The sequence below is a fragment of the Typha latifolia genome, chromosome 3 (assembly GCF_019914945.1).
Source record: "Typha latifolia isolate L0001 chromosome 3, TyphaL0001v2, whole genome shotgun sequence".
Taxonomy (NCBI): Eukaryota; Viridiplantae; Streptophyta; class Magnoliopsida; order Poales; family Typhaceae; genus Typha; species Typha latifolia.
In genome coordinates, this window is record NC_133088.1 from 5,452,425 (window position 1) to 5,524,513 (window position 72,089).

Below are 72,089 nucleotides of genomic sequence, written 5' to 3' on the forward strand. Positions count from 1 at the left end.
AAAAACATATCATTACGAAGTTTAGTTATCGTAATATAATGGGTTTAATGGGCTTATATGAACACTGCTCTACTCTCAAATCTAAAAACAATTTAAGAATGGGAAAAAACCATTATGAAGTTTAGTTATCGTAGTAATATAATGGGTAAAATATAAAAAAATATTATATCTTTTGGGCCGAGTTTAATGAGCTTATATAAAAATAATTTAGTTATCTTTCATAAAGACATACTTATATATTGATATATAATTTACTAAATATTCAATGTGGGACTAAAAAGGCACCATCCATGTTGATCTTCAGCCAATCTTTGTCCGAAGATTAAACCGTGACGACGGGAGGAGAGTTAGCTCAATAGCTTGGGAGCCATGCCCTAATGAGTCGGCTCTGTTTGTGGAGTGTTAGTCGATCAGATTGGGTCTCCAGTTGACGCAGAGAGGGTCCAAAGTTATGCTAAAAACCAACTCAATGGAGTCGTCAAGATCTTCAAAAAAGAGTTGAACACCCCATAGAGGGTGAGGAATTTGGTAGAGGAATGCAGACTCTTGATTAATGCTCTCTGTAGTTTTAAAATCCAGTATATTACAAGGGATTGTAATATGGCTGCAGACTGGGTTGCATGGCAGGGCAAATAAGGGTCGAGGCTTTGCCGGATTGGGCCATAAGGGCCTTTCCCCCGTGAGTCATGTAATATTTTGTCTTCTGATTATGGTGTCAGCTTAGCTGGTGCTAGATCAAACTGTAGCTAATACAAGCTCTATTCTCCGGGGGAAAAAAATAACCATTTCCAGACTCTTAGCCAAGCATGGGGCTTCCCGCAGGCTCGTTGTCCGCAACCGTCCTCCAACCCCTCCTAACGTGCAGCCTCCCGCGCAAGAAGAAGCTCTCTCGAACCAACGAGCGAAGGAATCGTCGCCGACTTGTCGAACCCAAAACCCTCTCCTACCCGAAGTCGTCCCCGACTCCTCTCTTAACCCCTCAAGAACCCCTCACTCGCGACGAAGCTCTCGACCGCATCATATCCAACCTCGAGTCCTCTTCCTCCTCCTCCCTCGACCTCTCTCTCCTCTCCTCCCTCCTCGAGATCTCCTTTCGCTCTCGGTCACTTACTGTCGTCTCCCGCCTCCGCCGCCTAATCCCCGCCTGGCTCCTGCGTCGCAATGCCGCCCTCTCCGCGAAGCTCCTCCGCCTCTACGCGTCCCTCGGGCTCATCGATGACGCCCACCGCCTGTTCGACCAAATGCCGCAACGAAACAAGGCCAGCGCCTTTGTCTGGAACTCGCTCATTTCCGGGTACGCGGAGTTGGGTTTCTTCGAGGACGCCATGGCGCTCTATTTCCAAATGGAGGAGGAGGGCGTGGCGCCTGACAGGTTCACCTTTCCGCGGGTTCTCAAATCCTGCTCCGGAATTGGGTCGGTGTGCATAGGTCACGCGATCCACCGGCATGTCGTCCGCTTGGGTTTCGGCTCTGACGTGTTCATACTCAATGCACTTGTCGATATGTATGCCAAGTGTGGAGACATACAGCAGGCTCGACGGGTGTTTGATATAATTCCTCAGAGGGACGAGGTCTCGTGGAATTCGATGCTCACTGGGTACCTGCGTCATGGGCTTTTGATTGATGCATTGGAGGTTTGTAGAGAAATGATTCGCTGTAGATTTGAGCCCGACTCTGTTACTCTGTCAGCGATGCTATCTGGGTTCTCATCTGATACGTGTTATAAGTTTGGATGTGAGATTCACGGCTGGGCTATCCGTCGTGGGCTTGATTTTGATCTATCGGTTGGGAACTCGTTGATCAGGATGTACTCTGAGCATGATCAACTGCACCGTGCTCGGTTAGTATTCGAATCTATGCCGCAGAAGGATTTGGTGTCTTGGAATTCTATAATCTCTGCTCACCGGAGAGACCACCGCGTGCTACTTATTTTTCAGCAAATGGTGGATTCTGGCGTGCTGCCAGACCAAGTCACCTTCATATCGTTGCTTGCAGCATGCGCTAATCTAAGGATGGTGGAGGACGGCAAGAGGTTGTTCTCTGAGATGGAGGAGGTGTACATGATAAGGCCAAGGATGGAACACTACGGCTGCTTGGCCAACATGTTAGGAAGAGCAGGGCTAGTAGAGGAGGCTCATGAGTTCGTGTCAAAGCAAATGCCATTTGATGGTGGACCGACAGTTTGGGGTGCATTGCTCTTTGCTTCCTCAGTGCACGGCAATGTCGAGATCGGAGAGATAGCAGCAGAGAGATTGTTTGAGCTGGAGCCTGACAATGAGCATAACTTTGTGTTGTTGATGAGGATATATAGTGATGCAGGAAAGTTTGAGGAGGTAGAGAAGGTGAGGAAGTTGATGAAGGACAGAGGGTTAGAGCCGTTTTGAGTCTGGTGATCAGGAATTTGGATTCATATAGTCTAAAACCATTCTACTCTCTTTTGTGCAGTAATTTTTGTTTTTTAATGTCTAATTGGTTAATTCAAGCACCATGTACAAAATTATGAGATATACAACGCAATCTACTCACGATCAGCAGAATGGACACTATTTCTTCTTGACTACATTTTAATTTACAAATGAATCCTAGCTCCATCATATAACCTTGTAATAAATACAAAATCCAACATAGAATTCTTTATGATTTAAACTTAAATAGAATCCAACTCTTACATAACTCACTGAAGGAAAGTTTAATCTAAGGAACTGTAATATGATTTTGTGACTTCCTGATCTCACCACGCTTACGCAAAACCATTAGCCTCTGAAAATATTGACATATAAAATGTCTGATGAGCTCATAGCCCAGTTAAAAAATTAAATTCTCAACATAGGACAAGCAAAAATTCTTAATAAAAAAAAATCAAAGCAAAGGAAGCACGTATGCATGACAATGCATGAATAAAAACAGAGATTTAGCAATTAGATCCCCAATATCAACTTTTTGAAGCAGAATGACCTGGTATGATCTATTGGCTGCTATATCTGATCAAATTTATTGGATATATGTGCTCAAATCTACAAGATTAAAACGTGTCTGAAATTTTCATAAGCAAAATTTTGTACAATCCTTGAGAGAGGAAAGCAGAATGGTCGGTGAAAGTTAAGACTGCAGTCCATCTAATGACAGAACTGGTAAGTGTCTCATAATAACTTAATTAACAGAGGGTTTCTTCACAGAGGGGTAGACAAAGAGGGTTTCTCCACAGTGGGGTAGACAAAGAGGGTTTCTCCACAGAGGGTAGTCAAAGAACAAGCCAATCTCTTGTCATATCAGAAAACTGTGTCCAAGTTGTTCCTTGTCATATTAGAAAATTGCTGAAGTGTATCAAAAACAGGGAAACTACTAGTTTTCAAGCCTTTCTTCATACTACCCATTAGAGGACATCTTTGTATGCTTAGTTTTATTATGTTATATAGACAACAGGTGTGCATATAAGTTCCCACAAATGCAAGTCTAGGGAAGGAATATATACGGAACTTTATCCTAATTACTAAAGAAACTATTGTCATGACTTGAGCATATGACCTCTTAGATAAAATGGATAAGTACTAAGGTCACGCCAAGATGGATAAGTCTAGGAGAGTTACCACACCCATGGTAAAAGTATCTGTACTTGTCAAATAAAATAAATAGAATATTCTATAATCTTTATCCCGTTTATAGTATCTGTATTTGTCAAATAAAATAAATGGAATATTCTATTATAATCTTTATCCCAATAAGTTAGTCAATTTTAGGTTAAAACTTAAACTCAGGATGTTTTATAAGCAATAAAAGCCAAAAAGGTGGGGCCCAGTCAATGGAACTCCAAATGACATGGCGTAGACAATGATAAATAAAAAATATGGAGCGTTGTTATGAACTCCCCTAGCACTGAAAGGAGATTGTTTCTAAACGATTGAAGTTAGGAGTGAAGATTTCTTTTGTTTGGTTAAAAGTTTAGGCCTTGTTGCTTTAGAAATAAGGCCAATTCTAAAATAGGTACTTTTTATTCTTCTCAAAATAAGATTTTTACTTTAAAAATAATTATTTCTATGTTCACTTATATTCTAGATTAAAGATGTCATAATTATTTTTTCTATGATATAAAGTGAACAAAAAGATGAAAAAAATATAATTTACTTTTTATAAAATTATCATAAATACTCTTTCATTTGATGTTAGAACCAGAAAGAAAGAAAAAAAAAAAATTGGGGTTGAGAGAGGAGGGTGCACGTGCTCTGCACGTGCAGCCCCTCCCCTCTCCCTCTCTGGTACGCAACGAAGCGCAGATAAGGGTGGATTTCATCTAATCCGAATCGAATTAAGTTTGATCCTCTCCTAATCTATAAATTAACCCTAATCCTCTCTCTCTCCTCAACACCCCCATCCCAGCCTTCTTCTCCTCCACCGTTTTCTTTCTTTTCTTGCCGACGGAGTCACACCGTGGAATCGGCCTGTCGGAGCGTCGTCGAAGCCATCAAAGACCACCTCGTGACTCCTTCGTAAGCCTTCTCTCACCCCTAAAATTTAATTAAAGTTTAATAGAGTAAAACGAAAATACCTAATTTGGGATTTCGGCTTCACCAGCGACTCACGCTGGTCAGCGGCTTCAGGTCGCTGTTGCTCGTATGCCAAAGTTTTGCGTCGTCGACCTGGTGTCGTAGGCGCACTCCCCTGAAGTCTTCATGGCTTGAGGTGTGGAGGAGACGACTCCAGGGCCGCTGGCTATGGAATCGAGCCGTCGACTGCTATCTACGGTTCCTCCTCCACCTCTCATGGTATGCTGGGTCGTGAGAGTGTAGAAAAGGTGACCGCCGGCACCTTTTCTCATTTTCTCTCTCTTTTTCTCCCTCTCTTTCTCTCTCTCTCTCTCTCTCTTCAGTTTGGAGAAGACAGACCCGAGTCTGGCTTTCTCCCATTAAGTGTTTGGATTCGGGTCGGGTTGGATCCGAATCCAAGGGACCCGACCCGAACCATTAATTTGGTGGGCTACGGTTAGCCCGAGCCCAATTCAATTAATTCGGCTGGGCCTCGGCCCAATTCGATTTAGTTGATTTCTTTTTGGATTGGGTAGGACAAAGAACAGCCCCACCAATCCAATGGGTAATTTTAAACCAATTTTAGTTCTTTTTGGTTTTTAAATTTTAAAAAAATATTGTTATTATTCAAATTAAAAAGTTGATTATTATTTATTATTTAAGGTGGCGATTTTTAGTACGTGAGCTAGAGATTTGAGATTTTGGTTGTCTTGCCTAGACTCAGGTGAGTGAGTTCACTCACATGTTTATTTTATTGTATTTCGTATTTTTGTCAGACCATGTAAATTTTCTGTGTGCAAATTATTTATTTCACCCTTATGTGTAAAAATTAAATTGTTGCAAATTCTGTGTGCAAATCTATTTATTTCATCCGTACGTGCGAAAATTTAATTGTTTTATTTTCTGTGTGCATTTAATTATTATATTCAGTGCATCACCATACTTCGTGCAAATATTAAAATTTGTGAAAAGAAAAAAAATGAGACCAGTATTGATACGACTTAGAGAACAGTCCTGGTATAAATCGTTTGCGATTTTCCGTGGTGACTCAAGTCTATTTGGAAGTCCAGGGGAAAGTCCTAAATTAGATCACTGCGGTGACTTTCTTAGGTGACTCTGGCGGGGTTAGGGAACAGTCCTAGGATGAATGAGAAAAATTCCTATGTGACTCTAACTTCTCTCAACGGTTAGAGGAAAAGACAGAGTGTGTTAATCACAGGATGATACCCTCTGATGACCCTAACCGGATCAGCTATGAAGAAAAGTCCCGAGCGTCATCTCGAAGCGACTTCTATTTGATGTGGATCCACAGGGTTTAGACCCATTGAGACATATGACAGTATAAATATCAAAAGATGTTAATATGTTGAAAACGTGCAAGGTTACAAGTTGTAACATCTCTCTCTATTGTTATCATTGTTATTATTTAGAGAGCATGCCTATTGCATATTGTGACGGATATTGTTACTTTTAGTTTAATTTATTCAGCATTAATATGAATTTAAAATTTATTTGGTTAGTGAGTGGATTCCACTCACTGAGCTATAGTTGTTGGCTCATGGGTTCTATTGTTTTTGTTTTTGTTTATTTATTTCAGGTAATAGTCAGCGGGGCGACTGAGCGAGATGTACCCGAACTCCACCTCCACTTAGGATTCACCTATTTACCTTTCCGCTCTTTTGATTTTATGCTTTAGATTAGACATTTTATTTATTTAGTTTAGAGACTCAAAAACATTAACATTGTTTTATATTTTTATTGCAATTAGTTATAAAATTTAATAAAGCACGTTCTCATTTTATTTATTTAATTTGCCATCGTACACGTAGAGAGTATTAATAAGGCTTCGTGCATCTCAAGCATATTGAGATGCATGGCCGGTCATGATTCCTATTTCGGGTCGTGACATTTGATATGAAGTAGATTGTTGAGATATATATCAAAGAGTAAATTAGTAATTGAGCTAGTGCGTGATATAAGATGTCATTTTAATGAATAATATTTTTATTCTAGAATCTGATTATTATGATATTTAGCTGTTATTTTAGAATAAAAAATTATATTGCAGAATAAATAAAATTATTTCTGAAATGAATGAGATTTTAGGGAGAGAATGGATGAAAAAGTGAGGAATAAAAAACCCTCCCCCATTCTTTCTTTCCCTCTCCAAAAGTAGAGAGATAGGAAAAGAAGGAAAAGGAAAAATTTACCTCTTCCTTACTCTTCTCTCCTATTTTCTGCTATAACCATAGGGACCTAAATATAGAACTCTACATTGCATCTCCGTAACTATAAATGATCAGACATATACCGGTAATCTAATGATTATGAGTAAGACAGACTCCCATACCTTTTAAGGAAGAAAACAGCTGATGAACCTTTTCAAAAATCTCATCCACACTTCCTTTTGCACTAATCTGCAACCAACGAACATTGTATATTTTACATTCTCACAAAAAAAAACTAAAAAACAAAAACTGGATGAAAATAACAAAACCATCATGGAAGATTATAAACCAAATATTCAGTAACAGATTACACAGGCCAACAACTTGTGAACCATGAGACCAACAGACAACAGTATTGCAGTCAGTATAAAACAATAGCAGGCAGGTAGGCTCTCATAAAATTATAACCTGACAGGCCAAGCAGATAAAAGAACCTTTATTAAATTCTTAGAGCAAGTTTAGAGATGCCTGCTATATTGTTAGCAATACATAAAAAGAGAGTTTTCAATAATTAAAGACATGGAAGTGCTCATAGGCCATAAATAGATTAACTAAAGAGGACAACATTTTAAGCACAATAGGTGGCATAATAAACTCACGATTAAATTGCAATGACCAAATCACATAGGTCTTAGAACCAAGAATTCGTTTTTTAACAACCTCAGGAGAAGTTTGACAAAACTAATCGTCAAAAGGCAAGAAGTGCTTCCCTATCCAAAAGCCTAATGTGATATGTATCTTGAGTAAAAGCTATCCCATATCACTTTACGACCATATGAAACATAGACATTATAGAATGAGAGAAAAACCAAGTTACCAGATTGTGCAGTGACATTGGTATAAATAACCATAATAAGAAGAGCATTCAAAATATCACACATTGACATTTGGGCCAAAATATTATAAAATAGAGAATTTCACAAATCACACCCTATAATTTACCTATTTTGTTATTCATACCTCATCTTTAAAGATTTTATAATCCGACCATTCTTTTTTCCTATAATTTTTATTTATTATCCTGGGTTAACGTGAATGCTACCAGCAAAGAAATATTCCGTTGAATATACTAAATTATTTTATAAAATATTCAAATTACTCTTGTTTCCTTCATTCTGTCATTCTCTCCCATCTTTCCTATGAGATTAGTAGAAAAAGAGGGAGAAAGAAGAGGAGGAGGAGGAGAAGGGAAGATGATGGAAGGTGGTGGCGGCAGCGACCACGGGAGGAGGTGGTTGGGGGAAAGATGAAGGAGGGGTAGAGAACTGCAGGTATTTTAGTAATTTGGTTAATATCAGTTAGTCAAAATAACATTAAGCTGTTAAATAAAAATTATAGAGAAAAAAATGAAAAGTCGAGTTTTGAAATCTTCAAAAACGAGTGTGAATCATAAAATACGTAAAATGCAGGGTATAATTTGTAAAACTCCCTATAAAATATTATTGATAGAGGAAGTACCAAAATGAGGATTTTACAGCAATAATAACAACAACCAAACCCTTAGTCACAAATATTTTACTCTATATAAATCCTTTACCTCCATTCATCTCTACTTAGTGCAATGGTTTGCATAAAATCAAGCACTACCATATCTTTCTTACTAATTCCTTCAAGTCAGTTTTGGTCTTCCCTCCCCTTGTATAGAACAATTACTTGAATGAAGTCAATCATCTGTAATGGTGCATTACATGGTTTCTGCTGGAGATATCTAGATCATCTAAATATATTATCATGTAGATTATCCTCTATAGGTGCCACCACTATATTATAACTACCATTTTCTAGTGACTTCGCAGTATGTTGATTTTTAGTCCCGCAACAATCTTATCACCAATCAGGTTTTTTTTTCACATGTAGCAAACAAGAGATGATAAATAGCAGCAATATCATGAATAGTTGACAAAATCTCTGAAACTTGATATAAATGTATAATCAGATAACAGATCTAATGCAGATCATATTAAATTGTCTCATAACAATCAACAGGAAGTTCCATATTACCTTGTGGACTTTACCCTTTGCAGAGTAATAGCTGATGACAGGAAGATTTAACTTCTCAAAAACTTTGAGGCGCTTCTTTATTGTCTCAATATTATCATCAATTCGCCCCTGGATGTATAATTCAGAAACTAACAAATTACCAATCTTAAACAAGAAAATAAGGAGATCATGAAAGTCTTTACATTTCCTAGAGTTATCCAGTTCAACCTGATTACGGCCTAGTACACGTTTCACCATCTCCTCCTCTGGACAGTCAAAGAAAAGTACAAGGTCTGGTTCTACCCCAATCTACATTTCATATCATATACCTTAGGACCATATATTATATACAGGGTAGACAAGTAAATCTGAGATTCTGCAAGAATAACAACCATATCGGAAAATAGAGGATGCAATTATCATAGAAAAATAACAATCAGAATGCATGTCACCAAAAAAAGATAGCAGAACAAGTACATCATAAGAATGCATAAGAGATGGCAGTTCTTTAGCCCTTTAAACTAAGGTTCCAAGTATTGGAATCGGGATCGGGATCGGCCGTCTGAAAAAACGATACGTATCGGCCGTATTGGCAGTATCGGCCGTCCGTACCGATCGTCCATATTAGCTTGTATTTTAAAAAAAAATTTAAAATACAGAAAAATTCTTAATTTTTTAGAAAAATAATAATAAGATATAAATATAAATTATTCATATATAAAGTCTAAAAACTAAAAAATAAATACTATTTTCTCAATTTCTATTTCTCCCCCTTTCTATCGCTCACACTCTCTCTCCCATTCAAATTAAAAAAAATTCCTACCTTCTCTCCACTAATTCTCTTTTTTATCAAACTCTTTCTCTCTCTCACTAACTCTCTCTTATCAAACTCTCTTCATAATAAAACTCTCTTAAAAACTCTCCCTCTCCCTCACCGACTGCCACCTCTTTCTCTCTTTAACATAGTTTTTTAATTTTTATTTTCTCTCCATATCTCTCTCTCTCCTCTTCCCCTCTCTCTTCTTCCCTCTCCCTCTTACTGCTACAACACACAAACTCTATCTCTTTTTCCCTCTCTTTCCCTCTCTCTTGCTCCATCTCTCTCTCTTTCTCTCTTTCCCTCTCTCTCTTTCTCCCTCTCTTTCCCCTTTCTTTCTCTCTTACCCATGCTAGTCTCAGGCGGGATCGACCGATACAGCCGATCCCGACCCGAAACAAATCGTGTATCGGCCGATCCATCCAATACCCGACCAAAACCAATCAACAGATTGGTTTCGGCCAGGGATCAGGATCGGTCCGTTTCAGCTGATCTCACTCGGGATCGGTCGAAACTAGGAACCATGCTTTAAATGTGCCATCAAGTGTGAAAACAACTCCCCATTGAAAAAGTGCTATTTTGCATCCTTTCTGGATTTTCCAATTCATAATAAAGTCAAAAATTCACCTTCAAACAGAACCATGGAATAAAAATTCAACTGATACAAATCGGCATCTGCTAAAGTTGAGTTGACAACTGGGATAGGGCATTATAGCCACAGCCATATTGGCCATGTTTTGGGCAATACTATCCTCGTATTGGCTGAAACAACATGATTTGAAGTTTTTTTTTTCAACTTATATGGGTTGGGTTTCGAGTCTGTTTGGTGGGGACACTACTTTTCGTTATATGTATTCTCGTAAGCATAAAAGGGCTGCACCCGTGGCCCTTTGGCTTAACGAGGGTTGTGACTAGTCACCTTCTAGGACTATTTTCGTCTTTTATCTTTTACTTTATTTTGCCTATATAAAGGCTTGTAATCATCTTTTATGGATTAATAAATATTTTGAGAGAGTTTGCCTATTGAGTGTTTGTTGGTGGATTCCAACGTCGGTGGATTCCGACACCCCGATTGGTGGATTCCACGAGTTTGATTATTTCTCCCTACTTTTTCTTCTCAACTCTACAATCAAGATGTTGTCCTGCATCAGCTTTGGTATCAGAGCAGATCGTTTCATAGTTTATGGACGCTCCACCGCCTGGATTCTACGCAGCGCCTCATCTTTTCTTCGTTAGATCAATCGCTCTACGAACACCAGATCGCTACGAGATCCGTCGCTCGATAATATTAGGATCTGAATCCGAGTTACGCGAAGAGATCACCCTCAAGGAGGAAAACAATAAACCATTACCATCATCAAATCTCCACACAAGGAGATAATCACAAGTAAGCTTTATTCAATAGATTTTCTTTCCCCGTTTTAGATTAAAAACAAAAAAAACTCTCTAAAAAAATAAAAAAATAAAAAGAGAAAAAATAATTCCGAAATTCAGTTTTTTTGTTTCATCTTTATCTTTAATTTTGAATTTCGAAAATTTCGAAATTAATTTAGAAGAATTTTTTTCTTATTTACTTTTCCTTAATTTTAGGAAATTAGTTTCTATAATTTTGGGATTAATTTCCATAATTTTGGGGATTAGTTTCCAAAATTTTAGGGATTAGTTTCCACAATTTTAGGGATTAGTTTTCATAACTTTTGAAAATTAGTTATCCTAATTTTGAGATTAGTTTCCACAATCTTATCTACTTTCCTAACTTAATCCCAACCAACCCAAAACCTAAACCCATTAACCCACTAGCCTAAACCTCTCCTCATTCCAAAACTCAAAGAACACTAACCAACTAAGCCTACTAGCCTAACCTAGCCCATCTTTTAGCCTTCATGAATCAGTAGAAACCTACCCAAAACTGACCCGTTTACCTACAACCCAATCCAAATCCATCGTCATCTTCCACCGTCCCTGCCGCGCAGCCCATCTCCACCGCCGCCGCCGCTCCACTACTGTCGTCGCTTCAGCCCCTGTGCGGTCCTGCCACTGCATCGTCGCAGCCGTCGCTGCCATTCTTGCAGCTCCCTGCCACCGCAGCCGCCGCCGCTATCCCTACCACCGCAGCCGTCGCCACCACCGTTGTTGTCGGCTTCCGGCCACCGTTATCACGACCATCATCTACAGTGGACGTGCGACATTCGGTAACATCTGTCCTTTCTTTACTGTTATTTGTTAGTCTTAAAATAGCAACTGTCTTTCTATTGGTGTGGATCATAACCATATTGAACTTGTTATTGCCTCCTATTGCCTACCTATCGCTTGAGCCTGATATTGCCTACCTACTTCTTTTTGTTTGTTACAAAAAAAAAACAATTAATATTAACGGTAGAACTAGCTAAGTTAGAGGGAAAGTTTTGACATATCTGCAGTCCCCGTCTCGATCTCAAGAACTTGTACTACTAGTTTGCAATTTTTCTGCTGAGTCTGACTGGCTCTTACTGAAAACTTAATAAGTGGCTGTAGGTTATTTTGGTTATTACTCCCTTATTATTTGCTGTGATCTCTTAGCTTGCATATCATCATTTATTTATTGCATTTATTTCTTTAGTGGTAGAGACACTTTATATGAACCTTCGTAGTGGTAGGAGAGTCTCTCACCCTTCATCCCAGTCTGTTATAGAATCCAATACCATGAAAGATTTTTGTCGATTTTTACAAAAGTCCATTGAAACCATTACGACCAGATTGGACGACTTCAATGCTCGTCTTGAGGCTATTGAGATGGGTTGTAACCAACATGAGACCAGGAGTGGCATCGGTCCGTCCAACACGGGTGCCACGCGTGCCGCTCCTAATGTCGAGACCAATCGATAAGCTCCATACTACCTTCACCATGAGAGAGGTCCTGAGAGAGAACCCCATAGGCAAAATTATCGTGAAGATACATTTGATTTTCATAATAACAGGGGGTTTAGAATCAATCTCACCTTTAGAGAATCTCAAAACCATAACAATCAAATTATAAAAAATATTAAGGTGGATGCCCCAACTTTTGACGGTCACTTAGATCCTGCTGTATTTACTGACTGGCTCCGTGAGATGGACCACTTCTTTGAGTAGTATGATCTACCAGAAAACTGACTCGTTAGATTTGCCCAAATGAAACTAGTTGACCGAGCCAAACTATTTTGGCAAAGTATAGAACAACTTTTAGTACGACGAAACCAACCTCCCATAATTCATTGGCATGAAATGAAAGAAAAATTAAAAGAAAAATATTTGCCACATTCTTATCTTGGTGACCTTTTGAACCAATGGAATAATTTTAAACAAGGAAATAAGTGATTATGTCTCCCAATTTGAGGAATATATGCTGAGGTGTAATATTGTGGAGGATGAGAGGATGACGCTTAGTCGTTTTAGGCGTGGCCAGAACGACGACATTCGAAGAGAGTTAGTTTTCCGAAAGGTTACCTCCTTGGACTAAGCTTACACTCTTGCGTTGAACTACGAGATAGTTAATAGGCAACAATTGCCTAGGCAACCAATTGGGCGCACCCCTCCCAGTTACGCACCTGCTGGCGTAAAAGCTCCACCACCATCGGTACCTACCAAAACTACCCAAACTGCCGCATCTGCCCAACCTAACAAAGGAAAGGGGCCCCTCCATGAAACTACACCTATTAATGACCCCCGTCGATTTTACAAATGCAGACAAGTTGGTCATGTGGCCTCAAATTATCCTCGAAAGGCCCTTTTATCTTAGGGAACAGGATGACACTATCGAGGAAAATGAGTTCGATGAACAAGTTTATGAACCTGACCCTGATGATGTCCAAGATAGTGATGAAGATCGTGATTATGGAGACCATACTGTTGGTGTCGTTCGTTACGCTTTGACACAACCCCGGGATCGATGATTGGCGAAGGAATGCAATATTCCACACTTACATTAAATGTGGGACTAAAGATTGCAAAGTCATCATCGATAGTGGGAGTTGTATTAACGTCGTCTCTGCTAACGTTATATCTCGCCTGGCATTAAAGTCTACACCTCATCCGAATCCTTATAAGGTATCTTAGGTAAATGATTCTTCCATTGCTATAAATGAGAGATGCCTCGTTCCTATCACTTTCCTTTCTTATAAGGAAGATGTGTGGTGTGACATTGTGCCGATGGATGTAAGGCATATCATTTTAGGCCGCAATTGGTTATTTGATCATGATGTAACTCATTTTGGGTGTTCCAACTGGTGTTCTTTCAATTTTGAAAGCAAAAAGATTAAGATAAATCATATGCGCTCTAAAATAATTAATAAAGATAACAAGAAAAATGCTCCAAGTAAAAAGAGTTTGCACATAATAAATTCTAAAGAATTTGAAAAGGAAGCAAACTAAGGCTCTATTGTGTTTGCCTTCGTGACTCGTGAAATTGAGAGCACTACCCTCACTCCATCATCCGATGAATCTGCTCCTATACTAAATGAGTTTCAAGATGTGTTCCCGGATGATCTGCCGGACCAATTGCCTCCTTTACATGATATCCAGTATACAATTGACTTTGTCCCTGAAGCGTCTCTCCCAAACTTCCCACATTATCGAATGAGCCCCAAAGAACATGCTGAACTGTAACATCAGGTAAACAAACTTCTTATGAAGGGTTTCATCCGCGAGAGCCTAAGCCCTTGTGTTATGCCTGCCTTGCTCACGCCAAAGAAGGATGGGTCTTGGCGTATGTGTGTCGATAGTCGAGCCATCAATAAAATAACAGTCAAATATCGTTTTCCTATTCCACGACTTGATGATATGCTTGATATGATAGCGGGAGCTTCAATTTTCTCTAAGATCGATCTTAAAAGTGGTTATCACCAAATCCGAATTTGTCCAAACGATGAATGGAAAACTGCTTTTAAGGCAAAAGACAGGTTGTATGAATGGTTGGTAATGCCTTTCGGTTTATCAAATGCCCCAAGCACTTTCATGCATGTTATCACACAAGTGCTTCGCCCATTCATGGGAAAATTTCTTGTGATGTATTTTGATGACATTTTGATTTATAGTCGATCAAAAGAGCTTCATTTGGACTATTTGCGTCAAGTCTGTCTAGCGCTTCGTGCTGCTCAACTCATCTTCTTAAGATTTGTGGTTACTTCAGAAGGAGTCCGCGCTGACCCTGAGAAGATCGAGACAATTGTTGATTGGCTGGAACCACGAAATATTCATGATGTGCGTAGCTTTCATGGCCTTGCTATTTTTTATCGCCGCTTCATTCGAGGGTTTCGTACTATCATGTCGCCAATCACTGCTTGCTTGAAGAAAGGAGATTTTCATTGGAGTAAGGCAGCAAATAAGGCTTTTGAAGAGATTAAGAAGAAAATGACAATAGCGCATGTAATGCGTCTTCCTGACTTTTCTAAAGCTTTCGAGGTGGAATGTAATGCCTCAGGCATTAGGATCGGCGGTGTCCTTAGCCAGGAACGCCATCCTATTGCCTATTTCAGCGAAAAATTAAATGAGGCTAAGCAAAAGTACGCCACATACGATAAAGAATTTTATGTGGTTATTCAAGCTTTACGCTATTGGCGCCATTATTTACTTCCGCATGAATTCATACTTTATTCCGACCAGGAAGCTCTTCGATTTCTAAATTCTCAGAAGAAACCAAATTCGAGACTTGCTCGTTAGATCGAGTTCTTACAGGAGTACACTTTTGCACTCAAACATAGAGCTGGGGTTGAGAATAAGGCGGCTGATGCACTTAACCGAAGGGTTAACCTTCTGTCTGCCATTAGCACCAAAATCACTGGGTTTGACAAAATGAAGAAAGATTATACAACTTGTCTAGACTTTGGCGAAATCGTTCTCACTTTGCTAACTGATCCGAACTTAGCTTTGGACAGTTATTTCCTCCAAGACGGTTACCTATTTAAGGCTAACAAGCTTTGTATTCCCCGTACGTCCGTGCGTGACTTCCCTGTTTGGGAGATCCATGCCAGTGGCCTATCGAGTCATTTTGGATGTGATAAAACCATTAAGGAAGTGGAGCGCCAGTTCTACTGGCCAAGTCTCAAACGTGACGTCGCAAAATTAGTTGGTCAATGTAGGACTTGTCAGTTAGCAAAGCACAGAAAATAAAACACTGGACTTTATACTCCGTTACTTGTGCCTGATCACCTGTGGCAGGACGTTAGTATAGATTTTGTCCTGAGATTGCCTCGCACATTTAGAAAAATATGATTTAATCCTTGTGGTTGTGGATCGCTTCTCTAAGATGGCTCATTTTATTCCTTGTACTAAGACCTCTAATACGTCACAAGTGGCCAAATTGTACTTTTGCCCATATCGTCAAGTTATATGGTCTTCCAAAAACTATTATTTCTAACCGGGATATTCGCTCTATAAGCTATTTTTGGAAAACCTTATGGCACATGGTTGGCACAAAATTAAAATTTTCTACTATTTATCATCCTCAAACCGATGGTCAAACCGAAGTCGTTAATCGTAGTCTTCGAAATCTTTTACGCTGTCTCGTAGGTAATCATAACAAAAACTGGGATGCCATTTTTCCTATAGCCCAATTTGCATATAATAACTCCATTAATAGGTCTATTAGCATGACCCCATTTGAAGTTGTTCATGGTTTTAAAACACACAAACCTCTAGATCTGTTGCCTATGTCATCTCATTCTTGAGTCTCTGAGTCTGCCGAAGCATTTGCACATCATGTTCATTCTTTGCATCAAGAGATCACTAAGCGAAGTGAGGCGAGTAATCACCAGTATAAAATACATGCTGACTTGCACAAACATGCCAAGGAGTTCGATGTTGGAGATTATGTTATGATTCGTTTCAGACCCGAACGATTCCCTTCGGGAGCTATTCAGAAGTTGCATTCTCGTAGTGCAAGACCTTTCCAAGTTCTGAAACGTGTCGGTGCTGACGCTTATGTCATTGATATTTCCCTAATTATGGCATTAGTTGTACTTTTAATATTGAGGATCTAGCAGCCTACCATCCACCTATGCATATCCCCACCGAACCCCTATGCTACATCTACTACCCTTCCAGACATCCCTGCTGTGCCACCTACCACTTCTCCTTTCCCATCCACATCACAAGAAAAGATAGACGCTATTTTAGATGATCAAATAACATCTACTGCAGAAGGAGGGGTTCACCATTTTCTCGTTCGATGGCACGGGCGATCAGAGTCGGATTGTACGTGGATTACTCGCGAGGAGTTACAGTAGTTTGACCCTAACATTTTGGAGTACTATCAGAGCCACTCGACTAGGTCGAGTTTCTTCCACCCTAGGAGAGTTGGTGGGGACACCACTTTTCGTCACGTGTATTCTCGTAAGCACAAAAGGGCTGCACCCGTGGCCCTTTAGCTTAACGAGGTTTGTGACTAGTCACCTTCTAAGGCTATTTTTGTCTTTTGTCTTTTGTCTTTTATTTTATTTTGCCTATATAAAGGCTTGTAATCATCTTTTATGGGTTAATGAATATTTTGAGAGCTTTTGTCTATTGAGTGTTTGTTGGTGGATTCCACAGGTTTGATTATTTCTCCCTACTTTTTCTTCTCAACTCTACAATCAAGACGTTGTCCTGTATTGCTGTTACTGATTCAATTCCAGCTCATCAAAGAACCCACCGCGCTAACAGTAGAAAGTATATGGTGTCTAGAAAAATAATGACTACTCAAAGAACTTCTATAATTCCTTCAGCATTCAACTCAGACATATAACTTACTTCTTATTTATGTGATTATCTGCTGCAGGTTGTATTATAATTTACCATATTAACAATAACTAAGTTTACAGTAGGCTCAAGTGTATAGCATAAGTATCAATGTTCTTGGACCTTGCAGCAGCAATTGACTATTCTATCACAATGATCTAGATTTTGTGAATAGTATTAACCAGAAAACTCACTATCCTCTCAAAAGCAATGCGGTTTTCTTCACTTCGAGGGAAGCCATCAATGAGGAATTTGTCAGCTGTGCTTGACTTAATTGCTTTGTGGATCAGGTTGACTGTTATTTCTGATGGAACAATCTTTCCTTCCTTAATTATGCTGCGGATTAGTTCCCTGAAAAAGCACCACAAAAACAGCTAGTTATGCAACTTTGGGTACTTCATAATGATAGCACCGGTAATCATAGGCAGCGATGGTCGTGCCGAAGGTACTGTGTCGATTCTTAGTCCGCATGGCACATGCCCTCTGCATGCCCTTGCATGCCACTAGCATGTATTGGTACGCTTATGACACATTTTTAATAAAAATTTTAAAATATCTAAAGATACTTTTGGATCTTTGGCACGTCAATTTTTAGTTGTTGGTTTGAATATATCTATTAAAGCCTACATTAGAGTCTTTTATTTTTATATTATTTTTGTAAACGACCTATTTTATAAAAGATATAACAATAGTCAAATAAATATACTATTCAACACATAATATAATTAAATATATTTATTAAAACTAATGTTAATGATTGAATATTCTATAATATAATTGAACTAGAAAAAGTTCTAAAAAATGAGCTCCATGTGACATATAATGTTTGTCACATGATTAAAAAAGGATCCTATTAGAATTTTAGATTTACCACTCTAATGGATTCACTTCCGATCAATAAAATCTGTTTCGAACGTCACATGACTCGTGCCAGTTTGCATACACGACTGGCATGAATCGGCACTCACTCGTGCCGGCCAACAATGGAATGTGCCACTGACATATCCCAAGCAGGGTGTCATGCCACCATTGGCACGACCATCGTTAATCTTGCAAATTCTTACCCATTTGTACTTTTAGAGGATATTTCTTCTCTCAAAAGATCACCAGCACTAAGATGAGCAACTCCAAAGGCTGAAGCAATTCTTGCACATTGTGTGCCTTTACCACTCCCAGGACCACCTAAAGAGAAGTGAATTTAAGCATATTACACATGCAATAGAATGTTCCAATAAAATCACATATGAAATAAAAGCACATCATTCAAGCTGGATTCATATTTCAACATACAGTGTATACAGAATGGAGAAAATGGAGTATCACGTATGGAATAAAAGCACATCATTCAAGCTGGATTCATATTTCAACATACAGTGTATACAGAATGGAGAAAATGAAGTAGTGTTATATTATCATACCAATACCATCCATGGCAGAAGGGTTTCAGAAATACTGACTAACTATGACTACTTAGAAAAGTAAAGAAAACTTGGGTGAATGAAAATCAACAATAAATAAAACCTCCATATCATAAAGTACATAGCACATTAATTCTACTAAAGGATTCATTTATTACAGATTAACCCTATATTTACACAACGGAATGCAATCTGCCAAAATGTCCCCAAAGAACTCGAATTTAGATACCACCATCATGAAGAGACATAAATCTTTTTTAACCTATGCATCTGATTATTTTTCATTGGGTGTTTCTCTTACAAAAATTGCAAAAAGAAAACCAACTGTATTGTAACAACAATTCTTATAGGACATTTGTCCACTGAGATAGGATGTAGTAAAAAAAAAGATATAGGATTTTGTGAAAATGTTCTCATACAGTAACATTGCAAAAGTATTATTGAAGTTGACGTAATAAATAACCATCACCTATCCATTGGTTACTTATCCTCCTTCCTTTCATCATTTTCAAAATTTCATTCTAAATTACTAATGCTTACTCTCCAAGTATGGTCTAAGCTAGATAAGAGTCACGAGATGATTTACTCAATTTAAAGCAATATAAGGAAGAAAAAGGTGAACATAGTGATAAATAGCTTAAGGCTAACAAATTTCTGACAACTACTTTTCTATCTAATATTGATGGTCTATGCAAACAGTCAGTCATGAGCAAGCATACTGAACAGTGCACATATACCACCAATCACAACTATCAACTAATGAAAGTGCCTTAGTTCAAGTGTTATTGATATAGTTATGATGTTTCCCTTTTATTTTATTTATTTATTTATTTATTTATTTATAATTATCTTTTTGAGAAAAGACCAGCATAGCTATCGTGTTGTTTTGCAGATTTTATTAATTGAAATATATTTCTTTTTCAGATCTCAATATGGCCAAGAAGTGCTAGAATTGGATAATTCTTCTAAGATTTAACCATCAATTAAGATAATCTTAGGGCATTTCAAGAACTTTTCAATAAAAGGTTTACCAATGAAGATAATCTTAGGGCATAATTGCACAGGTTATGTGCACAATCCTTTAACAATATAATTTTTAAATAATGATGAAAAAAAATTACCCAAGACAAAAGTTATGAATGGCCTTCTTATGGAAGTAACAGCATCTTTCACCTACAACAGAAGAAATGGAGAAAATTCTTGTTCACATGGTATTTAAAGTTACATTAAATGCCGACCCAGAACTAAGCAATCATAAATCAGAGAACAACAAGCAAATATGTCCGTATGTATAAACTTACAGTCTCCGTCGTGAAGAGTGCTGGTAAATTCAGAGCATGTTGTATCTGCTTAGAAACAAAGAGCTAGAAACGTAAAGAGAATGAAAACAAAAATTGCAGAAAAGAAAAGATAAATGACAGGACATCGAGGATGTCCTATTGAGAGAAGAAACAAGCAAATTTTTGCACAGTAGATTTAAAGCAAAATAGCTTACATCGTTCACTAAAAGGATAAAATAAATTAAACTTCCTCCTGTTTAGATGAAATGCTGAAAAATATTAGGAGGACTAACTGATATACGATAGTTGTGAAACTAGTCTATCCAGATAAAAACTTAAGCACTCTATGAGAGAGGTTTTTACTTAAGATGATTTTAGTTCAAACTTAGTTAAAATACGCAGACAGTCATACTCTAAAGTCTAAAGTGCTCCATTTTTCTTCTTTCTCAATATCTCAGGGGCTTCATTTTAAGTGTCTAGAATTCAAGATAGATAATACAAATCCATTCCAACTGCCCACACCAAGTAAATTATGCCAATCTGCAACAACTAAACCAATTCTATGCTACAACATACCTTGCCATCAAGTAAACCAAAAACCAAGGTAAGGGTGTGAATACCTTATAACAGTATTCCATGGCCGTAGGAAGCCCCTCAAACTCTCCCACGGCGGTCAGAGAAGGTTAGGCCATCCATTTGCCCTAACCATCGTCAGAGAAGAAAATGGAGAAGATGATTCGTTCGAAATGGATCGTGATTTACTCACGATCAGCTTCAAGCGGATCGTTATAAATGCTTAGGCCTTAGATCCTTTTAGGCAGATCCTCTTATAAGTTGTTTGCAAATTCAAATTAGTATGACCCACTCAATGGTCTTCTCTGTTCGACCTAGTGCACGCCACAAGGAGTGTAGTCGTCTACAACAAAGGAGTCATCATCTCTCAATATCTCTTCCTGCCCTATTTTCTGGCAAGTTTTGCATTGGCATGGTACGTGCCACATAGATCAGTGGCTAGCACAATACATACCAACGGCAGGGAAATCATCCTATGGAAAAACATTACATGGAAAACTTTCTTATGAAGAGAATGAGAACAAGGAATGCCAAGCTATCAATCCTATGGAAACGTCAAATGTGCCACTAATATAAACTAATATAACTGATATAACTGAGTAACATAAAATTGCATGTAACTCCGGAATAAAGAAAGAATAGATGAATGAACCAAATTATAGTAGTAGCAGCTATTTGCTTTCCCTATGTTTGTGGTATTTGTTGCACATTCAGCATTTCAAGACACCTTCTTTCCCTATGTCATACTCAATGTGGTTACATGTAACTAAGAAAACACCTGCTCTTTGTCATCAAAAGTTGAAATACTTAGCATATCAGATATAATTATGCTCTATAATGTGCTCATGTTGTTAGACGCACTATAATTACTCTACTTATCTAGCCTACTAAGGCTTACATGTCTGCCAAAAAATGATCCAGTACTTTATAAGACCAGGCAAAGTTGTCTTATCACAGACTACCAATAGTTGGTCTGACCTGAAATTAGGAAGAAGAAGAGGAAAAAAAATAATCAAATATTATGGAAAATACATGGGCTAGATACACTTCATATATTCAAATTCTAGAAAATTATATAACAATAAACCATTCAGAGGACATTTATCATAATCTCGATTTGGCAGTCCACTAGATAGTATTTCACCTATTACATGGTTAGAGTTATTTTTTAGTTCCTTTTAGTGCCATCAATCTATTAATGCTTATACAAGAAGCCACTAAGAAAACTCGATATATTAACCACCGCAAGTTCTACACATGGAAGATCATGTGTTTGAGGTGGCATCTTTTCTCAATTAAGCAATCCAACACTGCGATGCATTTCTTGATGAGCTAAATTACTAAAATAAATGGACTGGACATCATTTTTTTTTCTTTAATTTTCCTGTCACAAACACATTATAATTAGCTCAATAACCCACATTTCTGAAGATGATCGACAAGCTTGACACTAACTTACATAGATATGTGGCACAATTCATTGTCAAATAGCAAAAAAGAAAATAAATTAAAGCATAAGTAACAAAAAAGAAAAGAAATTAAAGCATAGGAAGAAAGAATCAAGCAGAGGCAAAAGGAGGTGAAAAGAGTTACTACCAAAGGTGCTTGCTCGAGGATTAGGAGATTGTCGGAGAAGGAAAAGCCAATCGCCTCCGCATCGCAAGCCAATGAGGAAGGAAACAAATTAGATGGTTCTGTCCCAAATCGATCTACTAATAATATCATTGCCAACTCTCTCTCTCTCACACACATATCAAACATACTAACAATTAGAAATTTTTTCTCATTTTTGTTGTATTTCCTTTTTAAATATTTTCTTGATCTAACCCTCTCTCTCCACAATGCTAGGGCACATGGCACCTAAAAAGTAGTACTCAAGGTCCTCCTTTTCAATTGGTCAAAGGATAAAGGTTCAATATGTTAATAAGAAAATCCTTTTCTAGTTACAAGGCTTTCATAACTTAAATACATTTAATTTTTCAATTTAGCATATAAAACTGAGTACGTATATTTTATATAGTCGATGTACATTTTATTATAATGGAGTACACACAATTTACATATGCAGTTGCTTAGTAGGTCAATTTCCAATCCAATACTTAGGCCTTCCCCTCAAGCTGGCCTTTCTGACTAGCAGCCCATCATTGACAAATATGAAAAATAACTAGCAACGATCCTCTCATCCCTCCTCTTCTACCTCCTCCATATCTTCTAAGCCCCAGCAAAAGTAACCTCCTACAATTATTCTATTAGGAGGGCCTTACTATGGAAGGAGGAAGCCTCAGTCTCGGGCTTCCACTATAAGCTAGTGTGGCCTAAGATTTACCTGCCTAAGTGATTTAGGAGTTCGAGATATGAGAGCCACCAACCTCTTCCTCCTTGGAAAATGGTGGTAGAAGCTACTAGGCCAGACAACTCACGCTGGAAAGACATTATGATGTGCCTCTAAGACAGGAGAATCCTACTCAAGGAACACACCTTAAGATGTTCGACCATCTGGAGAGGTGTTCTCAAGGGCGATGAGGCCTTCTTAGTAGGGGTTCCCTTCGACCCAGGTCTCGGATGTTGGATCAGCTTTTGGATGGATAGTTGGTCCCTAGAAGCTGCCTTGAGTAGTCGATTTCCCTTAGCCTTCCTCTCTTCTCCACAACAAAGTCTCATGTTTTTTGAGATGCCTAAAATGCTAGGGGCTTCCGCAACTGTGGAGTAGGACTCCCTCTTCAGATTTCTCGGCTTTTCTAGTTTGATCGAATGCCCTATGTAATGAGGAGCTCGAATCTAGCAACCACCTGCTGCTCTAATAATCCATCGTCTTCCAATTTTGAAACTCCTTTCGGCTATCAGGGTCTGAAATCCTCAAATTCTGTGAGGGATTTCTAGTTAGTTTGGAAGAGGAATGTTGTTAAGGAAAATTGGCACAATTGGCATTCTTTGGTGGTTGCTATAGACGGAGCAAAACTTTTGGGCATTCTATAAAAAGGCAAGAATCTTCACAAGCCTCAAAATCTCCCTCTCTTAGATCTAGCCGATATAAATATACGTATCATATACACCTACCCTCTTACTCTAAACTGAGCGGATAAATAGGTACTACCGAGACAAGATTTAACTACGTAGTAATATGTGCAAGTGATGCAGTGATCAACATTATCGATCATATGACATGCACATCAAAATTATCATACTCAGTATTACACCAATAATCCTTGCATAACTATGATGCAGTAAAATAAATATAATTATGTTGACCAGTAAACAAATATTTGCATATGCATGATATTAATGCGCTGAAATCATAAACATAAAACATCACTTCAGTACTATATTATTCCTAGACTACGGAGGATTTACTAACCTGACATTGCTTTCCAATTAACCAACTCCAACTACGCCATGGGATCATCCTCGCACAGTATGGAATCTACCTCGATAATGAAAGTAATAAACATAAACACCAACTTACCTGAAATTAATTAATTAAATCATCCTACAGACAATTGTTATAATTTGGGATAGGTCCACCTAAGAATCTAACATTTAATAAATCAAGTAGAGCTGGTATATTAATTATGATGGTCCGATACATTATTAGGATTATTAATACAATTATCATTATATTTACCATTTCATTAATTATTATCAATTTAAAGTAAATAAAACAGATAAGATTTAATAACTTACTTTGTCAACGAAAGTATGCTTAATATGATTACCAATCTCTAATTAGAGCTAATTCCTCATTCAAAGCAATTAATAGTAGTATGTCTAATTTATTAATATGGATTTATAACAATTGTTATAACTAACAAAACTACTCTCTAACGATTGATAATAATTAAAGCTCAAGTTTAACAACGATAAACAAATAAAAAGACTAAATCAAATTAACACAATTTAAATAACAATTAAACCACTTGGGCCAACCCAAGGTCCAAAGCAATGGGCTGCAACTAAACCCACCAAAATTGAGCCCAAAGCCCCAAATAGCTGTGGCCTAGGCTTATCAATATGGAACGAGCTGTACCCCAAACTCACCCCACCTTAGGGTGAACTGCCTACAGCCCAACCCAAGCCCAAACTGGGTTGGGCCGCACCCAACCCAGCCCACCTCAAGCTGGGATTGGCTGGCAGCCTATCCGAGCCTCACCTCCTTCCCTCCTCTCCCACAACACAATACAACCAAGGGGGAGGAGGTGGCTGCCGACGGTGATCACCGGCATCCAAGGCCAGCCAAGCTGGGACCCAACCGGAACTGCGAATAAGGCACGAGGTGGGTATCCGGCCAGAGGTGAAGCAAGGAGGCGTTCACCTCGACGGGAAAAGCCCGACCGCGAAGAGGAGCAACCCGGCGAAATGCCGGAGGGAACAACGGCGGAAGAACGAAGCCAGAAGAACGGGGAGGTCGAGGGAGGTGCGCGCAATCCACGGGTTAGCCGGCCAGGGTAGCAGGCGGCGACAAGACACCCTCTCCATGGCCGGCGGCCATGGAGGTTGCCAAAATCCACAACCAGGACACAAGAGCGCCAAAGACGACACCTAAGACTTGTATCGCGAAGGGGAACGCTCCAGGCCGGATGGAGAGCGGAGACAATAACGGTGGCCGCCGGAATCGCGCCGAGAAGCCGGCGGTGCGAGGCTACGGGGTATAGCCTCCACCGAGAGCCTAGAGTACCCATGAGGGGTACAAGGAGAGAGCGCATCGAAGAGAAGCTCCCCGGACCGGCACGGCATCGGCACGACGACCCGGCCGGCCGATTTCCCAACGAGGCCGAAAAAGAAGAGAAACACTAACGAAGTAATTAAACTAAAATTAACTCCTCAGGGTAGTGGAGGAATCACCGGTTGTTAGAATCGCGAGGTCGGCGGGCTCCGGCGGCGCTCCGGCGCGGCGAGAAGGAAAAGGGGGAAGACGGCGGCTACGGGAGAGAAAAGAGAGGAAAGAAAAGAAACGAAGTCGGGGAAGAAGGCAACTCACGTGTGTCGCACGTGCGCTCAATTCTTTCTTCTTCTTTTTCTTTTCTTCTTTAACGGTACCGTTTTCAAGTTGAATTTGATAAAATTTACCGGGATATTATTGTTGATGATGTTGCTGCTTCTCCTCTTACTTCCTAAACACACCTTTGCGTTCTAATCTTTTATTTCTAAGAAGAATGGACTTTAGGCCTATCTCTCTTTACAATGTAATTTATAAAATTTTAGTGAAATTGTTGGCTAATTATTTAAAGCCTTATTTGCCTAAGTTGATTAACTGTATTCATGATAAAAATTTCTAGGATTTTTATTGCTTCTCTTATGAATTTCAAAACTTCTTTCACTACTTATCTTTCTTTTATTCCTAAGAAAAATAACATATTTAAGGTTGTGGACTTCAGAATTTAAGTAGAGTCTAAGTAAATTAGAATTTATTTAATCACCTAAGTTCAGTTCAGTTAACTCTTGAACTACTGTACAGTTTCAGAAATATATTCTGCAGATATTCATGAGTCAAGTGAATATTATGAAACCACTTAGAGAAGATCGAATACGTCTTGATGTTCTATCTGTGATAGAATGAAGAAACATTTCGAGAATGATAAGAAATGTTGATTTAGGTAAGTTATGTTTATCTCTAGGTCATGTTTATCTTTAATGTAAGCCCTTAAGGTAAATGCTAGTTTGAGTTAATTTAGAACTAATTTCTATAAATATGTGGAGTGCACGCACTAATTGTGAATGAATCTAAGTTTTTTTTAGTCAAATATTTTTCATCGTCTTTATCTTTTATCGTAGTCATTAGATCGTCTGTTTTTCATAGGTGTAGATTATAACCGTAGAACTATTTCAAGCATCCAAACACTAGCCACCACCTTCCTCCAACAACCTACTATACAACTATCCACCACCACCCTTGGTTGTCCGCCACCTTCAGACGAGCGCCCCAACGTCGATTATTTATCGTTCTGCCCTATCTGACATTGCTCCACTATTTTAACCATAATTTTTCATTCAGATCTTTGATTGACTTTATTTTAAACCCATTAAATCCGAGACTTCCGAGATTACTACCCCTCAAAATCTCAGGATCATCCTACAAACAAATTATTCTAGATCTAATTTGTAACATAAAATTATAAATATTAAAAAATAACAAGCAGAAAGTTATTAGTTATCCACTCAATACAAGTTACTCTATGAAAGCAATACTACAAGTTACTCTATAAAAGTAATAAATCTAACAATAGGTTTGATTGCAAAATCAATGAAGAAAACAAATGTACCTTGCCACAAAATTACATCATTCTTCTGGCATGGCTCAGTTGTCTCTTAAAAGATCTCTTTATCTTAAGAAATGGTTTCCTTTTGTTCTTATATCAATTGTGCTCCCCTCAATGGTGCCCCCATGTTTGGAAAAATATGATTCTATAAATTATTATCAAAGTATCTATACATGAAAATTTGGTTCACATCAGTAAATTTAGATACTATATAGTGATAGATGAAGCTCACAAAACCAAAGAAAAATGATCTATGATTCAAGTTAAAAGCTTGTGGAACATGATAGTATGGCAAAATCAATTGCTATCAAAATTCCAAACATATTAAATGTCATGTAACAAAAGCCGATTCAGACAACATTTATCATAATAATTTGACAAGTATTTCACCTATTGTATGGTTAGAGTTATTTTTTGAGTTCCTTTTAATACCATCAATCTATTAATACTTATACTAGAAGTTGTACACATGGAAATCATATGTTTGAGGTGGCATGTGTTCCCAGTTGAACAATCCAACACTGCGACGCACTTCTTGATGAGTTAAGTTACTAAAATAAATGGGCCAAACATTATTTCGTACCTTTATTTTTACAATTAGCTTAATAACCCACAATTCTGAAAATGCCCTCAGAGCATAAAACCTAATGGATTTGTCAAATAACAAAGAAGAAAGAATAAATTAACACATAGGAAGAAAGAATCAAGCAGAGACAAAAGGGAGGTGGTTACTATCCAATGGTGCTTGATCGAGGATGAGGATGAGGATGAGGATGAGGAGATCGTCGGAGAAAGGAAAGCCGGGGCTTTGAAGAAAATTTCGTCGCACGGACTCTCAAGTGAATGAGGAAGGAAACACAATCTTAATGGTTTCGTCCCACCGACTCTCTCTCTCTCTCTCTCTTAGTAATAATAGTTAGAATTTCTTTCTCTATTTTTGATGTCGTTCCTTTTGTATATCTTTTTGATCTCTCTCTCTCCATGAAGCTAAGGCACGTGGCATCTAAAAAGTAAACTCGGGGCTTTGAAGAAAATTTCATAGGTCCTCCTTTTTAGTTGGTCAAAGATTTAATATAGTAATGAGATAATCCTTTTCCAGTTACAATGGTTGTTGCAATTTAATTACATATATATTTTTATTTATTATATAAAACTGAGTGTATAAATATTTTGTTATAATAGAGTGCACATAATTTATATATATATATACTACATACTAGACTCCATTATTACAAATTAAGAAATTTTAATGGCATTAAATTGCAAAAGACCCTCACTTATCCCCCTTCTACGATCATATTGTTGTAACTCTCACTCGCCCATATATATATATATATATATATATATATATACTACATACTAGAGTCCATTATTACAAATTAAGAAATTTTAATGGCATTAAATTGCAAAAGACCCTCATTTATCCCCCTTCTACGACCATATTGTTGTAACTCCCACTCGCCCTCAATCCTCTTGTATAGTCCTATTGTTGTAACTTCCTCTCGCCCTCTATCCCCTTGTATGACTAGGTCGGCTCGGCTTAACTCAAGCTGAGCCTAACCAAGCCCGAGCCGAGCTCGAGCAGAGCTCAGGCTTGATTAAAGGATGAGGCAGTGGCGGCATGAACGCGCGGCTTGCCGAAGGAGGAGTAGGAGACAAATGGAGGAGGAGGCGACAACAAAGAGATGGTGAATGAAGGAGGAGGAGGAAGCTGACGGAGTGGGAGGAGGTGGCAGCGCATAGGGTGAGACTATGGGTGGTGATCTGGTGGATGAGGGTGAGGGTGTGGGTGAGGATGGTGAGGGTGATGGATGGGTGAGAGTGGGGTGAGTGAAGGACACGTGATAATATTTCTATATGCCATAGTCAAGCTATCGAGCTGAGCCTGAGCGAGTTAGCTCCAGCTCAGGCTCAACTCAATATTAATTTCAAACTTGTTATAATAGCTCGAGCTCGGCTCAGCTCTAACCGAGATGAGCTTGGACTCGAGCTTCATCTGAGCAAACTCTTCCTCTCTACTTTTAGGAGGACCTAGTCCACTCTTCTAGAAAAATGGAAACTCGTGTTAATGGGAAGGCGCCAAATCAATTTCTTCCGAAAATTTAAGGTTTAAGAGTTTTCAAGACAATAAGTTAAGAGTTTTCAAGATAAAGTTACTTCTTATTCAAGGTCGGGCCTAAAATGACATCAATCTCCCAGGTGAAACTGTATGTATCTTTTTCGTAAACAAAGCATGATAAAGCTGAAATTGAGTGGCAATTAATTTGAGCAGCTTCAATTGCACAGACAGATGCAGCTTCAACCAATTGATCATGCAAATGAAGGTCAAACATTTGCATTGCAAAGAACTTCTGGACGACAGGAAGAGTAACCATTACAATGTGAAAAACGAGATAATATTGCCTGGTAATTGGATTTCCGGTAAAGTCAAGAAAAGGATAGAAAAATCAAATAATAGTAGCCCAGAGCAACACAAAATGAATATCCGATTTTTAGAGAGGGATTTTGAACATCTGAACAAGGCAAAATCTAATGGAAGAATTATCATTACTCGAGCAGCTCGAGCTGTATTCGGATTTTCTCCCTTGTCAGTGTTACAATTATGATGGGATATGATACAAATACAAAATCTACCAGGAACCATGATTTACACAAAATTACAATTTATCTTGCCATATTTCATTGTACCCGCCTCAGTATTGGCTCAAAAACTAACGCCACAGCTTTAAATCAGCAGCAAGGGTTACCTTAGCGATACAGGAAAGCACCGGTTGAACCAATAAATTGACAGATATCCAGGCTTCCAGCATTCAGTCAAGAACATAAGACACAATATCAGGGGCTTCTGATACCTGTAGAGCCTCTGCAATCCTAAGTGCCATGAGAGACCTGTATGCTGCAAGCTCAGCTTTTGCCATAAGCATCTGCGCTCTATTGCGTAAATGAATGGCTGACTCTACAGCTCTGTTTGCTGCATTCTCAGCTTCTTGCACCCTCCGAAGAGACTCCTCTTTTGCTCCATCTGCATAGGTTTAGGAGGAAAAGAGTAACTGTAAGTACCTAATAATATGGTAATTACCAAAAGATTCCTCCTATGCTGACACGACAGAAAAAAGAATAAACAGAAATACATCGCCCAAGGAAAATATTGTATTCCTGTCAGATGGAAAACACAGGCTACAAAATTTCTCTAACAATACTTCAGTCATCATATTCTTGTGAGCATATATATCCAGTACTTATACATCACATATCAGTCCACATGCATGCAGTATATACCAAAAATATTTTAAGAATTTTAAATAATTGCCACTGAAAACTTTCAAAATATCATATTTGCCGCAACATTTTTTAAAATATCATAATTTTCATTGAAATCATTATGCTCTTTCAAAAGTATCATTCCATTAGTTAAATACAACTAATCATGATTAAAACATAGCATAGATCTAAAAAAACTATTTTGCTCTTGCATAAATTATTAAAAATAGTTTAAAATATGGTTCCCAAAATCGGTCATCTCAAGTTGTATTGGCCATAACTGATCCTGATTTGGACCCAAAATCAGTCTGATGATTGGTTTCAATCTTGGGACCCAATATTGGCCTCGGCTGAAACTAAATTGTTTTCAAGATTCAGTTCGAATCTTAAAGATACCTAACTATAATTGATGCTCTCAACTATCTTTTTTCAATTTTCAGATTTTACCCTCTATCTAACACATACATTCTTCTCCTACTCCTCACACTTTACTGAGCTCATTCGGTGGCCAATCTGATGAACCCCTTCTAGTTACTCTACATACTTTGATGAACTCAGATGAGTGTTTTTTTTTAAATATCTTTTCCCTCTTTCTCATTCACTTTTTAACTTATCTTTAACTCTCTTTCTCTTCACTGTTGTTCCGCAGTGGCAATTTATAAGTATACAAATTTACCAAATTCAAGTCAGAATTTATCATAGAATTTATAACTAATTTTATTTTCTTATTTTTCTGTTATTTTTTCTAAATCTTTTTAAAAAATTCTGCAAAATTTTAAAAAAATTTAATATTTTATGTAGTGACAATTATGATATTTTGAAAGTTTTCAGCGACAATTATGTAAAAGTCCCAAAAATATCAAGTGGAATCTTAGAAAACCCATAGCTCAATGTTGTTTATCAATGACAAAATAAAACCCTAATAATCTTTAAAAAGACAATCAACTACCTCTCAATAGGCAATTGGACGTGGAGCCTTTGAAAATTAGACTACAAGGTAAGAGAAAAAAAGGAGGGCTGAAGAACGTTCAAGTGAGAAAGAAAAACAAAAGCTACAGGGATGGCATTGTTAAATTGAGTTCTACAACACTAGCCCTAGTTAACAGCTGAACACCTTTTGTGGATTTGAAGTATCAACATCGCACATGCAAAGCAACTAGTTGAAAGTTATTAGGTATCAACTTGGTACAAGTTGCTTTATAAAGCTAATAAAATTTAGCAATGTATTTGATTGCAAAATCAATGCCTATAGAGAACAAATGTACCTTGCAACAAAATTTCAGATTTCACTCTTCCAGCTTGGCTCCGTTGTCTCTTAAAAGATCTCTTTTTCCTAAGAAATGGTCTTTCTAGTTCTTGTATCAATTGTGTTCCCCTCAATGGCGCCCCCTGCTTGGAAAAGTATGGTTTCCATAAAATATTATCAAGGTATATATATATATATGAAAGTTGTTTCACATCAACAAATCAGACACTAAATAGTGTCAGATGAAATTGAAAAAAACGAAAGAAGAATGATCCATGATTCAAGGGAAAAGCTTGTGGAACATGACAATATGTCACAGTCCATTGCTATCAAAAATCAACAAACATTTAAATCAAAAGCAAACCCACATAACCAACATATAATATAGGGTTATTGACAGCGAACATTCTATGAGGCTGCAGAGACTAAATTTAAGTAGCCTGTTGGATTTTCAGAGAAAAAAAGGGCGTAGATCCAACCTGACCTTGTGCAAGCTTTACCAACTTTGAAAAAGACAGCCAAGGCATAAGTACAGCAGACTAAAAGGCTAAAACTACAATATTACGGCCACTGCAACTGCTAACCATTTCCCTTAAAATAATACCTTGCCTATGCTTAAATCCAACCGAACCCTGTGTAAAATTGGGTTACATGTGCCACTAGAACGATCTATACCTAAAAGAAAACTTAAAAACAAAAATAGAATAAGAAAGATAACACATGCTCCTGTACAAGTCAAGTATGGAGTTTCAGCAAGCTCTTATCCACTTCAGTCTACAAAATGAATTTAGAAGCCCTCGTAATCATCAATCGTAGCATTTCCATATAGTATTACTCTTTTTTTTAATGGTACTACTGTTATCTTGTAGGTAGAGCCCTTGAATTTGAACTTCTTAAAGATTGCAATTGATGGTCAGTAATGGCTTGTTATGCCTTTAGTATAAATAATTAAATAAAATGCTTCCGTTTTGCAGGTTTCATTACTAGTTTATACTTTATTATTTTTGTCATTTTAATTATTTATTTAGTTTAAGCCGCTTTGCTTCTAGACTCCTGTCTAGGGCCTGTAGGTGCCCACTGATTCTTAGAAAGGCATTCCAATGGGCTCCATGGAACCAATTTAGCCTCATTTACGTTTAACATATCATATTCATCCTTATTTACTTTTGAACCACTTTGGCTTCTAAACTTCAGATTACACACAGGAGAGAGTTAGCGCTAGGAAATCCTATTTCTGCTTTCATACTGCCTACATTTTTATAAAACTTAATTTTAGCTATGAACTAATCGTTTTCAACCCAAAACTAGTTCTTCATGTTATTTATTTAAATATTTACTTATTTACCAAGTTTTTATCTTGTCTCAAGTCTTTTCTTCAGCTAAAGTATGATTTTACTTGAAAAAGAAGAAGAAAAGAAATCAAGCTAGTGACTTTTTCCCTAGCACATCACAACATTTCACACTCATGCCATATTGCAAAATGCAAACTTTGGAATGACCTAACATGCATTCACTTTATTGGATACACACAGAGAAAACACTTGTTCCTTCTTTCAGGGCTACAAAGGGAATAAATCACATTAATTTTTCCTAAATTAAGCATATCGTTCCCAGATTGCTTTCAAGACCTTTCATTATTCTACAACTTTCAATTCAAAAAATAATCCATGTTTTGTTGGTCCTTTGCCATAGTAATTAATTCCGGACTTCATTTTAAGCATTAAATTCCAGATCTGATGTTGGATTTATGTTTAAAACTTAAAGTGAGATGCATATTTTTCTTTTTTGCATCATATCCTCTGCTGATCTTACATGATTAGCATACTTCAAAGGAAAGATCATACACAAACAAAAGTACAGGTCAACGACAATAATCACTGATAGGGCAAATACAAAAATACTACTACAAAGATAACAGTGAAGACAAAATGCAAGCAATACAACATCATCTCCTGTAACTGTGAATAATTATTATTAGAAATAGCATGAACCATATATAATGAGAAAGTTCAGCTGGTAGATAACCATGTCTTGAACCAAAAAAAAAAACCAATTGAATAAGTAGCAATACTATGATGATAGGGCATGAGGAAGAAAAGAACAAGAGATTGTAGTATGAAGGTACAAGAGAAAAACTAAAAGTCTAGTACATACCTGAAAGAACCTAACCAAAGGTGCACCTTTCTTTTTCCTCTTCTTTAACCAATAATCATACACAGCAATCAGCATATCTTCCCTCAATAAATTCTGAAACTGGCGCAACACCCTCTGGGCGCTCGGAAGTTCATTGAGACTATTATAAGCATCCTTCTCCAAAGTAGATATTACTTTCTCAAGGTCATCTTTTAAAATACGTCTTGAGTTGCTATTCTTGATATCAGGAGAGTTAGAATTCAATTGTTCAAGCCATTTCTCATCTCCTGAGTCCACCTCATAAAGGGACTCGGTTTCCCTTGCTAGAGCTCGTTCAACCTCATCATCTTTCATTTTGATATATGCATCAGGCTGCAAGAAAGGAACCACAACATTGCCCACGTAATCAGAAACCTCCCGAACCCCTGGCACTGGAATCAGCTTCACAGAAACATCCTGAGAGCTGCGCAACCAGCATTCCATATATAACTCCTTAAACAAAAGCCAATCCCACTTGTTCAAGAACTCAAGTTTCCATCCTTCTTCAACTCCCCACATATAAGCATGTGTGAAACGGTTCACAATGCAGGGCTTCATATCTAGTGGCTTGTGCAAGATCCTTGTTGTCTGTTGCAGCTTCACAGCTATACACCACTTATTCGAAACTGACATTTCCAGCATAACCTGAGCACCTTCTTCCCTCCAACATCTATCAGTATCAATAACCAGGATGTTTGCCTTGCAATGCACAGAATCTATATTCTGCTTCACCTCAGCCAATGCCAATTTTTCCTTGATTCGCTCGACAGGGCTCTTTGTAGCAGACCTCTTTTGTTTCCCATGTGATCTAAGAGGAGTCAGACAATCATTCTCATCAATACTGCTAAAGAGGTTACCACTGGAAGCATCAAGTGCATTGACTTGAATAGGCTCAGGTAAAGAAGATGCCTTTGCTTCTGAGTGGCACCAATTACTTTTCCGATTTGAGCGTACTACACCAGTACGCAATCTCATAAAAGAAGGTTGACAACTTCGAGAATGCCTCAAGGAACTCCTCTTCCTTTGGAACTTCTGTAGCTTTGAACAATGCACAATGCCTATATTTTGTGGGAGAGCTCCCTCAATACTGTGAGATCTGCTGCCCTGCACAGGAGGAATTACAGAACCTGCATCCAGAGCTCCCAAAAGACCTCTATCCGCATAAAAAAGAGAATCTTTTTCTTCAACCCCATTGGCCATTGACACATTTGTGCACAAACCCATTAAATACCGCATAAGAACAGCTGGCAAATATAGCGCCCCAAGCATGAAAGCAACATGCAAGCTCTTAAAATAGGACGGAAGAGCACAGAAATCAAGTGATAATATAGGAACAAAATTCCTGGCTCCATAAATAATGCAAGACCCACAATAAGCCATAGCATTTCCCAACATGACATTCTGAACATAAAGAGCAAAGAGCACAAATTGAAAAGAGTAAGCACAAAACAAGAAGAGAAACAAATTAGAGCAAAAGAAAGCTTACATTATCCCTGCGCAGGACAGGTAAGAAATGAACGCCGTGCAGAGAGAACACACTGGCCATCGATCCCGAAAGTAAAAGTGCAGCCAATTCTCGAATTCCCAATCTAGAAATCCTCGTCCATCTCAATATAGAGATAAGAAGTCGGGAGAACCGGTCTGAGCTACTGCTGCAACAGGAATCTATAAGCACAGCCAAGACGACAGGTCCACCCACATTGGTCAAGAAATCAACTTCCAAAGTTCCAGACTTCCTCTCCAAATCTGTCTCCAAAATGCTGAGCTCCCATTCTTTTATCTCTGTGGCCGTTGAGGTTACTTGACGCTCTTCAGACACCACTGCAGTCTCTCCTGACACTTCTTGGACCGAAGGGTCCACTTTTATCCTCTTCCTGCGCTGCTTCCTTACAAATACAATCCCATACTTCTTATCCTCCTTCAATTCACTATCCGCAGTTGAAGAAGACATAGAAACCACACCATTCGCCTCCGGCCTTGCCCTCTTCCTGCTGTAGACGAACCCAAACGACTTCCCGTCCGAAGAATCCAAGGACTGAGACGTCTCCTGCTGCAGCGTTGGCTTATGCCATCCATCAGCAAGACCAAGAATTCCCTTTTTGTCATCCTCCTTCCACCACAACAGCCGGAGCCACTCATTGCCATCTCTCTCTTCACCATTAGCACGATTCCTGAGGGGTTTCGATGAAACGAGGCGCTTCCCAGATCGCAGAACCCTCGCCGACGCCTCAAGATCTACGCCTCGAGGCGCTTCCTTGGACCTGGAGACGAATACTCTAGTGGAACGCCGGGTTGCGACCGACGGCATAGACGCCGCCGGCGGCGCCCGGAGGGGGAAGACTCTCGAACCAATCTCCGCCGCCGCCGTCGCGGACGACACTCTTCCGCCCAGCTTCCGCACGATTCTTCGCCGGTTCTCAGAACTCGCATAGCATCTCATCGCTTCTCGACGGCATCATCGCCTTGTTCGCGCAGCTTTCAACGATCCGATTCCTATGCCCCTTTCCGTTCTCCCTAGAATCGAGACGCTGATCGCTTAAAATTAGTGGCGATCTCGTAGTTATTGCGTTTCAAGATTTTGGCTAGAGATAGAGAGGAAGACGGCAGGAACGAAGGATCTAGGGTTTCCGGTCTTGAGGAAACGACGAGGATAACGTACACCGACTTAATCGAGCCGTGGGATGGGCGATCGGAGGGTAGAGATTAAATAGGAGTCCTTGAGTAGGTGGGATAGGTGGAAAATGGAGATCTTTTGAACGGGGCTGACGGGGGATTCTAGTTTGTATATATTTCTTTTTAGTTAAGAATATTTTTATTTTATCTATAAATTATAAGTTATATTTTAACTATTTTGTGATTCAAACTTTATCTCTAAAATTTTATAACTCGACCCCTTTTTTTTTATAATTTTTATTTAATACCTAACAGTAATTTGGATGGTACTAATAAAAAAAAATTAAGCGTTCTTCCGTACCATAGAGTTAATTTTTTTCAATCTGTTTGATCAATATCTAATAATTAAGATCTTTAAGGGTATAATAGGAATGAAAGATATTACCGGTTCAGTAGTTAATTTATTTTAGATATATAATCTTGCACATTATTTTTTGATAATTATATTATCTTAATATTTTATCAAGTAAAATATATATATATTATTAACTGAGAGTAATATATAAATATATATATATATATCAAAAAAAAAGTATTGATGTCTTTTATAATTAACTTGATGAAAATTTAATTTTTGATTATTTTTTATTATTTACATATATCTTCCATTAGTTTAAGATTGATTTAATTAAATTTTAATAAATAGAGATAAAGAATTATATTTAAATTAAAGTTTATCTCCAAATAATCAAATTTAAAGTATTTAATGTTAAATGATATCTCCTATAATTAAGGCATAATTATATTTAAGAGAGAAATCTTAACGGAAGAAAAAAAAAATGTAGAGCGCTTCTTTCGCACCATAAAGTTAATTGTTTACTAATCAGTTTGATGAAGATCTAATGGTTAAGATCTTCAAGGGTATAATAAGAAAATTGGAAAGTTAGGGCACACCTAATTAAATCTTCTTAACTAATATACTCTTTTTCTTACGTAACGTGGTTTTGGAATCAGTACCGGTTTTAAAAACTGGCTATTATAGCCGTTGGATTAAGATTTTAATTTTTAAATGTGCATTGAAGTATTTGCCAAAAATATTTCATTATAAGATACTAAATAATTTACAAAATAAATTATCTATATTTTCTTCGTCATTTCTTTTTCTCCTATTTTTTCATCATTCTCACCTTAAATTGATGTTAGTATAGATGGCGGCTTGCTCCGTCTTATGGTCCGATAAACCTTTGATTCAAACAAGGATAGGTAGAAGAGGATAAAAAAAAGAAAATGAAGATGAAGGGAAAAAAAATAGAAAAGGGAGAAGGGGAAAGAGACGAGGAAAGGCGGTGACAGCAACGAGAGGAGATGGTTGTGGGAAGATAGTAGAGGAGTATAGAGGAGGGGAGAATGTGTGGCGAAATTTTAGTAATTTGTTAACATCAGTTAGTCAAGAAAAAAAAAAAGAGTTCCAATTACAAATAGTCAAAGATTGTGGGTAAATCATAAAATAAGTTAAATATAGAAAGTGATTTACAAAATTTCTTTTTTTATTAAACTATTGATACACACAATGACACAAAATATACTCTCTATTTCACCATTTTTTTTCATTTATACCCTTCTAGAGTGCTTATTTATGAGCCGGAAATTATTGCATTTTGCACGAATATCCTCTGCCTTAATACATACACTCCCAGAATTATTATTTATATCACTAAATCTCTGCCATTAGAAATTATATTAGAAAAATAGTAAAAATTTGAGTAACTAATTAGATGAGAAAATGTCCTAAGAATTGTCACTGAGTACCTAAGAAAGATATAAAAGAAAGATGGTATTTCTATCTATAAAATTATTTATATTTATATTTCTAATAAAATATTGATAGAGAGACTTAATAATTTTTTTCTTGAGGGAGTGAAAATGATACATGACAATAAATGAATGGTGAAGATGTATAATATAAATGCATATTTTTAACTGATGGATATTAGGTAAAAAAAACCAGAAAAAGAAAGATTTTTCATATTTTTATTATAAATTATTAGTACTTTTACATAATAGTTAGCAATACATAATTAAATAGGTACCTTATACCGAAAGGAATATTGGACTTAGAAATTTGGAGCACCATGAGAAATAAGATCCAGATGGGTGTATTCGCAAATGAGAAAATTGAGAAGGGATTGCATGCAAATAGCTCTATCATGTATTATTGATTGATTGCTGTGGTCTGTGGGACCGTTTTGTGTATATTTAATTACATGTATATCCCTTAGAATTATGGCGAAGTGACACTCAAAAGGATAAAAAATTATAAAACCAAATTACCCAAATTAATCGGGCATAATATTTTAGCCTTATGTTATAAACATATCCGTAGCCTTGTTTGTTTTGAGGCTAAGCCCCGAACTCTATTAGTTAATTATATTTTTCAGTCTACTAAATTAAGAATTTTTATACTAATTCAAAAGGTTTCTTAAACTCAAAGCAAACAAGACTTATATATTTTGAAAAATAGTCCATAAACTAATTCATTCCTTAGAATTAAGATTACAGTGACTTTCAATAAGCAATCTAGCTAGACTATGAGTGGCAACATTATTGTTTCGGGATGTGTAGCAAATCCTTAGGGAGAGAGCTTTTGAAGCCAGATATTTGATACGAGAGGAGAGAGCTTTCCAATCCTGTTATGCCTTTGAGAAGTGGGCTAATCGTAGTGACAATATTTTGGTTGTTGCTAATTATTTAGATTCTTCTACCGTCAGCTAACTTGAGGGCTTCTTCAACGATAAGGAGAAGAGCAATTGCTTTCCCATGAAACGTGTTCTGACAATAGTTGATGAATATTGCTTTCCCTAAGCAAATAGGGGAGGGATATACTATTAGAGCTATCCTTGCTCCACCCAACTGGGAGCCATTCCAAGCTTCGTCAAACCACTCGATAGCGTTGCCATCGCCGGGGGAGGGGTTTTCTAGAGGCGAGGGTGAGGCAAGGAAGCTTTGAATGGGAGCCATTCCAAGCTTCGTCAAACCACTCGATAGCGTTGCCATCGCCGGGGGAGGGGTTTTCTAGAGGCGAGGGTGAGGCAAGGAAGCTTTGAATGGGAGCCATTCCAAGCTTCGTCAAACCACTCGATAGCGTTGCCATCGCCGGGGGAGGGGTTTTCTAGAGGCGAGGGTGAGGCAAGGAAGCTTTGAATGGGTGGTGCAAGATGTTTTCCTCATAGATTGAATTCGCCGTGCAAATTACACAAGTCAGGCTAGGGGAGATGGACCATATATAATGATGAAGCAGTAGTTTGATGAGCTTTCAATCTAGGAGGTTGGATAGGAGGAGGATAAGCCATTCATCCAACCGAAGAGACTGAGAGTCCATCTTCATCCTGAGTTTACTTTGGAACCAAACGACCTTAGTAAAACTGCAATGGAGCATGCTCTATAAATTCTTCCTCAGTGGTGGCAGAAGATGGAGGTTGGATTTATATGGATAATCCTTATGTGGAGCACTGATCTTGTGGGGAGGAGAAGCCTTGTTTTGCCAAATTGTCTTCCATTAGGATTTGCTTGAGTCTAATGAGGAAGAGCTTAATCCAATTCCTATTAGAGAGTGAAACATAGGTAGACTTTGTGGAGAATTAGCCATTGATGTTAGGCTTCTAGAGTAACCTGTCGAGATTTCCATTAAGAGGCAAGGGGGGTTAGTTCTAATAAGTGCGATCACTTTCGAGGGAAGAGTGAGGGGAGGTGATGAGCTCGATGCTTTAGTGAGCCAAGTGGAGCTAAGCCCAGGTTAAACTCAAATATTTCACCTTGGAGCTTTTTCCTCCTACACATAAGATGGCTTCTAGTTACAATAGCATCAATAGTTATTAGACTTATTGTACGCCTAGATATTGGATGTCATTATGGAATCAAAGTTGTTTTTCAAAACTTTATTTATAGAGAATAATCTTAAAAGAAGATAGCTGTATAAATTTCAAAGTTAACATAGTTTAAAATTTTTCATAACTCTATTTATATTTTTATTATCTTTAAGTTCATCTTAATTTGTATAATGATAGCTCTAAATAAGACTATTAGGAATTCATTATAGAGAAAAGTTCACTACATGATTCACATATCTTATTATCTTCTTTTACAATGAAGCAAAGATTTGAAAGCTTATTATTATTTTCTTTATGGAAGCTACTTAGAATTAGCTTCAGCTTATTCTGCTTTGATAGCCTTCTTTTTGTCCTTTTTGCTTAACTTCTCTAATTGAGGATAATCGTATTTGATGTGGTTGAGGTTTGCATTTATAGCAAATGATTTTATCTTCTTGCTTTTGTGATCTACTTATACTTTATTTTTGAGTTAAAATTTTTTTTTAATTACATTGTAAGTAAAACAAGATTTTATATTCTTCACTTGATTTTTCAGTGATTGATGATTAAAAAGCTAAACATTTCTTTCTTTTGCTATTATTATCCTCCAGCTTCATGAATAGCTCATAGATTGTGAGAGAGCCAAAAAGTTTATCCAAATTAAGCTTTCCATTAAGGTGATATTTGGTTTCCAATTTTTTTGATAAAAGTCTAAGAATATTTTTCCCCATTTCAACAAAGATTTACCAAGAAACTTTAAACAATTAATAATACTAGTAAATCTAGTAAACATATATAGTATGCTAACTTTAAAAACTTTAATTTGATTAGTACCTTCATGAATAACCTTTAACTAATTCTAAATTTCTTTATCCGACCCGCATGTAAAAATTCAATTAAATTCATTAAGATATGATGCATAATATAATAAGTTCATAATATTTAGCATTCATTTGAATATTTTTCGCATCTATTGTAAAACAATTATTTTTAGACTTTGTTATAACTTTTCCATCTATAACCTTAGTTAATATTTTATGACTATTTATAATGACTTTTCGTCACTCATAATTTATAACTTAGATATATATTCTCATTCTAGCATTTCACTAATTATAATTAGAACCGCTAAATAAGGATACTATATTGGTTGATTGGCTATGGTTGTCATGATCTACTTAAAGTCTATTAAGCCTAAAATTAGAGATCTTGCGCTAACATCAACTGTTGACCGGTTAGAAAACCCGAAAAAATGGAGTAAATTGAGTTTACAAACTAAAAGATAAAGATACAAAACTAAGTATATAAATATATGCACAAATTGCAAAAATAATAGATGAATCAAAATTTTATGTAAATTGAGAAGTAGAGTGATAAATTTTATGCTTATGAGATTAGTATGCTATGAAAATATAAATAAGTTAAGGAAAACATAGCGGAAATAATACATTAGAATTTATAGTGTGGTTTGGCCAATATCTACATCTACTTAAAAATTCTTCCTAGCACTCAAAAGTATACACCACTAACTTCTCAACATTCTAGTAATCTTTAGAAGAGATTTAGTTCCCAAAATCAGTATTAGAGCATGATTACAAGAGGACAAATTTAAAGTGCAAAATGGTGGGGCATGAATCTATGCAGATCATTTTATGATAGTCCTAAGTAAATCCAGATGGGCCACAAACAAAAGGGAGATCATGAGAAGAGAGAAATCCAATCATATTGGCCCAAATTGCATACAATATATTATAAACAAATGGAAAGATTAGAGAAACTAAAACAATGAGAAAGGAAAAGCAACATTCGCATTATAAAAATATTCAACTTTTATACACTAAAGGGATAGATAACTGTCTCCAAGCTAGGATAAAACAACCATAGTAGAAGAAGACCTTTGCACCAAAAGAATTCTAAGTTTATAACTTATCAAAAGATCATAGAACACTACTCAAGATAAAAATATTGGCTAGTGTTGTCAAACATTTACTTTATCTGATGTCATCAAATAAGAGGTGTCCAACTTTTGGTTGATACTGTAAGGCTATAAGGTAGATAAAATGTGAGGGAGATGAGATTGAAATGGAGAGAGATGTAAGATTAGAGAGGACGAAATGGAGAAATAGGAGATGAGATTAGGGTAAACTGAAATGAAATGAGAGAGAGAAAGGAGAAGATATAGAGGCAGACCGGAAGTTGTCTCGTTGCCCAATTGATACAAATTAGATCTGATATATGGTAGCTTCATGAGTTAGAAATCTGGAGGGTGGCAGAGGTGACTAGAATTTTAAAATTTGGAAGTTAAGATCTACTTCTATAAAAATAAAAATAATCTAACGACTATGATAAAAATATAAAATAAAATAATAAATTAACTAAACTTAATATTCATTCCTTACCCCCTAAATCACCTTGACCTCATATTTATATGAATAAAATCATAGTAAGTCGAATCTTATATTAGTTTACATCCGCTTTATTTAAAATTAAAAGTAATAAATAAATTCCACTAATTAACTAGATTTGACTCGCCCCACTCAACTAAAGTGCATGGAATCATATCACCGATCAAATAACATCTCATATCATTAGTGGAGAGGGATAAAATGGATATTTCACATCTATTTCAAATCTCATAGGCATCAGCAAATAGAACTTAATATTATGCCACATGAATAAGGTCAAACGAGTTATTGCACATAGTCTGTTGATGTCACACACTTTGTCTCACCCTTATTAGTTTAAGAGGGTTAGTTATTGCATTGTTTTTACTTCATGGATCACCTTCATATCAATCCATACTTTACAAGGTATAAGTGTAAATGAACCTTCGTTTATATAGCAAAATAATATAGGGGTAAAATTGTATAGCAAAATAGAAGGCAAATTAGTAAAAGTAAATTTGGTTAGGCTCTGTGCATGTTGTGCCTTAGAATAGAAGATAATTAGATTATTGGGCCGGCCTAACAATGAAGCAGCTCGAGTTCATCTTCAATTGATTCGACTCAGGCTCGGTTCAAATTTAAGTAAATCGAGCATAAGTAAAATTTTAGGCTCAAAATTAATTTTAAGCTGCTGACCCTGAGCTCAATAACGCTAAAAGTAATATTATATAATATTAATTAATATTATGTATAATTTGTGATCATTTGATCTAGATCTAATGGCTCATTTCTATATCTAATCATAAACAGTGAAACACAAACCCTATATATCGAATCCCATCTATATACTTAATGAAACATTACTTTATTCTTGCTGAAATCAAATTTGATCCCACTGGTTTTAAATAAGGCTTGAATTGGACTTGTTTTAAAGCTTGATTTTGAATATTTTAGGCTCAAAATTAATTTCGAATTGAGCCTAAGCAACTCCGGCTTACTCAAGCTCGGATTGTTTACACATCTAAATCTAATCATCTTGGTTAAAATGGTAATATGATAAAAATATTTATGTGATACGACTCGATCGGATTGAATCCACTCGTGACATTGAGTTTATTAGGATGAGTCTATTTATCTAGTTTGATTTTTGCTTGAGAAAATAAAACTTTTTGTCAGAGAGCATTCGAACGCTAGGAACCCATGTTTGAACGGGTCATACGAATGCATGCATGCATTCACAAAAATAAAGAATGAGATTTGTGCATTCGAATGGCCACGAGTCCATTCGAATGCGACCGTTCAAGCGCTTGCACGCGTTCACAACGATAGAGAACGATATTTGCGTGTTCAAATGCGATCAAGTATGTTTGAACGCACTGTGGCGAGAATTGTTAGTTTATTAGGGTTTTAATTTGGTTGTTTGGGTCACAAGAGTAAGCCTCTATAAATATGTGAAGAAAATCATAATTGGATTTTATATGATAATTGGATCGGAATTGTTGCCCTTATCTCCCTCCTTGCTCTAACCATTGGTGCTCTCTCTCACTTCCTTTCTTCCATCGCCCAAGTTCTTGGTCAGCTTCCTCTAACTCCTAATCCCCCTCTTCTACAGTAACTTCTCTCCAATTACATCAAAAGAGTTCTCTAACACCTATCTAGCTATTGAAAGGATAACAAGCTAAGGTTCCTTCGACCTTTGGTCACTATTCAGTCGATATCTCAAGATCTAGCCATCCAAACGCGACGATCTTAGATTCGTTGGAAAGTTTTTTTTTAAGGAGACAATATATCCAAAATTTAGCATTATCCAATAGCTAGATCCTCCGAAAATCTCTTCGAAAGTCACGTCTTCAAACTAATCTAAAATCGTTACAGATCGGATCAACCCGGTTTGTAACATTAGGCTGCATAATCTCTACCTAACAAAATAGGTTTTATATGTCACGTTTTGATATACAAATAAAAGGAAGCATTTTAAATACATCATCGAAAGATGATCTAAGACATAATTAGAAACACGACTAATTTAATCCATCCTGATTATATGTCACTCCCAAATAATTTGTATACTATTTTAAGGGAGAGTGTAGAACTAATTACTACTAGTACTGATATTAGAACTCAGGGTGATACAAAAGTTGAGTTCTCGATTATCTATTAGCTTATGTTTTTATAAATCGTGTAACTGGACTCTAACATTAAGAAAAAATTTTGGGTCCTTTATAATATTATCTATGATTAAGATATCTTATATAACTATATAAATATTACTATCACCATTGAAATTAATTACTTATAGTAATTAATATATGAATTTAGCGGGTATAGTTTGTGTTATAATATATTAATTATTATTTTATCTTTTTGGTAGGTATGAACAAATAATATTATATTTATAATAATATTAGATTATCGCAAAAAGTAATTGTCATAAGCTAAATAATATTTTTATTGATGTCTTTAGGTTGTCAAAAGGTAGTTTGCATTAAAAAAAATTATTTATACAACTGCCTTCTCTAATACAAATATATACTTTAGTACTATTTTAGATATTCTATAAAACAAATGACAACTTATCAACCACAATAATGACTGTAATATAATAACAAAGTATTAATCAATAATTGCACTAACAAAACAAGACTAACTTTAAAAACATGCAAACATATTTTTAAAACACATGATAAAGTAAAGCAACATCTTTCTTATTACTTAAATATAATTTAAGATAACAAAATTCATTGTTCAAGTACCAGCATTTGAGAACAAAAAATTAGGATGCATATGTCCAGGTTTATTACGACCTATGACATTAGTGAAGATATTTGTGGATATAGATTCTTTGATCTTAGTAGCTTTTAAGTAGTAAATTAAACTTTTGATATATATATATATATATATATATATTATCCTAGATTCATAAAAATAGAACCTGTTAGTTCATGCATTTTAATTTTTATATTTATATTCAACTATTAATCAAGAAGTTTACCCATCTCTTTTTGGCCCCTCTATTAACCCATTTTTCATCTTTATTTCATAGAATCATCTAAAATATTTTAAGTCTATCAAGTTCATAATATAGTTTTTTCTCCTATTTATAATAATAATAATAATAATAATAATAATAATAATAATAATAATAATAATAATAATAATAATAATAATAATAATAATAATAAAGCATGAACTTTCTATTACATAAATGAAGCTAATGAAATCAATTATTATGAAAAGTTGGCAAACTAAGTGAAGCTACCACATCCTATCACATATGATGTAACACTCGTTACTAAATATACGTGCCTCTCATGTGGGTAAAACCCACGTAGTTTTTATGTAGCATGTCGATCAATATTTTAATATAATGTACAAGAGAAAAGCTCAACATTTAAAAAACAATACAAGAAAAAAAAAGCTCAACATACCGTAGGCTACAATAAACCTCAAAATATATATCCATAAACAGATACAAATGCCCACGTAGAGGCCAAAAACTATCTAGTTTAATTTACATGAATAAAATAGATAAAACAAATTATAAAATAAATTTTTGCAAGCTCCTCCACAAACTCGGACTCATATATTAGTCTAAAAAATATTTCCACCAAAAGGTGGTGAACTTTAAAACCCAGCAAGTATCAATTTCTACAATGTAAAAATAGTGTAAATAAAGATGCAACCACATAGTAAACATAAATATGCTCATTATGCTCACAATTAATGCATCAATATTACATACACATCATGCTCATCTAATGCGCACATGAATTAGTAATCTATAACATGATATGCATCAATCCAATCCATCATGTCCTCAAACTCGAGCTCACACCAAGCTCCGCCCATAGGCTATGTCAACATTATACAACAGAATGTGCATCACTTCGGATTATAAAGTCTTTCACTTAGGTTTATGCAGAGCCACATCCAAAGGCCACATCAATACTCACACCCGACTACACAAACACTCCCAAAGAATGGTAGACCCTAACGATAGAATTGCCTACCTATCACCGGCGAACAACATGATCGATTGTTTCCCATCGCAGACTAAGGACCTCAGTTATCACCGATATCACCCTCTAAGCCCTTAACTCCACATCATCACACCACCATGACAAAAAATCATGAGGTACTACTAGGTCTACGTCATCCTACACTTCTCTCTCTAACTTAAATACATTAAAGAATTTGACTCTCATCGATTAACAACAAATCACCTATGACTCAGCAAAATGGTTGCATGATGCTAGACATTATCGAGACGCAGAAGCCACTCCTTTTATGGTCGTACACATGCTAACATCATGATATTATACATCACAACCAAGCATAATGGGACACGCCTCATTATCATATATTGCGTGTTATCACACAAAATTATGCCAATAGATATGCATAGTAATCATGATAAGTTAAACTATGTCAAGCAGTAAATAAAGTAATATGGACTCCTTGCATTAATAACAGTAAATATATGCACATGCATTGTATAAATGTGATGATGTCATAAAATAAGACATTACATTCTCTACACTACTCTTAAATTATAGAAATTTCACTTACTTGACATCTCTTTCCTAATAATAATTGGAACTGTACCATATAGTCATCCTTTGATGGTACAAAGTCCACATTGATAATACTAATAATAAAAATATAAGCACAATATTTTTATTACTAATTAATTAAATAATTATATTGACATTAACTATAGGCTTGGGTAGGTCCATCTGGGAATTCCTATATTTATTAATCATGCAGAGCTGACATAGTTGTACCAACGCCTGAGACGTTATTAAAAGTAATTAAAATAATTTACCTAAATTATCATTATAGTAATTATTGTCGATTTAAAATAAATCACATACTCACAACATTTAATTAATCTGCTTCGTTAAATAAGACAATTTTCTTAATATAATTTCTCCACAATAATATGTATTAATTCTTTAACATGAGCAATTAATACAGATTCACCTAGATCACCGACTCATTTGCTAAAATTAATTTAACCAATATTATAATTAACCACTATAATATTTAATTAGAAGTAATTCTTCATTAGGAACAATTAGTAATGGCACTATGAGGCCACAATCTAGTTGTCATAAACTAGATCTAGAACGATGCGTTCGTAATAAAATTATGAAAGTTTAGGTAAAGGTAACTCGTGAATTAGGGTTCTAATAACTCTGGTTTCACCTAAATCAGACATTCAAATGAAAAGTTAAAAATAAAAAGATGGAGATAGGTCATAGATGGCAGAATGGTAAATATCTGACGTTGTGGCGGTCATCGGAAGGTGCTGGACGACCAAGGGTGGTGGTGGACGACCGTATAGTAGGGTGGTTGCTAGAGGTAGGAAGTGGCTAGGGTTTGGATGCTTGAAAATGATATACAATTATGATCTACTCCTAAAAAGATAAAGACAATCTAACGGCTAAAGTAAAAAGATAAGGATAAAAATAATAACTGGCTAAACTCAGAATTCTCTCAATAATCATTACTAACACATGTCCACCCCTATTTATAGGAGTAAAATCCTTGGCGGATTGGATCCATATGCAGATTATTCAATTTATTTGAAATTCAAAATAGAAAGATAAAGTTAAGTAATTAATTTGACTCGACTCGACTTGACTCGACTTAACCCATGTAGTCGGATCGTAACAATTCACCACACTTCCAATACCTTGTCCTCAAGGTGACTAGTCTCTCATGCCCTTATACTCATATAATTTATCGTGCTAATCAGTGGATTCGGGTTTGCCTTACTCGTGTCCACGTAGGAACATGACGTGGGCTGGCTGACGCTTGCATTTATGATTAGGGGTAAATCGATCATCACAATAAAAAAATAAGCATTTTCTTCGGCGCTCTTTCAAGTCATTGGGTACAAAGCGGTGCGTAATCATTTGTCGGTTAGGCTAAGCCATTAGTGCAGGCTGAGTCAAGGCGGATGCTGTCTTTAGTGGGCCGTGGGCTTGGGCCGCCTTTCTTCTCTCCTCCTTGTAAATCTGGTTCAGCTGATCCAACTTGGACTCCATCAGAACAACTAAGGAGAAGGCATTGCAGAAGTAGTGGGCCTCAAAGCCTTGATTTCAGCCTGAATGTTAGGCCTAAGCCTGCTAATGAAGGTACTCTTTAGGGTTGAGTCAGACCAGTTAGTGATTCGGTTGCATATCTGCTCGAATTTCTCCCGGTAAGCTCGAACTGTTGTTGAATGAGTCAGCTTAGTCAACATGGCCTGAAAGTCCTCGTACTAAGTCGGATCAAACCAAGCACAAATCGCATCCGCGAAGTCCTGCTAAGACTGGAATGGTTGAGTCTGCTCAGCCGACTGGTACCACCTAATCGCCACGCCCGCTAAGTGGAATGAGGTTAGCTGGACCTTCTGGTGGTCGGGCGTGCTATGGTACGTGAAAAACTGCTCCGCTAGATAAGTCTAATCTAGATAATCTCCTACAAAGTTTTTTAGAAAATCAAGCTTGACAGTCCGAGCTTGGATATCAAAATATGATCTGTCATCACGAGCAAAGTGACCTCAAGGTCGAGGCTGGTCTCGTGGGTCATAGGCCCACAAGTTTGGCTCATGTCGCCTTCGAGCTGCACGCGGGTTTGGTTGTCTGACGATGCGGGCCCACCAGTTTATTCCACCATTCATCCTCATGCTCGGTGTTTTGTTCATGGGTTCCAAACTGGTTTACACAAGGTGGTCTAACTAGTTCGCGAAAATTTGGCCTGCCTCAGAAATCGGGCACCTCATCTCCTTCATTCCAATAACCTAACCCTAAGGCTGAATTTGAAATTCGGCCTAGGGGCATCGCCATAAGGTGCATGGGGGGCGGCGGCGGCTGGGTTCAGTCGAGGGTTGCCGGCAGTCGACCCCTGGTTGCTCCTCGCGGCGGTGGAATCACGGTGAGCAGCGGTGGAGGGCTAAACTCGAGCTTGGGCTCGAGTTGGTGTAGCAGCAGTCCTGGTGCGTCACTAGCCGGTACATCGGCCCCCGGTAGCTGCGAAAGATACTAGTGGCCCTACTGTAGGGGAGTAGTGGCGACGGTAAGCCGCGGTGGAGCCACCCCAACATAGGGGTAGCTTCTCGCGGCTGTGGCTGTCGAGTTCGGCCACCCGACGGTCGCCTATAGTTGCGGTGCCCACCACTTGCCGGCACAATTCAGGAGGATCCGTCGGTTAGATTGTTCACAGATCCCTTCTGAAGTTACGAGTTTCATCGAGTCCAAAACCGTTGCGGATCGGATTAGGTCGGTTCGTAACATGGCCGGCCACGTCGTGCCATGCAAAATATGTTTTTTTTAGGGATAGGTTGTTACAAATCTATTCTATTAGAATAATAAAATAATTCTTAAAATTCCAAAATTACCTTTTGTTGGGGTAGAGTAGGATTGTGTGATTATAATTTTTTATGAGGGTCATTAGACCAAGGAAGATATTTTTGATTTAGTGGGATGGGTTAGGGTGGGAGAATATTTAAAAATAGTTTGATTTGTGTATGGTCTAGATTAGAAATTTTTTAAGGGTATTTTAATAATCAAGATAATCTTGTTAATTAGCAAAGAATCCTAGCAGCTCAATCATTGCATGTGTCTCGATATGGGCACTACGTCACACAAAGATGCCTATCAATATTTATATGCTTTAACATCTAATTTCCATATAATTCTGATCTATTGAATTATTACTGTTTTCCGCGTACACTCTCTGAATTTTTTTATTACTCACATATACTCTTTTGAACTAAGAAAATAAGTAAATAGATAGATCTCTAAACCAAAAATAAATTTAGTTCATGCGTATATGTAGTAAAAGGAAAGTTTATGGAGTGTATGCGGAAATGGTGGTATTTAGGAGGGTCTAAGTAGAATTATTCCATTAATTTTCTAAGCATTTCTTTAATAATTGGTACACTGTGATTGATTATGTTATTTTTTCTTTAATTTTCTATGCTCTATTACTCTTTTTTACCTCTTTAGTTATATGACAGAGATGCTGATGGATGCAGATAGTGATATTGTTTGGTGTTCAATTTTGTCTAGGATGACCTTGTGAAGATCGGGTAGGGTGACCATTTAATAACTCCATTATATGAGTCACACGCATTCGACAGTTCTGATAGTACCCATATATAAATACTAGTGCATATCCGATAGTGCGCTAGATTGACCCGCATGAGGTTGGCCCAAACAAAATCCTAATCTTGTAGTTCGTGTTTGAGATACATTAGGAATTAGTAATATAATATATGTTTAAGAATTAGTAATATAATATATATGTTGAAGTATAAGTGTTTCGATTCTTTGCCATACATAGTTCAATAAGCCTTTGGCATAATTAATTATATGTCAATCTAAAATCAGATTTATAGTTGGTTCATATTTATATCTACTCATAGAGACAATTACCGACCAAATCGAGCCAGGTTTGGGTCAAACCCATCGAGCCAATTGGGCTAAGCAATATGTTCGTCGTCCGCCCGCGTGTGAGTTAGGCCGGGCTGAATTCGTGTCGGGCTAAAATAGTCTAGCCCATTATTACTCATCGGCCTGTGAGAGAGCAGCTAAGTGGGTGGAGCCGGCTTTTATATCTGGTCCACCAAAGCCACCTTTTATATCTCATATGTTCACTGAACAAGAAAGACTCAGTTCATATCAAAGATATAATTGCATAATTCCCAGATAAAAATAATATGGACATGATCATAAATGTGATTCAAAGATCAGACTACCCGTCTCTCACGGCGAACGGTAGAATCGACTTCGGCGGAGCTCTCGGAGATATGACTAACGATTGCCGCAGCTGTCAAACACTGCGCCCTCGCCGAAACTATGCAAACCATCCTAATACCTGCATGATAAGCCAAAATGCCTAGCAACAACTGCTTCCAATGAGAAAGTGATAGCCCTTGATCCATTTGTCACTCACTGAGTGTAGAAGTGTGATTAAATTTTGGTAATCCGTACTTAGAACTTTGGACCTTTCAGGAACGCCATGGACATCGCACCACCGACGCAAATAATAGTCCCAACTATCTTGGTCATGCTTCTCAAGCTTCTAACTTTCACTTTCTCTAATCTGCCAGTAATTAGATGAAGTTTATCCATTTTTAAAATTTTGTTTAACTTCAAACTATGACATTTTTAGTGGCCACAAGAAGTCCCATGATCCAATACTAAAGTATCATGGCAAGAAGATAAAAAAGTCGACGAGTGATGTCAAAACCATCGGAAGCTTGTCTCCTACCGAGTAGCTCGGAAAGGAGGGATAAGAACCAAATCTACATTCGCAAACCCTAGGATGAGAGACAACCATCTCACTGTCCTCAGGTTCAGGAGCAATGTCGCCCTCTCCACCACCACCACAAAATCCCTTATGATTGCTTACGGGCAATTAGGGAATGCTAGAAAATTAGAGGGATTTAGCGATGGATTGCATTAAATGGAAACCTATGAGCTGGGCTATGGATCATTAGAGGGATTGCATTGTATAGATAATTATGGGCAGGTTTTCGGCTGAACATTCGAGTCGAGCTGAGGGCGGGCATAGGCACATTGGCAATTTAGGCTCAAGTAAGATCAGACCCGGACTAAGTCTATGTCCAAGCTGGTTTTTCCCCGGTTCAAATCGGGCCGAGCCAAGCATAGATGGATTGGGCTATATGATCAGCTCTATCTGCTCATCTCCGTAATTATAGTGCAATTTTAATTTATACAATACTTCATAATTTAGCAATATAATTAGGTGAATTAATATAGAAATTACATCAATCAACTTATATATGTATCAATAGTAGATATATTAGTTATCTAGGCAACTAAATATTGGTAAAATTTATATTATAAACTTATGAACAATTTCAAAGAAGTAATTATATATTTCATAAATACATTGATATTTGATGTTGACATAAAAATTATACTTTGTATCCGTTAGTATGATTGAGACAAGAAATGATAATTATTTGGTACACGAGTAAAAATGATGGACAAGTCTATAACAACTATGGGATGGTTTGTGAAATTATCATTAAAGTAATATTTATTATGGCACTCAAATTTGTACCCTCAGTAAACAATAATTATTTAAGTCCGTCATAAAATATAAAGTATTTGTGATAAAAATTATGTAATCATCATAACTAAGTTATATTTCTATGTCAACCTAGCAAAAAGTTTGTTCATAATTTCTATGTATTAGACACTTTCTTGTCTATGATATCTTCCGTTTTCCATTTCTCCAATATGAAATTGTTCTACATTTTGACTGCTGATAGAAGCTCGCTGGAGAGTTCTTAGTAACTATCACTAAACAACTACCCAAGATGAGAAATTAGTTCTCTCTGGTTCTTCTTAATTTGTTATAAAAGATATCACTTTCCCTCCTCTCTCTCCAAACTATTCCATTTACATACCCACCTAGAATAAAACTTTTTATCTTAAGTGTATTGTCGGGGCTCTCACCAACAAGGTCTACACTCCAATCTCCCTGGAAAGAAGTTATTTCCCTATAGCTTTGTCATTCTCTAGTCCATAAGGTGCAAAAATAAGTTTTTCTTTGAGAGAGAGAAACCTTGGCTTCTTAGTGTACTTTGCATGGTGGACACGATTTTCAAGGGCTTCAAGGTACACCCCGTAACTGAAGTCACCAAGCCCCTAGCCTCTCTTTTAGAAATTGGTGACTTCAGTTGCACCTCTCTTCTAGAAATTCCTATCCCTGAGTGATAGAGACATTGTTGGCTGCTCTGATGCATTGGTGGGGCGGCTTTAATACAGGCGAAATTGATTTCATCCTAGCCGAGCACCCTTCTCCCATCTACATGGGAAAAACCATCTTCCTTTAGCAGTGCTGGAACACTATCCACGGGAAAACTTTAGCTCTCCTCATAGTGATCAAAGAGGCCATCAGGCTGGCAAACAACAAGAGCGTATGGATCTTTAGTGACCATCAAGCTCTCATCAGCTATCAACAACCCTTCACTAGATAGATTGGACTGGACAATTGCCCCTTTAATTTTAGAATGTCTCTAATGGATATCGAAAGCTCCTTTTTTAAGAATATATTACATCAATAGAAGCAACAAATAGACTGCCAATAATCTAGCAACGTTTGCTTTCATAAACTAGTGTTGCAAGAGGTGGTCTATCCATCGACTAACTTTTATTGTAACCTGACATCTATGGAATGAATTAGTTTATGGACTATTTTTCAACAAAAAAAAAACCATTAATATAGTGGGTGATATATAACTTTCTACTTTACAATTTTTCTCTACTCAAATGGCCAATAAAGAAGACCTCTAAAGAGATATGTTGATTTAATTCCAATTATCGTATCTTTTAATAATTGTTTCTTATGTTTTTATGCAAGGTTGCAATGGATCGATCATGACTAGAGGTGGCAAAATTTGACCCGATTCAATAATTTGACTCTTAATTGGTTTGGTTTAATGTAATCAAGTTCGGATCATAAATGGGTCAACCCGCTTAACTCGTTTAATAATTGAGTTATATTTTGGTTTATACCATTGAGTCATTTTGACTCGTTTAAATATATGGGTCGGATCAACCCGCTAACCTGATATATAAAAAAACTAATATCAAACCCTAAACCTAACCTCACTCACTCACTCACTCACTCACTCACTCACTTGCTCGCTCGCTCACCTACTCTCTTTTCTTCTAGCCAACTGTCTCATCCCACTCTTCGTGTCTTTCTTACACATCAACCTTCCACTCCCACTCTTCCTCGCATCGCCGCCCTCATGGGATCTCCTCTTTGCCCCTCTCCTTCCTTATCATTCCTCCCCAACAATAAAACCTTTCTCACCATCGAGACCAATAGGGGTGAAAACGGATCGGATACGGATCGGATAGTGCTCAACCCATATCCGGATTCGTATTTTTAGTTCGGATACGGATTCGGATACGGATATTAGACGGATAGTAAAATTTAAAACCATATTCTAACTAAACGGATACGGATAATTTTCGGATAAAGGATCGGATCTTAAACAAATATTGATTAAATTTAAAATAATTATAATATTTTATTTAAATATAATTAACACAAAATTATTAAGAGTTTTATAACGAATAATTTTTTTGTATGTCAAATATATAAAATTAGAGAAATTAATCTCTATAAATAATATATAACGTATTATTAGTAATAATATTAATACTTACTATTTAAATAAGCAAACTAAAAATTGTAAATCATTTAAAAAATATGCGGATAAACGGATATCCGATATCTGCATCCGAATCCAAAAAATATATCTGACCCGTATCCGAATCCGTATACGAATTTTTTTCAAAAATTCTATCCGTATCCGAATCCGAATCCGAATCGGATAGAAATTTTTTATCCGAATCCGATCCGAGTTGGGTCGGATAGCGGGTCGGGTCGGAGTTAATCCGACCCGTTTTCACCCCTCCCCTTCACCGGCCCTTCATTGACCTAAAGATTCTTGTCTTTGTACATAAAAGGATGGAGAGGAGATGGAGATGACTAAGAGAATAAGGCTTTGGGATCGAGGAAGCAAGAAAGAGAGAGATTGGGATCGGGATCGGGAGAATGAGATGGAGAGATCAAGCCTAAGCAAGAGGATAATGGGGGAGGGGAGATGATACTGCTTCACGGAGGCAAGGGGAACAAAGATAAGGGAGACCATAGCGTGGAGGAGAGCACTAAAGAGGACGACGACGATGACGATGATATGTCAGTGGTCGTCCGGCTTCCTCCACCTCCCTTGTCGCCTCAATGCCAATCTTGACATCTCTATCTCCCCTTCTCTCTCTCTCTCTCTCTCTCTCTCTCTCTCTCTCTCTCTCTCTCTCTCTCTCTCTCTCTCTCTCTCTCTCTCTCTCTCTCTCTCTCTCTCTCTCTCTCTCTCTCTCTCTCTCTCTCTCTCTCTCCGAAATCAAATTTGATGTTGATTTCGAGTTCATTTGAGGTCTATTAATGATCATTTAGGGAATTCCTTCGCTTCGGGAGATTCCAACGAAAAGTTATCTTTTGATTGAAAGATGGGAGTCTTATGCTAATATTTGTGGTTCTGATGAATTTTTTTTATAATATTTTATACTAGAAAATTTTATGTAATGCAACGAGGACCAAGATTTTTCTTGTGGAAAATTAAAGAAGATGGAGATGTCCACTCAGATTGAAAATTTCCATACTTCTTTCCATGTCAAGTCAGTTTTGTTATCTCTCTAATTGTTAATAATCTGGTTCTAGGGAATCACTAAATAGTGGACATCTTTCATTTCTTCTCTTTTTGTTTATCTCATCACAGTTGTTATCTCCGCCTAGCTCAAATTTTAGTACCCAATTTTCTATTTTGATTATCAAATTCCAAGTTTTGTTTTGAATTAGCTAGTGGAGGTGGCAAATATTGACCTGACTCTATAACCTAGCTCTTAGTTGAGTTTGAGTTTAGTCTAATCAAGTTTGGGTTGTAAACTTATCAATTCGCTTAACCCGATTAATAATTAAATCATGTTCGTGTTTATACAAGTGACCTGTTTGATCTATTTAAGTATACCGGTCAGGTTAGGTCAACTCATCAACTCGCAACCCCTTAATATATATATAAACAAAACTTCTAACCAAACCTACCCTACATCACATTCTTACCATCTCACCTAGCCATCTCCATCAAATCCCAAATTCATATCCTTTCCTCTCCATCCTTGCCCTCACTTCTTCTTTTCTTCTCACTCTCCACAACCAGCAACTGCCCTTTGCTTCGCTACCTCTCACTACCCTCCTCTCCCCTCCACTACCTCTTACTCTCCTGTCTTGCGATTTATCAAGAGCAACCTCCACTCCAACAACATCCTGGCTCTGCCTTTCTCCCTTTGCTACATTTAACTCTCTTCCAACTGCCTCTCCAGCCACACCGACCAAGTCCTTCAACGTTGTCGCCTCCACCTACACCTGATTCCTCTCCTTCTATGGCGACGAGGCCAGAGTCATCCTCAAGACCATGCTTTCACTCTCTCCTACTAGTTTCACTAGATCGACATCTCCCCACACCATTTTTGCCAACTATGAGGAAGCTAATGTCGTGCGCTTATGCGCTCTTGATGCGAACCAGGTCAGATCCGATCATATCATGAGGACATTGGGCTCAATAGATTGAGCTTATTTATCTTTTAATTAATTCATTATGTAAGTCCTTAATACAAGTCTAGTTAAGTCATGTAAGCCACTAAGACAATTTCAATTAAGTCATGTAAGCCTCTAAGGCAAGTCTTAGTTCGAGTCGTATAAATCTTTAGCGTTAAGTCCGAGTATGACTCATTGTACCCGACCTCTATATATAGAGGGGCTGGGCTTTAAGTATACAAGCTTTGAGAATTAATTGAGTTTAATTATTTTATTATTATTATATTTATATTTTTTATTATAGCCGTTAGATCATCTTTATCTTTATAGCATTAGATCGTAACCGTAGAATCCTCTAAGCACCCAAACTCTAGCTATCACATTCCTCTAGCAGTCACCCTCCTATACGGCCATCCACCCTTGGCTGTCTGCCATCCTCCGACGACCACCGCAACGTTGGATATTTATTCATTCCGCCCAGTTTTAACCTTGCTCCACTATTTTAATTATATTTGTTTATCTAGACACCCGACTGATGTAAAACTAGAGCCATTAGAACTCTATCTCTTGAAACTACTAATATTTAATTTTTTATATTTTAAATTATTCTAAATCTGGTTTGTAACACCTCTCCTTATACCAGATTGACTTTACTATACAAGGTGAAGGACTTCTTTGGTCATGCTACCAGTGGAGCCAAAGAATTATTTGGAAAGCTTACTGTCTTAGGTTCTAGAAAAAGAGGAGTTAGAACAAGAAGGATTAGTTAGCACTACCCCAGATCCATATGCATAGTAAAATAAGAGGGTAGAGAGAGGTGCAACCTTATAGGCTTAAGCATCCCTTTTTGTCCATGAGGAGGAAGAATACTGGGTTAGGAATGAATCAGAATCAAATGCTGAGTGAATAAAACAAAATCTACGCCTTAGGTTCTATTAGCAATGAATCAAAATCTTTATATTAATGGATGCTTGATGTGGAAATATCAATACACCATGTAGGTGATCTCACCGTTGAACATCACGATATTTTTGTCATCTCATTATTTTGTATTTCACATTATCTTAAATTTATTTACTTAATACTAATTGTTGGTAGTTGAATTCGTATATATATATAGGGTAAAATTAGTAAATATTAATTATTATTTTTGAAATATTATTATATTATTTTTGTCATGCTAAATATGTTAGCATGCCTAAGTTAACATAGTGTGTCAATACAATCCGTTTATTAAATGGGTTATATGAGTCGTGTCATGTGAGTCATGTTCATGTCTACTAAATATAATTTGTTTAATAATAAAATTGTGTTCGTATTAGGACAAAGTTAATTTGATCCGAATCTAACCCGGCTTGAAGTGCTTATAAAGACTCGATTGCCACCCTAATCATGGCTATTCTTAATTTCCACACAAAAGCAACTTTCATGGTTAGCCGGTCAACTACGTCTGTTTATTTTATTATCATATTTTCATTCGGCATCACAACAAAGAAGCTTTCCAAGAAACGTGAGCAATTTTAATGTCATATATATAATTCATTCAATGTTTGACCATGACTTACTCTATTCAAGGAATAGATGCTACTTGGACTAAAATTTCTTGCATATTACCATCAAAATAATTATGATATATACTGAGAATATATTTTTCTATATCCCATTTCTTCCTTCCTTAGGCGGTGCTAGCCCTACCTACAAATAACCATTAATTGTTTCTTTCATTAGACAAAAGGAGTTAGTCATGACCGTTGACCAGGACAAAATCAAAGTAATCAAGTAAATCACATGGTAAGTCAAATTATCATATAGATTATAACGTTACGTAGACATGATGTAATCACATTACGATCGTAACTAAGAATTAATCCATTTTAACGACCATCTTAACTATTTCAATGTCCAAGTGTCACACTGGCATCCATAGTCAAAGCTTCTTTTGGACAAGGGAAGCCAATGGCAATTTGCCAACCAAATTAGAACACGACCATATATATCGAGAGAGAGAGAGAGAGAGAGAGAGAGAGAGAGAGAGAGAGAGAGAGAACAAAGCAAAAGCCCTTGTAGACTTCAAGAAGAGAGAAAGAAAAGAGAGACGAAGATGGGTTGCTTCAAGCTGCTGCTCCTATTGGCGGTGGCCGTGGCGGCGATGGGGGTGAGGAGAAGCGTGGCGCAGACGACGCCGTCGTGCGGGTCAAAGTTGGTGCCGTGCGGGAACTACATAAACTCGACGAATCCGCCGGACAGCTGCTGCACTCCGCTGAAGGAGGCGGTGAAGGACGACCTGCCATGCCTCTGCGCCATCTTCAACAGCCCCGAGATCTTGAAGGCCTTCAACATCGACCGCGAGAAGGGGCTGCAGCTCGCCGCCAACTGCGGCGTCAACTCCACCAACAATCTCTGCGGCTCCGCCGGAGGTATTTTTCCACCGTAACTTCGCGATTTTCTTTTTTCTTGCATAAATATTTTCATTTTGGCCCTTGTGTAAATATTAGTTAGGCAAAATTTTCTTTTCCCCCCTTTTATTTTTGATAAATTATGAGTATTTGAGTTAATCATAGACTAAAGAGCTTAGCTATGAAAATATTCATGATAAAGGTATTTCCTGTCAGATAGATTAATGGTAGCGATAATATTAGATACTTTTTAAATAATTTTAAATAATTTTTTACTCAATCTAAATGCAGTTTTAAAGGTAGGAATAGTATTTTGGAAACAGTTTAATGATTTTCCATGATAATTGTGATATTTTCAATGATGTAATGGTAATTATGATATTTATAATTTTTCTAATAATAATTATATAAAAAACTCTTTTCTTTTTTATATATTATAAATTTACCTATGTTAGATGAAGAAATTAGCTTTCCCTAATATAGATTGGATAATTTGATCAAGTGTCCCAAGAATTAAATCACAACGGTCTCGAATCATAAAAAACACTAACGGTTTACTTTTTTACTGCTTCTTAGAGTTAATACCTGAAAAATATATCCTATTAGTTATAATCTCTACTCTGTAAGACTGTAACCCATTCCTCGAAGCTTATGACCATTTTATATACAGTGGGAACGTGTTTGAATAACTAGTATCCATCACTATGATTGTTGATTTATTTGTCTCTTTTCGTACTTATTTTGTTCCATGATTAGGATGATGCCAAAAATCGTGCTATAATTCGGATAGCTAGCCAATTTGACGACTAATTATTTTGGGTTTTTTTTAATAGAGAAATTTGCATATAATATTTTGTCTTTTAGTAAAATTATAATTTATATTATATATTTTTATTTTTTATAAATCAAACACTATAATTTAGTGGATACGTGCAAAAAATACTCTATTGTTAGATCTATTAGTTAAATAACTATATTAAAAAAATATAGGATATAAATTATAATTTTATTAAAATACAGGTTGTTATATATAAATTTCTCTTATATATATATATATATATATGACTTTCATCTCTATAATACTAGGAGTAGATAAAACCTTTGCTTTCACTCTTAAATGGTACCTAACTGTTAAAAGTTCATCTTGTTTGAATATATTCCCCTCAATTAAGATTTTAATTTAGAACAGTACAAAAAAACACAGGCCATTCATAAAAAGACAATGAGTTTTTAAAGGGTATACACTTAAATAGAAGATTTAGAAGGGTAGTAAATAAGAAACTTTGGAGGAATATATATGCTAAAAATTCTTATTTTTTTGCACCTAAACTGTTCACCTAACTGTTCCTTTTCTTTTGAATTGTTCTGTTTACAGCTCCTACTGCTTCTACAAATCCTCCTCCTCGTAAGTCTCTCATCAATTTCTTTTCTTTCTTCTTTCTCTTAATTCATTTTAGTTCATAAAGTAAAATTACACTCAATATTATCACAAATAATGTGTACTCTGTACATAAATGGATCCACTTATCACCTGCTAATATATCATATGAAATGATCCATTGCAAAATTTAGCTAATGTAAGTATTAAATCTTTTGATCATGTACCTCGATGCAAAATGACAGACAAACTAATTTTTATAGCTAAAAGCATGATTTTAAAGTTCGGTCTGAAATCAAAGGCATTTTATTAAAATATTTTGCATTTTTATGCTATTCAATCTGAAACTGCTATGGAGACTAGTATCCAATTGAAACAATCCTAATAATATATTTTTTTTAAAGTGTGTTTTAGATTAACCCAATATTAGCCTCATTATTTATATGCTAATAGATCTTATGCAATCCATTAAAAGAATAACAAGAAGTAGCTAGATTATTATATATCTAAAAAATTTGAAACCGAAGCAACGAAACTAGAATCGAAATCAAAATATTTTACCTTTTGAACAGAGCCAAAATCAAAACTGAGACTTCAAACCACGGGTAAAAAGACTTCTCATTGGACCTGCATGTTTCTTTCTCTCTGGTGACAAGTATTAAAGAAAAGTGCATGGTGTTTTCTTCTTTCTGCTAGCAAAAGAGGAAGTACTCTGTGAACCATTTTAAGGCTTTAATATCTTATTCTCTTTTATTTTTCGTAATATTGCAGCCACTCCTGGAGGTTCCAGTAATGCAATGCATGGGACTGCATGCATGGGAATGACAGGCTTGATCAGCTTATTCTTATTCTGGTGGTGCACTTTACCATAAGGAATTCTACACATTATGTTTGCTTCTAGTTGGAGTTGTATTTAGAGGACTTGTCCCATTGAGTCATTATTTTGTGACCATGTCGTTGTTCACTTTCTTAGTCACTCCATTTATTTGTACTCCAATAAAGGGCTTATTTGATAATACTATATTTCCATGTTCAATAAATATTTTAGTACATGTGATTTGATGTAGTAATATGCTCTATTGACAGTTTCAGAGTCATCTAACCCCATTAGAAGGTAATTCTTGCCATTATAGCTTTAATGCTCTTGTATGAATGTTGCTTTGAAGTCAGGCAAATAGATCAATCCAATTCAACTTCTATGTTTCAATTAATAGGTTGATGCCAGAGTCTATGCTTGGAAGGCAGAAGTGAGATGAGCAGTAGTTGTGGAAATCTTTCATAGTCATAATTGTCGACATAGGAATTACATGCCAAATAGAGTGACTATGAGCAGTAGTTTCTAACACCATTCATACCACATCACAAGCCAACTACAATGTGATCACCTTCACTTTTCCGAGTATTGCCCAACTTATCTCTGTTCTCTTAGATGGCGCCAACTATCTACTGTGGATATCTCAATTAATTTCTTTCAGGTGTTGCATGGTCACGATCTTCTTGGGATCATAAATGACACTGAATCCTACCCAAATACCTTGGTGGAGATGGGACTACTTCAGGAACAATTAACCCAGCTTTTATAATTTGGAGAAACAAAGATCAGAATTTGTTAAGCTGAATAAATCTTTCCTTAAATCTTTTAATTATACTACATGCCATTTTTTTCTAATATCATTTTTTTCCTTTGTATTTTCCACTTGAATTACTCACTCTATGAAGTCACAATAAGTTGAGATTTTTTATGAATGCTTGTGTCAAGATAACTTTTATTCATTTCCCCTGAGGTGGTCATTTGCAAGATAATTTTTAAGAACTTTCACTAACATGCAAATGCACTCAGGCTATTGGTCAATCTAAACTAATCATAATATGACATATGCAATCATCTGGACATAGACGATCTAAATATTAAATTTAGACTTATCATGCATGCATAATATGCTTTCTATTTTCAATTTCGCATGCAACATCAAAATATAATACACTTCACTTGAGAGTAATATGTGACATACTCACATACATGAGGAAAGTATATCAATCAAAGTATAAAATATATGCAATCTGACTCAAAATCCATGTTCTACTTTAGATAATTTTGGTATGTTCTATTTTTCAAAGATAAAAGCAAAAACAAAACCAACTCAAAAATTTCAAAAATCATGAAACTAACAGCAAGGGACAAAAGATAATACATCGAAATCCGCACAAAATCCAAAGCTAACTAGGGATTAAAAATATTTCCAAAAAGCTTCCCAAGCCCGCTTACCTCATGTAAATTATACGCATCAATCATCGAGAGTGCAAACAAGCTTCATTTTCTGACCCATATTGTTTTGATATTGAAACTTGAGACTCTGTTCTCTGTAGCCCTAACATTCTGATAAATAACATTTTTGCATTCTTTATGATATTTTACCCTTCTTATACTTTCTCCTTTCTCCTACTCAGGCATTTCAATCAGACACAATGATCATGCATATGAAATCTATCAACTCCAATATATGTGTCACAACTCACAAGTTTAATATTTTCTTTTCATATTCTTCCTATTCATAATATGCAATGTCTCACAAATAAAAAAAGTAGGGTATACATCACCACGCTACTATCAGTGTACCTATGTCATTCTTTTTCAGAATTTCCTTTTTAGCTTCAAGAAGGTCGTGCAAGTTAATTGCTTGAGCCTACATGGAATTTTCCAAAACACAAATTAGACCCATATATTTTAAATTCGTAACCTTTTATTCTCTTCAGCAATCCATCTCTAAAATTGGATGTTTCATAGATGTTGATATCCAGAGATCGAATTTTGTCTCTGAGAAATGTATTTTCGAATTTTTGAGAAGAAGAAAGATAATTAGAAGTCTCCAATTTTTAAAGTAAAATTTGCTTCTCTTCTTGAATCGTTTTAAGCTCTGATTTGAGGTCTCCTATTTGATTAGTAAGATATATCCTTTCGTCATTTGCCATTTTCAATATCTCTGTCAATCTCATAGTATATACTTTTCTTAATTTTGTACGATTTATGTAATAAATTGTCGTACGGTTTGAAGATCTGAGCCAATGCCCTCATCATCCTTGCTCTGTAATTAAAAATTAAAAAAAGTAGAAAATGCATTATACTTTTCTTAATCTGATTTAGATTCTTATGGGAGTCATCAAAATCATCCCATGTTGCTTTTAAGGCCATTGCTCTTCTCCTTTAAATTTGCACAATTTTTTGTAATATGTTTGAATCCTTGACATTAATAGTATGTAATTGTTTCATATCTTTCCTCTTTTCTTTTCAGGATGTTTTCCTTTTATGTATCCTTATTTTGGTTAGAATTCTAAATTTTTAAATTTTTTTAAAAAAATAAGATACGTATTTAGGATCAAATTCATCATTAAGGTCTTTGATATCATGTTTGAGATAAGAGAGAGCTATATGTTTTGCCTTTTTAGGGAGTTGCATGGTAAATTCATAAATTTGTAAGTTACCTACCAATAGTTCATTTGTATGGAATTGACATCCTTATTCTCTTGAATAGCCACTACCTTTAGTTGAAATATTTCCGCTAGAGATTGAAGGATTTTCTTGACAATTTGGCATATAGGGATTCGCTCTCAAGTAAGGGTGCCAAAATTTGAACCGACCTGATAACTCGACACGATAATCCGGCTCTTAATAGGGATTGAGTTTAATATAATCAGGTTCGGGTTATAAACGAGTCAACCCGCCCAACGCGTTTAATAAACGGGTCGTGTTCGGGTTTACATAACTAACCCATTTTTGACCCGTTTGACCCATTTAAGTATATAGGTCAGGTCGGGTCAATACCCTCCAACCTGTTATATATATATATGTATATATGCAAACCCTAACCTTACCCTCTCTCTCAAATCTCAATCTCTCCACTTCCTCTTCTCTATCGGCCTCAACATTTTAAAAGAAAAAATCACCCCGTCTCTCTCTCTAGTGAGATCATCTGCCGTCGCGCCTATCGACTCCCGCGTCTTCGCTTGCCGCCGCGCCTGCCGCCTCCTACGTCTTCGCTTGCTACCGCACCTTCTTAATTGTCTTTTTCACCAGATAATCATTTTCTCGTGGCTTTTATGCCGAACTTGATCTCTTTTTCTTGAACTATGATGCCAATCTGTTAATTATATAGTTCTAAAGCTTGGTCACTTGCTTTGATTGCAACCATGATCGCCGATTCCTACTTGTAGCCGAGCGAGAAAAAAGAAAGCTCTTGTTGAAAGATAAAGTAAGTCCTTGAACAATATTAAAGTATGAACAAGATAAATAGGTTTTGAAGTATGAACAACATTGAAGAGAGCTTTTCCTTAGCAGAAACAGAGAGAAATGGAGAGGCTTGAGAAAGATAGGCAGATAGAGATTAGGAGCTGCAATGGTCTGATGGTCTTAGAGAAGATGTCCTCCAACAAACAAATTGCATCTATGAGTAAGTACCTGCAAGAATTGGAAGATGACGACGTCATGTGAAGCACATATATTACTCATGGATTCATGGTGGAAAGTTCAAAATTCAGAAGCTCCATTTCCTCTGTAATAGAGGTGATACTTTGGTCCTAGGGTGATAGAGGAGCAACCATTTCCCTAAATGAAATTTTTTCTATTGTTAAATTCATCACTTTTCCGCGTGTAGCCTCCTGTGCCTATTGCCTCTTTCGTCTTCGTCTCTGCTCCCCGTCTCCGCCTACGGCGACCATCTGCCGCATGCCGCAGTGCCTCCGTCCCCGTCTCCACCTACCATTTGCTTCTCTGTCTCCGGCAGCACCGACTGCCTCTGACCTCTCGCGTCCTGTCTTCCTCGACAGATCTGGAGCTCGTCGCCATGGGAGCTAGCTCTTAGAGCCTTGCCTTCACCGCCGTCGCTTTGCCAACTCCAGCGAGGCTTCCCCCGCTAGAAGCTGCCGAGCCAATTTGAGTTTATTTTACTAAATATTCTGGTAATATTGTAAATATAATGGATTTGTCTAAATGTGTTATATTTTTTTTAAATGGGTGTTGTGTTAAATGGATGTATTGAATAGATGGGTTAAATGGGTTGAATAAAAAATATAACATGTTTATTAAATTTGTTAAACGGGTCATGTCGGGTTAAGCGGGTTGTATAAAAAATATAATTTATTTATTAAACGAGTTAAATAGGTCATGTCGTGTTACCCGTTTAATAAACGAATCGTGTTTGTGTTTAGAAAAAATGACCCGTTTATTAAATGGGTCTATTTGTGTTAGTATTATTTTGACCCGATCTGATTCGAACCCGACTAACTCGACCCAATTGTCACCCCTACTCTCAAGGTTAAAGCTCAAATTCACATTATTGCTAAACTTTGGATGGAACTCATCAATATTTTTGATTTGTCCATCTTGAGAATCTCAAAAGAAGTAGTCAAATTCTGAAGTTTAGATAATTTAACAGGTTGCATACCTTCGTATGTAGATTCTAGAATATTCCATACTTTATTAGCTATTTCAAGAGTACAAATCTTTCAAAATTCTTGTTGGAAGACACTGATGATAATAGTAAAGTATCATAGTTAGTTGTCTCCCACTTTTCAATGGGCTTAGGAACAACAATTTCTCCAGATTTCTCAATAGAAGGAGAATGCTCATAAATAACTGATAGCTAAACATGTTCATCAATAGATTAAGAAATACTTTAGCCCTAGTTTTCTAATAAGAACAGTTTGAATCAATTAATAAAAGAGGGCCAATAATAGATTGACAGTTTTTAGGTAAATTCATATCTATAGAATCTCTTTAAGATAAGAGAAACTTATTGTGATACCAATTGACATTTTAGGAGAGATATAAAAACCTAGACCGAGAAAAATAGATATGAAAAATTAAAGCCAAGTCAAACTAGAAAAATCGAAAATAAAATCCTACTATGTTTAAAAATTCAATCAAGAATTAGACTCTAGAAATTGAAACCAAGTAGGATATAGAAATTCGAATATTTTTATAGCTATGAAAACTGAACTTGAGTCGGAATGTAAAAACTAAGTAAGCATAGTGATTCTGAAAAAATCTCTTTCAATAAAGAGAGAAAAATATTATGAATTTGGTCAACCTCTCGAATTAATCAGTCACACTCAAAGCATAGATATAAAATTCACTCATAGTCACTCTCATCATTCTCTAGACGGTCTCATCCTTGATTGAAGTCATTTTCTTGTTCAAACTTTACGAGTCGATAAATTACTTGGTGAAATAGATCATTCATCGTTGATTGTACTAAATATTATGTAAATCAAACTCAAATGATGGCAGACATGTTTACTGTGTTTTAAGCTTATTCGATGCTTCAAAACATGGTAGATGAACTCCAAGCACCGAATATATGAAAGTTCTCCTCAACCTAGGTAGAAAATAAATTTCTTAAGAAAAGTACAACTCTAAATCAAAATTTGATCTCCCACGAGTTTTCTCGCTTAATATAACATTAGATATCCTTTATAAGTGTATTAGAATGTCACTGATTTATTTTAGGATAATCCTAAAAGAAAACAACAAGTTTGAAGCAGTTTCAGACTTTCGATCTTTGACCAAACTGTCAAGGTGCACTCCTAACTTACTTATGCTCACGAAGCCCCGAATTACATGGTGGATCCTATGCAAGTTTTGTGCCAAAGTTCACATTCTACTATAGGGTACGCACCCAGCCTGCAAAAATTGAATTTATGATTTTAACTTGATTTCACTTCCTTTATCCAATTTTTCTTGGCTTGAACATTCTTCCACAGATCATATATTTTGACCTAACATTAAAACTAAATTGTACATTATATTTTAAAGTGTTTCACATTGTTATTACATAATCTTACACTTACATATAGGGATGCTAAATCTTTTCTTTTTTCAATTTTCGATCTTCGATTTCTTTGCACGCACAAATCTTCCATAAGTAGTATGACTTATACATTAAACTCTAGATTATACAACATTAGAACTAGTATTTTGTGTTATAATTTTGAAAGGTATTTCTTTCCGGACTTGTTGATTATGTTCCTTGTCAGTGGGTGTGAGTTCACCAAAGAAGGACATCACTCATTTGGCAACCCTACTCAAAACACTCCTTTCTTGCCAACGTCTTTAGCAGATTATTGGTCAGACTGGCAAAAGCTGTGTGCGTGTTCCCTCGCATCTACGGCTAGCGTGGAATGCAATCAAAGGAATTTTTTTGTCGTTGGGAGGCTATAGAGATTAGGTTTATTCAAGTAATGAAAACATTCTAGAGGAAGTTAGGGTTATTTTTATCCTTACTGACGTAAAACCTCTCTATCTTCTTTTTAACTCTGTTTGTAACTCCAAGTCTCCAATCCTTTCTATATTCTGTAAAGAAAAAAGCAACGTGTGCCATAGGCTAACAGATAAACTATCATTTTCTTATTGGTCTTTTAGTTCGCAAGCTCAGAATGATTCAGATTAAAACCCAGCCCAATATCCTGTGCAGCAGTATCCATAAATGAGATCCAGATTGGAGAAGAGGGTCGGACGAGGCTGATTCAGATTGAAGCCCAGCCCAATAATACTATAAATTGATCCACGAACCACGATGGAAGCTACTAGAAACCACTCCGAGCAAAGCAAAGAATACTGTGGGCACTGCGCAATGATCCAGTCCTTCCCGATTATATAAAACCCAAGCGACCAAACCTTAACCCTCATCAAAACCTTTCCTCTTCTTTCTCCTGCGAAACTTGAAGCAAAAATGGATGCGGCGAAGGTCACCGAGCTGCGGTTATTCGTGGAGCGATGCAAGAATAACCCTTCCATCCTTAGCGACCCATCTCTCTCCTTCTTCCGTGACTACCTCGAGAGGTATCTTTCTCCTCTCCTCAATCTCTTTTCTTTTGCCCTACCCTTCGACCCTTTTCATGGCTTGTGCGATCTATTGTGCTTATTGACCTAACGGGGGGTTTTTTTTTTTTTTTTTCGTTCCAGCATGGATGCTAAGCTTCCTCCCTCCGCTTACAAGCATGGGGAGTCCCCGAGGTTTCGGGATGCGGTACGATGCCTCCCTGTTTCTGCCATTTCTATTTTGGTTTCGATCGTTTAATGTTGTTGTAGAATGGATGCTGTGGTATTCTGGGTTTCCATTGGATACTGATATGTTCTAGGATTCTTGTTCTTTACCATTTTACTTTTGCCAGTAGTATGGAGTTCCTTTTGGGGATTTAGACTTTTGATTCCAACGAGTAGTCCGATAGCTTTGATTCTTGCTTTAGGAGATCAGTAACTCTTGAAGTAGAGCGATGGGATATACAGATCTCTTATCAGGGACTTGGTAGGATTCTCTCTAGTCCACTGCTAAGTTCTACAATTTGATGGAGCATCGTTTCACATCTTCTGCAAGTATACTGAGATTCTCCTCATCATTTTTGGACTTAAACTTCCATACTACACTCTGCTTCATTTCTAGCTACTGTAAGCGTGGGTGTCATTTTCAAACATATCATGGTATAATAGTGTAACTCATGTCTCAGAGATATTATATATTAAGAAATCGACAATTGGCCATATGAAAAAGTAATATAAGGTAAATACTTTGTACTTTTTGCTATTGTAAATTGAAAATAACTTGTCAATTTGTCACAAGGCATCCTACTCATGGCTGCATGAGGCTCCTAACCTTTTACACAATTTTACCCTCACTATTAAAGGGGCAATTTTTATAAGTTGAACATGTGACCACTCAAGCATAAGTTGGGAGCCATATTGATATTAAATTGAAATAATCACTAATCATAGCATAATTTTGGATTGTTGAATTACTGACTCAAAAATTGCTCCTATGGATAACATTTTGATGGCAAACAATCCGTCTTGTGAGGTGTGTGGAGTATGATGTACTCATGTATCATCCTGAAATAAAAAGTTCTCCATCTGATGCGAGGGTTTTTGCCAAAAACCCTTCTTTTGAGACCCTCTATGGATAACTTTTTGGCAGTACGTTCTCTGAGGTCCCGCACGGGCTAAAGGCCTCCTAACTCTTGTTGGTGATAGAGCTCTTCCATGCACTATACTTCTCAAGGGAACTAGAGATTGACAAGAATTAGATCAACAGGATTTAGAAGTACTCAACAAGAAAGGTACTTTATAATACAAAGTAATCCAACACCCTTAAATTATTGAATCTTACCTGGCAATAGTAAAAACCACATGAAATCCTCACCCAAAATGAAGTAAACTAGTAACTAATATCTCGGACTTAATTATACGACATGAAGCCCTTAAAAGGTCGGATATTCTGACAACCTGAAAAATTATATCAAGGTTACCAATCTTGTTTGCTGGAAGATCAAAACAAAATACTATGGTGAAACGGCTACACATAAGATATGCTTAACTGATTAAATCACTTGTTTAAACGAAAGGATGGATGATGATATACTCTTTTAGGAAAAATTTATAAATTTTTACAGGTCAATTATGTTGCATAAAACATTAAGTTTCAGGTCGGCCCATGTTTGAATCAGGTAGCGTAGTCCTGTGCTACCTTAAAAAGCAGCACAAGGTGTCAAAATGGCCTTTCATTGTTCTGGTTTGGAACAGGATGTATAAGCCTGTAGAAAGCATGCTGGACGCAAAGTCACGTGCCGATCAACTGCAGTCACAGAGAATACTACCAATACTTAAAATCTTGGCCTCTTTACAATGGAGATCTCAATATTAGCATTTTTATTTACTGTCTTGAATCTATTTTTTTCTTGAATGGTTGGAAAGAATCTGTTCTCTCATAGCTGAACCTTGCATCCATGTGGTGCGAGGAAACTGAATATTTTTAACTGATGCTGATTGCAGAAAAGTCCACTGGTGGATGAACTTGATGAGGATGTTGACGACGATATTGATGAGCAGGGTGGTACTCCAGTACATGATGAACTTGATGATGAAATTATTGAATCTGATATTGAGCTCGAAGGGGAAATTATAGAAGCTGACAATGATCCTCCACAAAAGGTAGCCTTAAGTTGTATATAGTGGTTGCAGTACATCATTCTGAAGTTTATCATCCAGCGGGGTTCAAATTTTTTTAGTTAAATTTGCTTTTCACAGATGGGAGACCCATCTATTGAGGTAACAGAAGAAAACCGTGATGCTTCTCAGGAATCCAAAGCAAAAGCTGTGGAAGCAATTTCTGAAGGTATTATAATATTTTGCTTGTCATTTGGAGGACTGACTATCCCGAATTTAAACTACTTCTTTTAATTAATTTTCAGGGAATTTGGATGAGGCCATTGAGCATCTTACTGAGGCTATATTGTTAAATCCAACATCAGCAATTATGTATGGAACCAGAGGTAAATGACTGTCTTCCATACCTTACTAATTATAACTTTTCTTTGTTAGTTATTTTGCATTGATTTCATCCTACTTGGTACTTGTCAATTGTGCAGCATCGGTGTATATCAAGATGAAAAAACCAAATGCTGCTATTCGGGATGCAAGTGCAGCTTTAGAGGTAGTTGCTTTGTCTTGATTGACCTTCATGTATTCCATTCCTTGAAAAGGCAATAGAAGGCAGACATACAAAGCTGTGTTATATATAAGTTTAGTCTAAATCATATTCATTCTTGCCATAAAATATTCACTGGAAATTCTTTGTTTGGGTTCCCTGTGGAGATTCATAAATGTACTTCCTCATCCTCAATTACTTAGATACTGCTCTGAAACATTTGTATATACAGAGATAAAACCTGTACAATAACATCCATCATGTACAAAAGCAAATAATTTGACAGGTTTTTATTACAGTCTTCCTACCTGCATATCTGATATTCTTTTGGCTTTCTTAGATAAACCCTGACTCTGCGAAAGGCTATAAATCCCGTGGCATTGCTTTATCTATGCTTGGCAAATGGGAGGAAGCTGCTAAGGATTTGCACCTAGCATCAAAATTGGATTATGATGATGAGATCAGTTCTGTACTGAGGAAGGTAGAGATTTTTCTTGGAATAGCAGTATGCCTACTATGTATTCTATGTGTACATGACATGTAAATTCTCTATGGCTTGCAGGTAGAACCTAATGCACACAAAATTGAAGAACACCGCAGAAAATATGACCGACTGCGGAAAGAGAGAGAAGAAAAGAAAATTGAGCGTGAAAGACAGCGCCGCCGGGCAGAGGCTCAGGTAATTGGCCTGAAACTTACTATGGCATAAATACTTACTAATTCTTCAAGGATATCTTTCAGATAAAATTACATCACTTATTATAATCTTGGTCTTGTAAGGCTGCTTATGAGAAGGCCAAAAGGAAAGAACAGTCATCAAGTCGACCCTCTTGTTGTAAGCCTGGAGATTCCCCAGGAGGTATGCCTGGTGGTTGCGGTCCTTGTGGAGGAGGTATGCCTAGTGATTTCCCAGGAGGTATGCCTAGTGGTTTCCCCGGTGGTATGCCTGGTGGTTTCCCTGGAGGTATGCCTGGTGGTTTCCCCGGAGGTATGCCTGGGGCTGCACCAGGGAATATAGATATGAGCAAAATTTTGAATGTAAGATTTTGATTCTTTTGATAATAATTTTGCTCCCTTATCTTTTACCTAGTTAATATCTCTCTTCTATGTTTCTGCAAAGTAGCCTAATTACTTTCGGTTGCACTTGTTAAACAGGATCCTGAACTAATGACAGCATTTAGTGATCCTGAGATCATGTCTGCTCTTCAAGATGGTATGTTTGTTTACTATATCTTTACGTTCCTCATTTGCGTCTTAATTTTGTCTTGTGCTATCAGATTGCAGCTATCATTTCAACTTCATAACTTGCCTATAAGATTTGCTAGGATTGAAAGTGCTCCAAAAGTTTGTTCTCTAAGTGAAACATA

At 36.7% G+C, this 72,089-nt stretch overlaps 5 protein-coding genes across 24 annotated transcripts in view; 3 read left to right on the forward strand and 2 right to left on the reverse strand.

The window, feature by feature from the left end:
* The first annotated feature begins 666 nt into the window (after positions 1 to 666).
* Positions 667 to 2,517, forward strand: LOC140783898 (pentatricopeptide repeat-containing protein At4g25270, chloroplastic). The gene is made up of 2 exons (XM_073131008.1): positions 667 to 688; positions 793 to 2,517. The coding sequence occupies exon 2, from the start codon at positions 807 to 809 to the stop codon at positions 2,382 to 2,384; it is 1,578 nt and encodes a 525-aa protein (XP_072987109.1). The 5' UTR covers positions 667 to 688; positions 793 to 806; the 3' UTR covers positions 2,385 to 2,517.
* Positions 2,518 to 2,528: 11 nt separating this feature from the next.
* Positions 2,529 to 25,652, reverse strand: LOC140783900 (UMP-CMP kinase 2-like). Of its 19 annotated transcripts, none has more exons than XM_073131014.1 (11): positions 25,387 to 25,583; positions 23,903 to 23,968; positions 22,144 to 22,197; positions 19,996 to 20,040; positions 19,816 to 19,867; positions 18,341 to 18,458; positions 17,471 to 17,627; positions 8,957 to 9,037; positions 8,750 to 8,857; positions 6,871 to 6,937; positions 2,529 to 2,760 (listed from the first exon to the last, which is right to left on the reverse strand). In XM_073131014.1, the coding sequence occupies exons 2-11, from the start codon at positions 23,948 to 23,950 to the stop codon at positions 2,741 to 2,743; spliced, it is 750 nt and encodes a 249-aa protein (XP_072987115.1). In that variant the 5' UTR covers positions 23,951 to 23,968; positions 25,387 to 25,583; the 3' UTR covers positions 2,529 to 2,740. The 19 variants fall into 19 exon arrangements, with proteins under 19 accessions (XP_072987115.1, XP_072987116.1, XP_072987113.1 ...); XM_073131015.1 differs by having other exon boundaries at positions 25,523 to 25,565; XM_073131012.1 differs by having other exon boundaries at positions 17,459 to 17,627; positions 25,387 to 25,541.
* A 3,663-nt stretch (positions 25,653 to 29,315) lies between these two features.
* LOC140784426 (uncharacterized) lies at positions 29,316 to 36,238 on the reverse strand. Of its 2 annotated transcripts, none has more exons than XM_073131829.1 (4): positions 34,967 to 36,238; positions 33,463 to 34,881; positions 31,328 to 31,451; positions 29,316 to 29,823 (listed from the first exon to the last, which is right to left on the reverse strand). In XM_073131829.1, exons 1-4 carry the CDS (start codon positions 35,918 to 35,920, stop codon positions 29,612 to 29,614), a joined length of 2,709 nt encoding a protein of 902 aa, XP_072987930.1. In that variant the 5' UTR covers positions 35,921 to 36,238; the 3' UTR covers positions 29,316 to 29,611. The 2 variants fall into 2 exon arrangements, with proteins under 2 accessions (XP_072987930.1, XP_072987929.1); XM_073131828.1 differs by having other exon boundaries at positions 31,328 to 31,454.
* Positions 36,239 to 58,460: 22,222 nt separating this feature from the next.
* LOC140783191 (non-specific lipid transfer protein GPI-anchored 7-like) lies at positions 58,461 to 61,290 on the forward strand. Its single transcript, XM_073129970.1, has 3 exons — positions 58,461 to 58,893; positions 60,248 to 60,277; positions 61,022 to 61,290. Exons 1-3 carry the CDS (start codon positions 58,578 to 58,580, stop codon positions 61,120 to 61,122), a joined length of 447 nt encoding a protein of 148 aa, XP_072986071.1. The 5' UTR covers positions 58,461 to 58,577; the 3' UTR covers positions 61,123 to 61,290.
* A 6,372-nt stretch (positions 61,291 to 67,662) lies between these two features.
* Positions 67,663 to 72,089, forward strand: part of LOC140783477 (FAM10 family protein At4g22670) — an 11,804-nt gene continuing 7,377 nt past the window's right edge. The window contains exons 1-10 of the mRNA XM_073130371.1: positions 67,663 to 68,084; positions 68,208 to 68,271; positions 70,068 to 70,226; positions 70,323 to 70,410; positions 70,487 to 70,567; positions 70,664 to 70,728; positions 71,063 to 71,203; positions 71,285 to 71,401; positions 71,503 to 71,760; positions 71,878 to 71,935. Coding sequence (XP_072986472.1) covers positions 67,975 to 68,084; positions 68,208 to 68,271; positions 70,068 to 70,226; positions 70,323 to 70,410; positions 70,487 to 70,567; positions 70,664 to 70,728; positions 71,063 to 71,203; positions 71,285 to 71,401; positions 71,503 to 71,760; positions 71,878 to 71,935 — 1,141 coding nt within the window. The 5' untranslated portion in view covers positions 67,663 to 67,974. The remainder of the gene's footprint in view (positions 68,085 to 68,207; positions 68,272 to 70,067; positions 70,227 to 70,322; positions 70,411 to 70,486; positions 70,568 to 70,663; positions 70,729 to 71,062; positions 71,204 to 71,284; positions 71,402 to 71,502; positions 71,761 to 71,877; positions 71,936 to 72,089) is intronic.

Coding starts and splice junctions, on each gene's coding strand:
- LOC140783191 (XM_073129970.1), top strand. CDS start 58,578: ATGGGTTGCTTCAAGCTGCTGCTCCTATTGGCGGTGGCCGTGGCGGCG. Junction 58,894..60,247: donor TCTCTGCGGCTCCGCCGGAG/GTATTTTTCCAC, acceptor TTCTGTTTACAG/CTCCTACTGCTTCTACAAAT. Junction 60,278..61,021: donor TTCTACAAATCCTCCTCCTC/GTAAGTCTCTCA, acceptor GTAATATTGCAG/CCACTCCTGGAGGTTCCAGT.
- LOC140783900 (XM_073131009.1), bottom strand. CDS start 23,950: ATGATCCCATGGCGTAGTTGGAGTTGGTTAATTGGAAAGCAATGTCAG. Junction 20,059..22,143: donor TCCTCGAGCAAGCACCTTTG/GTAGTAACTCTT, acceptor TTACGTTTCTAG/CTCTTTGTTTCTAAGCAGAT. Junction 19,868..19,995: donor CACTCTTCACGACGGAGACT/GTAAGTTTATAC, acceptor CTTCTGTTGTAG/GTGAAAGATGCTGTTACTTC.
- LOC140783898 (XM_073131008.1), top strand. CDS start 807: ATGGGGCTTCCCGCAGGCTCGTTGTCCGCAACCGTCCTCCAACCCCTC.
- LOC140784426 (XM_073131828.1), bottom strand. CDS start 35,920: ATGAGATGCTATGCGAGTTCTGAGAACCGGCGAAGAATCGTGCGGAAG. Junction 31,455..33,462: donor CTTTGGTTAGGTTCTTTCAG/GTATGTACTAGA, acceptor TACTTTTCCAAG/CAGGGGGCGCCATTGAGGGG. Junction 29,824..31,327: donor ATCTGAAATTTTGTTGCAAG/GTACATTTGTTC, acceptor AAACCTATGCAG/ATGGAGCAAAAGAGGAGTCT.